The following is a 72089-nucleotide window of genomic DNA, read 5'->3' as shown; positions in this document are numbered from 1 at the left end:
AGCTTTAATGGAATAAAAAAATTGATTTTAACTACATTTTGTACACAACGGCAGAGCACCTTCGAATACTTTTTGTTAGGTATTTACTTGTTAGAAGAGTATTTAGTACATTTCAACAGTTTTACAACATTAAGAATGAAACTTGTTTAAGCAGATACTATAGCTAACAACTTTTTGTGCTAAAAATAAGCATGTGAAAACCATTTTAATTTAAAACAAATGTCTACAAAAATAGAATCAAGTACTAATTTTAACTGAAAATGGTTAAAATTAGTGGTAATATTAGGTAAATGTTTCTGTTCTATATAGAATCTTGAATCTTCTATCCACGCGTTTCTTAGGATTGTTTTGTTTTTATTGTTGGATGATTGCTTACCTTTGAGCTCTACGTCGCCATTAAAAATTGGTTGCTGTGCTGAGAACTTCCTAGACAATAGATTCGAAGACCTATCTAGAGCGAGAAGTTATTACCATCTCTCACTTCTAAAAATATTGTACATTAGAATTCGCGAACTGAAAATTGTAAACAACTAAGTTTCTAAAACTTAGAACTATATTGAAGTATATATTAATAACTATTTAGTACTCTTATGATAGCCCATTGACTTCATAACTATTATTATTTACAGCTGTTCTCAACGTGTTAAATTTTTCTTGTGATTGTATCTAATACTTAAGTTCTAAAAATAAATTTGTAAGTTGAACATCTAGCAGCTAATAATTATTTAATGAATACAAACTTTTTTTTTGTAGGCTACACGGGCTTTAAGAAACCTCCAAGTCCCTGCATATCAATATTAAATATACACAAATTTAAACAGAATAAACTATTTTTAAACTATTAACTAAAAATATGTTTCAAATTGTGGTCTATTCATGTTTTAAAACAATGTTACTATAACGTAAGGAAAAAATGTAACATTTTACTTCAATTGTTCGTACTGTGTATTTTGATGAAAAAATAAAGACTTCACTCCGTTTCAAGCCAAAAAGTATTTAAAAGCTTATTAATATTTGAAAACAAATCAAATTGTTTATAGAATGCAGAAAAAACATCTTTTACAAAAAAGTTTAATTAAATAAAAAGTTATAAGTCTTTTTTTTTAAACATTTGTTTATAAGTCCTACAACTTCGAATATTTATTTTTAGTAATATTGAAAGTATATGCAAGCAAGGAAAGTTTAGTTGATTAAAGATCATCTTTTTAAACAATTAAAAGATGTATTATTTGTATGAAAGTTCTTACTAGATGTATATTTTACTTCTACTCAGTTAAAGTAGTATTGTTTTATATGCATGCTTGTAAATTATAAGCTTCTTTTAGACAGTATGAAAAGTAGATACATGTAAGTAGAAAATTTCCAATTTAAATTTTATTTCAGCCTCTACAGAAATTGATTTAAAACTTAAACAACAAAGTTTAAGTAATTAAATTCTAGTTATCAAATTTTTTTATAAATGTCACAAAGTCGATGAATGTAGTGGAAAAGGTTAAAACATGGAAAAAAAGATTATCTACTCATGTGTATAGCAATTAAAAACATCTAAAATATAACAACTACTTTTAAGTAATGAAAAAAAAAGTCTCTTAAATGCTATTCTTATGACTAGAGATCAGATATTTCAACTAAGTTTTTTTCTTAAACATCAAGCCACTAATAGCTGTTTACTTAAAATGACTAAAGAAAACTGTTTTAATAACTTAGTTTTTATAAATATTAACTTTTTTGATTCATCAAACTGTTGTTATTGTAATAAAACCTGTTCAGTAGATTTTATGTAAAAAATATAAAAACTATTAGAAACTCAGCTAAAAAACTGACTTATAATCATTTGAATATCATCTAAAAGCATCAAAACATATTTATAAACATTGAAGACTGTAGTATTCCTTTGGTAATAAAAAGCATTAAATCTATCGGAAAATTTTACAAAATTGAGCTTCTAATTTATTGGTTGCCAATATGTAAAAAATGACTCATTCGAATCGGAACTATTAGAATTGTTTTTATCTGGTATTTATCTTACATTAAAAAACATTTAAGAGTATTGCCATCCAGTTTTACGAAAAAAATTAATGATAAATTACGTAAATGTTAATTGTTTTTACTTGTAACATGTATTTAAATTATATTTCTTTTTGCAAGCTATAAAAGACATTAAGTATAAATTTTATCGGTCCGTATGTTGTAAATTAGGTAGCATACATCGCACGGGTCAGGATTTAACAAAAAGCTTCTGGCCTGCCACGTATTTATAGGTTTAAAACGTATTTTGCAAATAAAATTCTGCTTTTCTATGAAAGATATTTTGAAATATGCTCATAGCTCTATTTTCTATACACATCAGCGATTATTAATTCATTATTTATATTAAATGTTGTTTTTGAAAACTTTTTCATGAATATATATGTATAGAGAGAGTTTTCCACAATTAAGCAGAAACTTTTAAAAACCCGGGACTACATTAGACTTTTTCTGGTAAATTTTGCCTGCCAATTAAAAAGTTTCCCACCCCAAAAATAAACTTTTATAACCATTTGTTGAGTGATATAGCCAATTCTATTTTACTTTGTTACACTTTAAACTAACTTACAAACCATTAATAATCTAAAAAATCATAAAATATTTTAAAATTATTAACTACTTAAGTCCAAGCTAGAGATGGGCAACATTTTTTATGGGAATGTTTACAACATAAAAGGAGATGTCTGCTAAATTAAAATTAAACTTACACTGTATGCTTTGGGATTTGAAGTTGTACAGCAGAAAAAGGTCGCAGGTACAATAATACTTTATATAAAGTTAATTGTATAAGTTTGACAGTTGAGTAAAATTATTGAATAATAAGAAACACCGGCCCAACTAAATTATAAGCTTTGGTTTAAATCTGAAAATATTAGAAGCCTAGTTGTAAAAACACATTACAAATAGCAAATAAACTCACACAGGTGATTTAACCATGCCTAATAACTTGATCTAATTGGTCAATAAAAAACGACTTACAAATAACATCAAACAATAATAAAAAGAATAATAAATAGACTTATAAAATGACTAACTAATACACTTTCCATTTTAAGTTCTTACACTGTAGTTTAGTTTGAAGTATATTTACCTTTTAAAATGAGGAAAAGGCCAATTAGCTAAAAAATTACAAAAAATCCTAATTAAAAGGTCAATGATCTAATGAAAACGACATATACACATAATAATGTAATGAGGGGTCGGTAAACTTCGGAGCGCATAAGAATATTTTGAAACTTTAAAGCTTAATATAATGAGTAAACAAATAAAAGGTCTTTGGTGAAATTGATCGGTTATTTAAAACTTACGCTAAATGTTTTTCGGGTATGCAATGATTATGAAGAGTAAAAACAACAAGTGCGAACCAAATACTTTTATTTTATAATTTTGAACGTTGTTACCAAATGCCTGACACGTCAAAGTTTTAAAGAACAAAAAAAGATTTTGTTCAACCATAAATGTTTATGGTACACAAATAAATATTTGTATAAATTGTGTACACAAATAAGTATTTTTTGATGTTGTTTCGTGAATAAAATTATTAAGCAGTTATTACTTAGCGAGTATTGTTCGTACAAAAGCTGTTACATTATGTACAAAAATACGGAAGAAAATATAAATCGACCAACAATACGACATAACCAACCAAAGTCAGAAAATAATTTGCAAAATAAAAAATCTTAACAACTACAATAAGAAACAGACAACATAAGCTCAACTAATAGAATTTAAAGATAACAAAATATGACTTGAATGGGAGATGCTTTGTTGCAATCCGAAAATATTTTACTAAAAATTGAAGTTTGATATTCTAATTAAAAACAAAACACGCTTAATAAGTTTTAAATTAGTATGGCAATATTACCGTTCTGGCAAAAAAAAATTAAGTTGAGACATTTAAAAAAGCATTATCACTAAACAAAGAAAGACAACAACCAAGACTCCATAACTTTAACAAATTTTAAGAATTAACACTCAACACAAAAAATTAAACAATTTTACATTTGTAATAATAGAAATAATCTAGCTAAAAATATTTAATTAGTTTATGTCATCTTTGCTTTAACAATTGCTGCGACAGATAGTAAAAAAAATGTCAGAAAATTTAATTATCAGTTATCTCATATTTAAATAAAATAATGCGTATTTTTTGCGTCGGCAGCAGTTCTAAGGTCGCTTCTGATTGGCTGATATTTTTTTAATATATTTGGGAAAGGTGGGTTAAAGATAAAGGTATGAATTTTCTTTATATTCTGCTGTATTATCAATTCACTTCAGTTTCGTAAATTTTATTAATGTTATCGATGAAAACATTTCCAAAAACTTACAACTGCAGCAGACCGAATTTTTAGACTTGCTTTTTATAAATTAAGAACCTTTAATATACAAATAATAAAAACCAACGTACGTCTGTACATACAAATGCAATTCCTGTTTGTAAGTTACTAAAAAAATATTTTAAAGCAAAACAAACTTGAAAAAAAAGACTACTAATGCTTGTAATAGAATAGTTGACATAAATGAGTACTTTAAAAATTTAAATATATGTTTTGATTTCTCACACTTAGTCGATTTTTCGTTAAATATTCACAAACTTAGTGCAATAAATATTAATTTTTGAACAGCTAGTTTTATGGCAATTATACCTCAGTTAGCCAAAGTTGCCATAAAAATTCAAAAATTGTGGCAACAAGGTTTGTAGCAAACAGAAACACCTAAATATTACGCTAAAAAACAAAATTGAATGATAAAAAAATAACTTAAGCATGATAATAATTTATTTTTTACACTAAAAATAAAAGAATATGAAGATTAATGAATTTTCACTTAAATAATTAAAGGTACTGTATTGTTTATTGAATAGCAAAAATAAAAACTCTCAAAATATTTGGTCGTAGGACTTGGTGAACGAAAAAACTTTTGGTTAGTACACGATTTGGGTAGTTTAACGTCTTGTTCAGGTAATAACCACAGGTTTAAAACATATAAATATTATTAAAATTGCAAAATTCATTTAAATACCATATTTTTTAAACGTATTGAACTTTAAGTTAAATAGGTTTATTTTATACCTTTTAACATATATTTTATTTATAGGGAAATATATTCACAAGATTAAAACTAAGAGTTTATATTTTTTACGATACAATACAAAACAATTTAGAGTCAAAAGTTATAATGTTGTTATAAGTAAAAAAAGGATTTTTTTTAAATTGGATCACAAGTTGGGTAATCAAAAATTTCGGTAAAATTTTCAAAAATTTAACAAAAAATTATTTGAAATTTTTTTTTGTTAAATTTTAAAAGTTAAAAAAATTAAATACGTTTTGTACAAAACACTTTTTACAGTACTAAAAATACTACTTTGATCTCGGTCATCTAACAATTTTGGATTAAAAGCGTCCCTGACAAGAAATTCATTTTGGATTGTTCAGTGCTCCAAAATTGTCAATGAAATTTCCTTCCAAATTTTTCTCAGGTCATATTTGTGTTGGGCTGAAAAATTGTTTTGTTCATAAAGTATTTCAAGTTTATTAACTTAGATACTTTAAGTATAAAAATTTTGATCATATATATGACTTTTTTGAAGTTTTTATATTAGATGTGTTATTAAAATTTTTGAAATAATATACTTTTGCTGGACATTGGTGAAAAATAATTTGATGTAGAAATTAATTTTTAAAAATCAGTACTTTCCATATTAAACCATACCCTTCTTAAATAGTTTGCACACATCTAATTATTTATAGTAGAAATATTTTTGATACTGTTAATAAAAGTTATAAACATAAATGATTGATAGTTTTTATTTTCTTAAATGTAAAACCAACAATTAAAATTCATGTACTATTTTGTTTAACATATCACTAATAATTGATGATATTTATTGTTTGTGTTGTTAATACTTAATAAACAATTGTGCATTATGATACTGATATTACTCAAGGCATTCTTGAGTGTAGTATATTTTTATGTTCAAATATAAGTTTATACAATTAATGAATCCTTTTGGTCTACTTTTATAAATAAGTGTATGAATTTTATGTATTTAAGTTTGTTCTTAAATTTATCAACAGAACAACACTGATCTTTAGGTTAAGTAAAAGCTAGTTTAAAAATATATAACTTACAAAATTTAATTTTGGTTTTATAAATCTATCATGTACATAAAAGCACCTTACTTTTATACATAATTTCTCTTATGCCAAGTTATTGATTATAAAGTAAAAGTTCACTTATTTTAGAACATAATAGTTTTAATCATCTTTAAAACATAGTCAATGTCTTAAAAGTTTCATGTAATAGGCAATGTTTGAATGTAAATCGGCCTTTTACTTTATTATTTAATGTAACAGGGTATCAAACTGCATTTGATAAGAGCATGGTTGCCACAGATCAAGCTGAGAAAAAATTCCTGACTTTTACTAAAATTTTCCTGACTTAACTAAATCAAACTCTTAATTTAAACTTATTCTAAAATACATAATCAAACAACTTTTGTGTATATATCACAGCTTCACTATGGAAGTGTCCTTGTTTCAGATCATCAATACTAAAAAGCTGTTCAAGTAGTGTAGGTGTTCTATATGTAAGTAGAAAAGATTTGCAGTTTTGTAAAGGATATTTTATTAATTTATACCAGATGAAGGCATTAGAATTTAACAACTTTGTAAAGTTATAGGAAAATTTTTCAATTTTAGTCTGATTAAAAAAGATTTTTAATTAATTTTTTCCCATTTAAGGCTTTGGAAAATAAGGAACTTTGTAGATTTAAACTGACAAAATCCGACTTTTTTTTTAGTTTTGTAAAATTTCTTGACTTTTCCTGACTTTTTCAAAAAACCCCATTTTTCCCTGACTCTTGTCATTTTTTTAGTTTTTCCTGATTTCCTGACCATGTGGCAACCCTGTAAAAATTTAAATTTAATGGAAAGTTTTGAGTTAAAGTTCTTGTTCATCCAAGCGTTTAAGAGAAAGCCAAAAGAGTTAAAATCAGTTATCAGCTTAACTTAGTAGATCCTGTCTTAATCTTTTTTTTTTATTAGTTTTCAGGCAATGTTCCTTGCACAGTTATAAAAAAAATTTTAATGTTTTAAAATCTTTATAAAATATATCCTTTAATGTTACAAAATAGTAATTTACCCAATACTAGATAACTTCAAATGTGACAGTGTGTTAAAACTTAATACTTATTAGTAGTATCCTAGAAATTCAAAATTCTAAGAGTTAATGTCTCATTACGTAGAGTCACTTATTTAGTCATAAAGTCCTTATAAACAGGAAAAAACATACAGAACTTGTTAGTTTAAACAAGACATATATTAGCAGAAACTAAATATAATTATTTACTAAACAAATTATGTTTAAAATAAGTCTGTACAAAAATGAAGAATAATATGTGAAGAGTATAGTTAAAAACTCTAGGAGAACATATATTAAATTTAGTAAGGGTATATTTAATTTTTTATTTTTTATCTTCTAAAATTTTTTATTAAAATCATCATTTTATTAGGTCCACCTTGGTTTTTCATTGATTTCACTGATTTTTAACTCTTTTGGCTTTCTCTTAAACGCTTGGATGAACAAGAACTTTAACTCAAAAGTTATATTTAGGTTCAAACAGTTATCAAATGCAGTTTGATGTAAGGTTACAGAGCTACAATAATTTTGAATAATAATTATTAGAGTTATGCAAAAGTGTTAGTTTTGAAAGTTCAAATTTGGATAGTTTAACATAATTATGCATTGCATATTTTCTTTAGAGAACTATAAATAGCCACCTTGAGTTTTTACAAATAAAAAAAATTTTAACCAGGAAAAAAAAAACTTCATTAACTGATTTTACTATTTGAATTTAGCTAGATATTTATTAAAACTTAAAATTTTTAATTCTATGAAAAAAATAATAATCCAACCCCCCATTGCCTTAATCTTAATATCTACCAATTTATTTTAAAATTTCTGTACATTGTACATGAGGTAGTTTATTTGAAAATCCCATTCAACAAAATTTATAAAAACTTACAACCCTTCTACATGATTTTTTTTTTAATATAAAACTTACTAAAATAAATAAAAGAGCAACAAATTAGATGAAAGCTTCTTATAAGTCCATAGTGTTTAGCTAAAATAATGCTTCACCAAGCTTAACTAGTTTACAGTTGTTTTGGATGTTGTTTTTACTTTGGTATTTTGTGATAAGCATTGATCTCAGTTTTGGTTTAAATATTGGTAAAAGTGTAAAATTAAAATCTTATTTATAGTTTGAATTGAAAACATTTATAGAATTTTACAATAAAAAAATTTACCTACAAAACTTGTCTAAAGAGTTTTTGAACCTGAAAGTTAAACAATTGCATCTAATAAGTAGTCAGTGGCAACATAGGATAAAGTCATAGGGGTTTGGAGTAACATAAACCACCTTTAGTACAGTTATATAGCTCATGCTTTTATGTTTTTTATTTTGCTTTTTCAACATAAATACAAATTATAATCAAAAATACAATAAAACTTGTGGTAGTATAAATTGCTCTGAACTCCTTTAAATCAGTTTATCCTTAATTCAATTAATTATTGAAATAAGCCACTTGTCTTAATGGGCTCAAATAATTTTAGTGACAAGATGGCTTTAAAAATATGCACTTCAAAATGTTAAAATATAGATAATAAACTAAATATAATCATGGAAAAAATTATACATTTTGTCACTTATTAAATTTAGAACTTTTGTAAAAACTCTGGATGATTTGAGTCACTTAGAACCTTTTTGGCTAAGCTTGAAATTTCTTAAATAAAAATCTAACAATAGTTATATTAAGAATCTCAGGTAAAACTTTGTTTCTTATAATTAAGTCAAACTTATTATGCAAATTGCACAATTGGTTCAAGTTTGTTTTTGTTCATTTTTTATTTTTTAAAACAAATTATTTTCTAGGTTCAGTTCTTTTTGGAAGCTGCACACCATTAGTTTTTAATTGCACTTTTAAAAATTCAAATTTTAAAAATTAAATTTTAAAAATAAAATTAATGATTCATGATTTAAATAGTGGTAATTTAGCAACATATACTGGTAGTCATAAGTGGTGTGGAGCAACATAAACTAAATACATTTGTCTCTCATACTATTTTCATTGTTTTGCAGTTCTAACATAACTGCATATATTAGTATAAACCATAATAATAGTTGTTGCAGTTCAAATTGCTCTACACCACAAATAACACCTTGCCTCTGTTATAAACTACATCACTTATTGAAAACCACTCAAACAATACCCACAAGTACTTGTATTTCACTAAAATTAAAAGCATCAATCTTCTACAACTTAATCACAAATCTTATAAGTATGTTTAAAGTATAAATATATTTTGAACTCACTCAAGATGTGAAATTCACACTTCCATTGAAATAACAACTCTTTTCAGAATAGTTAATTGCAATGAATTCCACCCTCTTTTTGAACAAAGTATTTTGTGAAGAAGAGGTCAGGGCCTACTTTGATTCCTTCTCAATTGACAGAGTCCATACAAAGACCCAGTATACCTTCGTTAGATTCAGTGACAAGGCTTCTGCCATTCAGGTATTAAAGATGAAGCACTATGTCATCAATGGGCAGCTGACTCAGGTTTCCATGGCAATAAGTTGTCTGAGCAGGTACAACTTGACCCCTGAGGAACTGGCCATTGTTGACAGGAAGGAAGATCCGTTGGTGCCGCAACCAAGCATGCCCGCAGCACCGACGTACTCTCAGCTCATGAAGCAGAAAGAAGACTTTCTTCGGATGGTCGTGCAGCAGAGACAACAGCAGAAGCAATATTCGGACCAATTGCGGTTGATGCAAATCATGGGGACCATCATGCAAGCCAATCAAAACACTTCTTTGCTCAACCAACCTTCAAACCTCCGCGCTGCTAACTTTGGAGTCAGTCCACAACTTGGTGGACAGTCAGGTCTCAATGCTGCCTCTTCATGTCCACCAGGACTGTCAGGTCTGTATGCTTCAGCTCCGCATGGAATACATGGAACCATGGGGACCAACTTGCAAGCCAATCAAATTGCTTCTTTGCTCAACCAACCTTCAAATTTTCGTGCTGGTAACTTTGGAGTCAGTTCACAACTTGGTGGACAGTCAGGTCTCAATGCTGCCTCTTCATGTCCACCAGGACTGTCAGGTCTGAATGCTTCAGCTCCTCCTGGAATACAGTATGTGCAGCCTGATGCTGGCCCGTTACCCCTACCTGAACTTACAGAGCTAATGGACCAGCTAAACTTGGTCCGCACCAAGAACCAACCTCTGTTGCGCTTACCACCCACTGTGAACCCAACTATTGCTCTGGGACGGTCTGCCAGCCAGCTTGGGCAGCAAAACGTGGGAGTGAGTGGGCAATCAGGACTTGTTGGCAGGCAGGTTCAACCCAGTGACCTGCTGTCATCTCAGGCAAACCAAAGGCTTGGACAACAGCCAAATGCAAGTGTGAGTAAGGCTTTGCAGAACCTGCAAAGTTATCCTCAGACTGGACAGCAGATGCCATTGACCAATGTCAACTTTCAAGGACCAGGTCAGACTGGACAACAGGGTGGGACCTCGGCCAATGTTTCAAGTTCCAAGACCAGCTCGAAATTTCCTGAGTGGAATTTCCAAGAAACATATGCTCCGGGACGGTCTGCCGACCCACTAACTGCCAGTCAATTTGGGCAGCAAAACGTGGGAGTGGGTGGGCAATCAGCTTTTGTTGGCAGGCAGGTTCAACCCAGTGGGCTGCTGTCATCTCAGGCAAACCAAAGGCTTGGACAACAGCCAAATGCAAGTATGAGTCAGTACTTGCAAAACCTGCAAAGTTATCCTCAGACTGGACAGCAGATGCCACTGACCAATGTCAACTTTCAAGGACCAGGTCAGAGTGGACAACAGGCTGGAACCTCGGCCAATGTTCCAAGTGCCAAGACCAGCTCAGAATTTCCTGAGTGGAATTTTCAAGAAACACATGCGCCGGGACGGTCTGCCGACCCACAAACTGCCAGCAAGCTTGGGCAGCAAAACGTGGGAGTGAGTGGGCAATCAGGACTTGTTGGCAGGCAGGTTCAACCCAGTGGGTTGCTGTCAGGTCAGGCAAACCAAAGGCTTGGACAACAGCCTAACTTTCTAAGTGTGAGTCAGGTTTTGCAGAATCAGTATTCAAGTTCCAAGACCAGCTCAGAATTTCCTGAGTGGAATTTCCAAGGATCTTGAGCTCCAAAGTGACCTCAATAGACTTTTGTAACCGGCTTACATTAAGACATTAGTAGAACTTATAGATCTGTTTGAAATTTTTATAATAGTTTGCTAATTGATTATGATGATTTTTTTACTACTTAAAAATTTTTATAATGTCTTTATTTGTTAGAATGATGTTTTAATTGTCTGTTGTATTTTATTGAATTAGTTTGTGTGTATTTTACTTATATGAAGATTATTTTTTCATTATCTTTATATTTTAAATTAAATTATAAGTTTTAAATCTCATTTCAAGTTCAATGAAATTATTTGAGGTCATTTTTTTAAACTTTGTTAAAATCATTTCAATTAACTGGTACAATTTTTAATAATATTTTTAATAGATTTAAACTAATAAATTTAAATGTCACAAAAATGCCTCTGAGGAATATTGCACTTTGAAATTGATGAAAGAACAAAAATCAACAATATTGAGGCATGTGATTGAGGTTTGTTGAATTTATTTTTAAATATACTAAAAATATGCAAGTGCTCCATGTGAAGTATATTCACTGTTTTCTAATTTTCTGTTTCAGCTTCAAAATTCAGTTAAGGGTTTTGAATGAAAAGTTTACTCTGTTAACTATATTTTATTATGAATGCTTATAGAAAGTGTTTTTAAGCTGTCTAAAAACTTAAATCAAACTTTACTATACACAGAGTTGCCACTCGTTTTTTTTTCCAGATTTTCTAAATTTCTTCCAGGTTTTTAGAAGTACACATTTTTGGGTCTATTTTTAGTTGAAAGTTAATATCTATTTAAGAAACTGTGTTAAATAGTATAAAAAAATTGAAAAGATACTTTAAATTTACTTTAAATGTGTTTTTTAATAAAAAAAATTTTTGATGATGACAAAAAATTTTAATTATATGATAAATTTTTTGTTTTAAATCAAAATTTTACAACTGAAAATGTTAAAATTATTAAAAATTCCAGCCTAAATTGTCAAATTCCAGGTTTCCAGGTAAAGTGGCAACCCTGTATACATGTTTAACTTTTTTTAATAAAAATTTGTAAAAATAAAGACTAAGAGTTGGGAAATTAAATTTTTGGTTTGAAATAAATATTTTCTAAAATAAGAAATGAATATTTTTTAAGCTTTGGTGTATAAATTTAGTAATACTTAATATAGTAATAAAATCTTTGAAATATTAAATTTGAAAAAATAAAGACTTTATTAATAAGTTTATAATTTAAGTTATGTCATTTTAATTTGAATAAAATTATTAATGTGCAACAAATTTTTTATTTCAAGTTAAGAGCTTGGTAAAGTACAACATTAAAGGTTAAACAAATTTAGTGACAATGGAACAAGACATTTTTTAACAACATGAAAATAAAAGTTTTAAGTACAAACTGCAGTTTTAATTGAACATAAAATTGTAAATTTAATTTATAAGGGATGGGATTTGTGTATAAACTTTCCAATATAAACAAAAAGACCCTAATTTTTATTAAAATTTTTAAAACTCACAATATTTTTTTTGAGAAACAGACTTTATAAGTTCGTGAACCAATCCTAAAACAATTTAAATATTTTTAGTACTGTTTTTTTGTTACTAAACAATGAAGCTTTTAAATGATAAAAAATGTTTTTTTTTTTCAAAATTAAATCTATCTTTTTAAAACCTCCCTTGTAGAATGAAAAGATGGAATTAGTTAAAAATCTAAAGAAGGCTGGCTAAAAATTGAAAAGATAAATTTAAGTTAAACAACTTTTAAACCTTACATAAGACAACCTAATAAATTAGAGGTTTATCATGGCCAAATAAAATCTTGTTGTTGCCGTTGTACTAACAAGTTTTTTTTAAAACCTATTGTAATTTATATTTGTTCAAACTTTAGTAAAAAACTAGTATAAGGTTCAAATTTTCTGTAAACTGTAACTATGACCTTTTTATATTTTGCCCTTCTTTTAAACTCACATAATGCTAGAATATCTAGTGTAAGCTTAAAAGATTGATTTAGCAAGCTAGATTTATAGGGCATTGCAGGGGATGCAATGTTTTTGACAATTTTCTCCTGTTTTTTGACTAATTTCCTCCAGGTGTTTTCAAGTACACATTTTTGGGTCTATTTTTAGTTTAAGGTAAGAAACTGAGTTAAATAGTATAAAAATATTGAATAGCTACTTTAAATGTGTTTTTTAATACAAATTTTTTTTTTGATGATGACAAAAAACTTTTATCTATATACTAGATTTTTTGTGTCAAATCAAAATTTTACTATTTGACATGTTAAAGTTAAATAAAACTCCAGGTTTTTGGCAACCCTTGCAGGCCAATCATTTTAACCTAACAGCTTTCAACCTACATTTTAAGCTATGTTCCTTGCACTAAAAAAACCTATTGTAATAATTCAAAAAATTTGAAACAAAATACTTTATGACCCAAAGTTGAATAACAATTTATTTTATAAAAAAAAACATATAATACCCTTTAATTTCTATTATAGGATTGCATGTAATCAACCTAAGGTTTTTCTGATAAATTACTTAAAACTGTAGAAGAAGAGAGATTTTTAACAAAATAGTATTGGCCCTTTTATAAGAACTCTATTAGACTTTGTCCCTTAATATCCTTCAAACTAATTTTCATTATAAAAACTGGTAAAAGGCAACTGTTGGCTAAATAAAACTCTTTATTAGATCAACCTGTAAAAACCAGCCTTACTATCCCTATATCTTCTATATTCTTTACTTGATAATTAGTAACTATAGCAAAGAATTTTTAATGTCAAAACAGTTTGGGTTAGATTGTAATAAAAAATAACATATTAGAGCTAATAAATTAGTATTTTATGTAAATGTAAAAATATATATAAACTAGCAGATATATTTATAGACGACTAATTATTCATGTTTAAGTGTTGGTGACTTTAATAAACCATCATTTTACACTATAAGTTTTTTTAGCATTGTATAAACTATTTATGACTTGAGAATATTTTCTCTCTTTTTTATATACTCATTATAATTTTTAACAATCATTTAATGCTTCTTAACTAAAAAAAGGTAAACCACATAAAGGTAGTGTAGTAAAAAATAAACCACATTAAGGTATATTTGGTTTTAGATTAGTCAACAGTTTTTTATTGCTTTTTTAATTCAAAATAATTTATTCAGATAAAAGTGATCAAAGTTGGAGAGCTCAATAGGTTCCAAATGGAAGGTGGAAATAAAAATGATGAAAACAGACTACTTCACAAAATCTATTTTCTCCTACAATCTCTGAACAATCATTTGAAAACTTTTTATTTCTTTCAAATCTTTAATAAACTATAAAATCTTATAGAGCGTATATTTTTATTTTATCACTTATATTTTAATAAAAAATGGGCAAAAATAAATTTTTTGGTCATTAAAATTTTCAACCGTTTTTACTAAAAAGTGCTTTTTACAAGTTCTTTCTATAAAGAATGCTTTATAAAATCGTGAAGTAAAATACAACAAAAATAAAACAGGAGATAAAAATTTAGCTGTCTTTTTTTAAATTCGTAGAAAATTGGCTATGAAAAATTTCTAATTGTTTGTATTGGATACTACATTTAAAGTAAATTGAAATGTTTAGTAGTATAAAAAATATCTTAATGTATATACTTAATTTGTATGAGAAGAACTAATATTATATTTTAATTTGTACTACTGCTATGTCCTTTTTAGTACAAAATTAAATTGAAGGTTAAAAAGTATTTCTAATAATGTTAAGTTATTGTAAAGATTTTAAAATAATACTTTAAAAGTATTTTCACTATGAAAAAAAAAGTATTTTACTGTATATAATAACTATTTTTAATTTGGTCTATTCAAAAATTTTTTTTGTTCTAGTTTTAAACTTCCGAGTTTTTCAAGGTAAAATGACCATCTTAGTGAGTAGTAAAATTTTCATAAAAACTATACTTGACATAATCTAAATTATCATGTAATAAAGTACAGGGTTGCCACTCTTTGAGTAAACAACTTATCATAATTAAGTAAAATAAACTGTCCAGAGTTTTTTATGTCCTTTCAAAAAAATTAAACAATCTATTTAAAATAAATTTAGTTTAAGTTTTAAAACAAATTGCTTAAGGGCACATGTGAGCCAAACTTTTTTTTTACAAAAAATAACATTGGCCCTCATATAAAAGTTTAAATTACAAACTACAAGCCAGTTTTTATAGAATTTAAAAATCTTATTTTACTTTTGAGATATCATATTTTTTTGTGAAAAATTCCAATACATATTGACCAAAAAATTTCTAAGGTCAATTTTTTTCAGGAAAGTTATAAAAATCACTTAAAATCTGCCTTATCTTTGATTTTTTGAGCTACAGACCTTAAACTTTCAGGAAACGTTCCTTTTATACAAATTTTAATGTTGTGATTTAAAAGATATTAAAAAATAAAAAATTTGGATAAATAAAAAGGTGGTTTTGTTGAAATAAAATTTTAGTTTTTAAATAAAAAAAATCCTGCTTTAAATCTATTTAAAATTCAGGAATGGACTTTATTGGAAAATTGAAAAAAGATTGGTCAAAAAACTTAAGGAAATGATATATTTTTAATGACATAGTAAGAGTTTTTGGTATGCCCCTTTCATAAGTAACATATTGAGTACACACACTTTAATTGCTTATATCTAAAAATTTAACTTGAATTTTTCAAAGCGGTTAAAAATGACTAATAGCTCAGATAAAACTCTACAAAATAAGATCAAATGTAAAAATCAAGGTGCCCTTAACAGATAACAAAATATTGAGACTAAAACAATCAAATTTATTTAGTAATTTAAAAAACTAGATAGAGTTTATAAAAAATCTTCAATTTAGCCATACCAATCCTAAGAACTTAAAAAATATAAAATTGTCGTGAATCGCCTGGAGTTTACTGAGTCATTCTGAGTGTAGAACCATTATTAAGTGCCATTTGTAAGGAGTTAAAAATAACAATTAACTACAACTATATTTTGTGATCAGATTATAATCAATTATAATCAGCAAACCAAAAGCATAAGTTATAAAAAATGTTAAACAAATGAACTGTTATGAAATATAAAAAATTGTAAGCACTTTATTATAAAGTTTTCAAAGTTTAAAATGTCTGTTTATGTCTGAAATTTAAAGTTCTTCTTATTTTTTTTTGTTTTATGAACTTCAATGAAGCTTGGGCATAATTTAACGGCAAGAAATTTTTTACATGTTGTTCTTAATTTACCGATCTTTAAACTGATTACCATTTCTTATAATGTAAACTAGTTTCTGAGATATGAGGGAACAAAGTCAGAGAGTTCAATAGGAACCTTATGAAAGTCAAAAACACAAAAAAAAGACTATTTCACTCAAAATTTTTCTCCTCTTTTATTTTTTAACCAATCTTCTTTAAATTTTTACAGAAAGCTCTTTAATTATATTCAAATTAATTCAATAAAGAAATTTTTCAAATTTTAAGTAAAAAATTGATAAAAAACACATACTTTTGTTGTTTATTGAAAAGTTTTGTTTTAATATTGAAAATGTTGATAGTCTTTTTTAACAATAAAAGGAATATTTTGTGAAAATCTCAGGTCTTAAATTAAAAAGTGAAAAGGAAGATAGATTTATAGTGGTTTTATAAATTTTCAAGAAAATTAAATCTAAATTTTTTGCGGATCAGAAACTTTTTACAAAAATTACAATATCTCTTTCAAAACTAATCAAAACTCTTTAGTTCTATAAAAATTTTTATCAGTTTATACTGAATGATTTCATATAAGAGTTTTTTTTCTGTAAAACAATGTTGGGCCCCCATATGGCCTTAATGAAGCTAAAAAACCTTAAAAGTACCAAAATAATGAGAAAGGTGTTAAAAATAAACTTAATTTTCAATACAAAAAAATTTAAAGTTAAAAAACTTACTCCTAATTTTATGAAAATTATCTATAAAATTGTCATAATTTAAGTTCGTTCAAGCTTTATATTAATTTATTAGTTTTATGTAAACAGTTAAAATTTAATTAGTGAAAATAATATAATATAAAGTTTTGTTAATCTTTTAATTATTAATTTTAAAACATTTACAATTTTGAATAAAATTTATCTTAATATTTTTAAGGCTTGTCACTCTATGAGTCAAAAAACTGTCTTGAGTCATCCTAAAGTTTTTCAATCCTTACAAATATATTTTTTAACTTAACAAAACTAATTAAAATAAGGTTTTTAAAAAAATTCACCTTTAATCAAGTTATTAAACAAAATTGGTAATAAAATAACAAAAAATAAAATAATGTTGCTAAATCAACAAATGTTATTCAGAATATAAAAAAAATCTGGACTAAGAATTTTCAGGAATTTCAAAACTATCTTGTGTCTTTTCATAAAAAAACTAAACAAGCCTGAGTTATCCTGAATTAAGGGCATAGGGGGGGGGGGGGGGGGTAAACACCCTTTTTTGGTTTTTGATCTTATTTTATATAGTTTTTACTAAGCTACAAGATGCGTTTTACACATTTAAAAAATTCGAAATAACTTTTGAGATATAGCTGGTCAAAGTCGATTGCAATAATAGGTTCCTTATGGGAGGCCCAAACTAAAACGGCAAATAACTAGAAATCACTAAAAATCTATCTTCTCCTACGTTTTTTGAGATAACTACCTCAAATTTTCAGGAAATGTTCCTTGCAATATTTAGAAAATTCTGTCGGAACAGAATTCAAAAAAATAAAAAATTTATAACAAAAAAAAAAACTGTTTTTTTTGTTTATTTTTCATATATATTTTTTTTTTAATTTCTTCCGACAGAATTTTCTAAACATATCAAGGAACATGTCCTGAAAATTTGAGATGGTTATCTCAAAAAACGTAGGAGAAGATAGATTTTTAGTGAAATAGTCTATTTTTGCCGTTTTAGCCTTCCATAAGGAACCTGTTGTTGCCTTTGACTTTGACAGGCTATATCTAAAAAAATATTTTGAATTTTTTAAATCTGTAAAAAGCATGTTGTAGCTTAGTAAAAACTATATAAAATAAGATCAAAAACCAAAAAAAGGTGTTTATCCCCCCCTATGCCCTTAAAAAAATAATACCTTGTGTCATCCTAAGATTTTCATTAGTATAAATATATGTTGATTAATCCAGAGTAAGTGGCAACCCTGTAAATAATACTGTAAGCTTATATAAGAAAAATTATGACCTTTTATGTAACAAGATTGTTTATAGTACATACAGATATTAATTTTCGAAAAATACTATTTATTGGCTATGCTTTTTAAGAATTATTGGTGTAAAAAAGAATTGCATTCCCCTTTATATGAAATAAGGCACTAGTATATATAAACAAACTGATCATTAAAGTTGTTTTGGTCAACAAAGTACATGACCTAAAAAACAACTTTAATAGTGATTTCAGTGTTTATTGATTAGTTTATTTATTTTTTAATTAATTTGTTTTTGTAGTTCATTCTACTACACAACTATTTTAAGATACATTTTAAATTTATTAATAAATATTAGTACTTTGAAAAAAATTTCACAAGTGAGTTTAATTTGAAAATTTTATAATTATTTAGTACTTAAAAGATACACTCTATAATATTTGAATACTTTTTTTTTTGATTTAATTTACTTACTAGTTAAACCTTAAAAAACTGGGTTTAATTTATAAATGCAAAAACAATCTGGTAACACCAACATATAATTAATTAATTGTAATTATCTTAGTTAAAATGCAATACCAGCTAATTAAAGTTATTAATTTAATGATGAATGGGAACATAGAGGTTTTAGTTATAATATTTTTCATTTTACATCTTCATTTCTATGCAATACATACACAACTACTACTATTTACAAAGTGGAATTTGTTTTGAAAACTCAACATTGAAAATTAGATATGCAAATTAAAATAAAAGCTTTTTAACTTCCGACTAAATAAGTATGACTAGTTATCATTTTTGTATTATTCTGGTGGGCAGGCATTTAGTTGTACAAACCTAATTTCAAAAACAAAAATCTTGCGTATTTTATTAATCTGACCTTTTTGCATTACAAATTCCATATACTTACTGAAAGTTTTATGATTTTTGGTTAAGCTGTACCAACACTATATCATTCATTAGTATTAGATTTAATGGGATATTTTAAACAAATTTTATATAGTTTTTATGATAATAAACAAGTATAAGAACTTTTTATAAACTAATCATAATAATTTTTTAATAAACTGTCCAAGCAATTGTAATTTGTATGAAAACAATTTTTTTACTAATTAATTAATTTTAAAATGATGATTAAGTTAAACATTAATTTATTTAAAAAAAAAGCATTAAAAGCTAATACGCAAGTGTGTTTTTAAATAAAGTCAACGATTCTTTTAGTTTTATAAAAAAAAACTGGTTGACCGTTTTAAAACTATCCTAAATAGTTTAAATTTACGCAAGTGAATAAAAAAAGTATAAAATTAGCTTTAAGCTGTAATTTCAATTAAAATATATTTATTACGATATAAACAACTTATAACTAAAAAGATGGTAGACAACTTATTTTATGTTTTTGTTATTAAAATGGCATCTAAGTGTTATAAAAAAAAGATTAGAATGACAGTTATTACTAAAATAATCATTTTATTATATGAAAATGAGTTAAATAGCTGCTATAAATCATACAACAAAATTCAGATGACATAGGTTTTCAAAAAGTGGGATATTGCCCCTTTGGAGATTATAACTAGATGCTACAAAAAGTTTTATATTATTATTTTTGCTTCGATAGTCCAAATGCCAAAATTCTAAAAGATTTCATTTTAAAATATTTTATTAATAATTCTAAAACTTTAAAAACAATTAAGTTTTAAAAAAATTGTTTCAAACAAATAATAACAGTTGCTAGTTGACGTATTTTGCTTAATTCCATGTATTATACAAAAATCTAAGACAGAATTCATTCAAAAACATCTTTTATTAAAGCAAACAACAAATAAAATCGATTTTAGCTAACACTTATCAACTACTTTTGTTAATTCCATGTAGAATTATTTATCAATCTTGCTATATATCATGCTTCTTTCATCATGCATCTTGCTTTCATCATTATCCAATCAATGATGCATATAAGCAGTCAAGCAAACTAGAGAGCAAGTCTACCTGATTCATGTCAAGAAGAAAGTAGCTACAAGTCACTTGGTGCCATCTGGGAAAAGGTATATGATCTCCCCGGCAAAACCTTCTTATTCAAGTACTTGTTTGTTTTGTCTAACTTATTTAATTTGTACTTTACTTCATTACTTCCTAGTTTTTATATCTTGTTCCTAATTTTTAAATTTTTTATACCTACTTAAGCAACATCATACAACTTGAATTTGAGTTGTTGATAAAGTACAATTGCGTAAATCAATTTGAGTTTTAATCTCAAGTACTACTCATACAGTGGTTACTTAAGCTGTCCTCCAACAATCACTTCTAGTTTGGGTCTGTTTAAACATTGAACTCCACTTGTAAGTCCATAAAGCATTTGGTGGCATAGACTACCTTCATTTTTTTATTTCAACACTGTAACTTTTTATCTCGCGTGCTTTACATCCAATGTCAACAAGGAAGTATAAGTCCCAATCTTCTGAACCAGTAAACTGTACAAGCAACCATTTTTTACAGCATAATAGAATCATAAACTGCAATTTTTATTGTGTCTTTTATTTTATTGTATAATAAAGCATATAGGAACTTGTCAGTCTATATTTAAGTAATGTTAAAGGTAAAATGATATTAGCTCTTAAACCCTCTTGCACTCGGTTGCAGACCGAGAGATCAACTAAAAAGAAAAATTGCCCTGAATCTGCAAATCTAGCTCCAATTGTAACTGCCAAACCTCTTACAGAGGTGGTTTCACATAAAGCTAGAGACCCAAGTAGTTTGGAGAATATTAAACAGATAAGTATTTTTTTCAAATTTATGATCGAAATGAGTTTAGGAAACTCAGATTTAGATGGTTTTTAAGAATTTTTGATGATTATTTAAGGTTTCAAATAACTAAATAAGCTTTTATACAAATTTTTATGTAAAACGTGTAAAGTCTAATAAAACAATAATCCTTTTAAAATTAGTTAATTGACAAAATATATCTTACAAACATAAGTATTATGTCTTATTTGAAAATTTAATTTATAAAACAATCAAATATTTTTTACACAAACCCATTGAGACAGACTCTACAATGTCTGTAAACATCTAGGTATAAAATATAAATACAAAAAAAATATGGGTTATATGTATTTATTAACTCCCCATAAAATTGTTGCAAAAAAAAAAGAATTTGAGACTGACTTTTTTTTCATATTAAATGTTATTACACAAATACTTTTGTTTATCTTAAGTTTTAATTTTTGAAGAAACAGTAGATATGTTCATACTTTATGAGTAGCAAAACACAAGTCTATAAAGTATTTGGTTAGAAAAACAGTTGTTTTTAACTAAAATAAATTGCAAAAAAAACTAGTTTATTGAACAACAAAAAGACCTCAACAAACATTGGTCTTTGAACCTAGTGAGTGAATAAACTTGGTTATCAAGTTGCACACTGATACATTTTAATGTCTTGACCTATAAAATTTGTAACAAGACCTTTGTTCAGTACAGAATGATGTTTTTTTGCTACTAACTTTCTAATTACTGTAGTTTCAAAACTCTCTGGTGTTAAAACAAGAAAAAAAGACCAAGGCAAGTGACAGGTTAGGTTTGACATAAAATAGGTGTTTAATTTACTAATAATTAATCAGATAATTTTTATAGCAAATTAATACAAATTTTACAGTATTTCATTAAAATTCATTAAAACAGTTGAATTACTATTTGCTAAACAAAAAAAAATGTAACAAGAAAAAGTCAAACATAAATAAATCATAGTATTTTTTTGTCTATGTGTTGACTGTTGGGTTTTAAACTTGCAACCTTTAACTCAGAACTATTACAAAATATTATTGTAAGGACCCCTACAACTTTAGACAAAACAATTTAAGATAGAATGGTCCCCAAGGTAGACTATGGTTTACATTATGGGTGGGCAAACACTAACAGAAATTTCTGACCTGTATTCTAAACGTCTTTTAAAAATCAACTAAAATTGTGCATTTTTTCAAGTATTTTGAAATGTGCTTTTAACTTATAGAACACAACAGTGCTTATTAAAAGAATGATTCATTTCAATTTTATTTAAAAATAGTAGTTTTTAAAGATTATAGTACAATTTTTTCAACTACTCTGTTTTCTTATACCTTTTATAAGAAGCACATTTTTTGGTAAATCTGGCTAAACACAAGAACTGCTCATCCAAGGTTTTCAATTGTTTTAAAAAAACAACATAACTGTAAACAATAGGGGAATTTATAATAATAATAATAAAAACAAAAGCAAAAAAGTTTTACTTTTTATCATAGCAAATTTTGCTTTTTTAATTTGTTTTTAATACTTGATTGAAAGACTAATATCACCGCAAATTTATTAAATTATTTTATAGTTTTTTTTTTCTTTTAAAGTTTTGTGGTTATGGTTAGTTGTATGCTATATATAAACTTAAAATATGTTTGTAAACTATTTGTCTATATTATAGTCGATACGTAATCGCAGTTAACAATTTAAAATAAAATATCTGGTAAGTTTAAACTATTTTGTTACATTTGAAATACTTTTAAAAATTTATAACTGCAATATAGTTTGTTGAACGACTAAAAAAGTTATTAATATGTTTAAATTAAGCTAATACGTTTATATATTATTGAACAACAAAAGTAAACACTCAAAATGTTTGACCTTCGGACCTGGTGCACGAAAAAGCTTTTCGGTTATTGAATCGCACATCACGGATACCTTTTGACGTCTTGTTCAGGACTGAAAATGCTTTTTTTTTTTATCAAACTTGGCTTGTTTTTTTTTGTGTGGTGTTACACAAGTGATTTTTTTTATGTATTTATTAACACTTACTACGTTTATTCTTTTATATTGTTACTAATAATTAACATGTACTTGAACAGTGCGACTTTTCTGCTTCCGTCTGAATAATCAGTTAATATTGACAATTTTAAACACCATTTCACTCCAGACTTTTTTTTTTATGGTAAATAACATCAGTCTCAGACTTGTGGTAGAACTTGTGTCAAGACAAGCAAGAAACCAATTAGTTGTAAAAAGAAATTCGCTACCAAGAAACAATAAGACGCTGCTATATTTATTCCAGTTAAACTAAAATCTTAAGTCTTTCTTGTGTTTTCTAAAAGTGTAAAATAATCAGAAAATTTTATAAACTTAGGAATAGAATAAAAACAAAGCGTCTATTTGATTATTTTGAAATATTTGTATGGACAACTTTATAACACCTGATACTAACAATTTACAATTAGTAAAATTAACTTTGTTACCTAGGAAAATTACTCATTTAAAATTTAACAATGTTTAGCTTTATTGATGTGTGACCGGTTAGATTATATGATTAGAGCGTCTAGAAAAGCAAATTTCGCGTTTTTACAATACACAGTTGCCATACTGGCCACATTTTTATAGTTCAGATGGATGTTTTCAAATTATAAACTATGCTAAACAGTTAAGGTTACAACAAAGTCAAGCGAAAGTCAACATAGCTTAAGCCTGGACTTATTTATGCTGTGAGACAAGTTCAAGTTAACAAAAATTGGTCATAACAAATCGATCATCAGACCACAAGCCTTCGGTAGATTGTGACCAGTTTTGTCCTTTTTAGGAGTCATCATAAGCTGAACAGGTTACAAAAGTACGTGTTTTTTTTTAAATATTTTGTTAGTAAAAACTGACATTCTTTGAACTACTATATAAAATGTATAATACTAAAGATTTTCTAAAATACAATAAACAAAACTTGATGCTTAAAATTACCATTTTTCAATATTTTAGCTAGTGATTTACATATGATAAAAATAAACTTTTTTGGGAAAACAGTTTTTGAAAATTGTACATTTCAAATTATTCTAAAAATTATAAACGCAGTATTATATCAAAGTAATAGTTTTATAAGTACTTTTCGTTGCAATCACGAAAAATAATCTGAAACTAAGTAAACTTAAAAAAAACTACATTTTAAACTAAAAATACTATTACAACCATAAAGCAGTTAATAAACAATTTTTTGACTACAGGTTGATATTGTAGTTTTTTAGTAAACTAATATTGCTAGTTTAGTCTTAACTAAAAAAAATTTTTTGGTCACATCTGTAAATTACGAAAGAATGGGTACTAATAAGACTTTATCACAGTGTAGATTTTAATATCTTATTAAATATTTTCGGTCTTCTAAAGCTGTAAAATTACCTAAAATTTGTTATCAAGTATTGAATAATACAAGTAACTTTAGTAAAAGCGAGTTTTATTATAATAAAATCGTATGAAGCAAAATAAAATAATTTTGAAGCATTAAATTAAGCAACAAATTATAGCTTAAAGACAAATAAAAACATTAATACAAGTCTAAGTTGAGACATAACACTTAAAATCGAATGTTAAATATAAAAGTTCTTTGTATTACCATTTTTCATTCAAAGTAAAGTATGTTTAATTAGAAGTAGAACATTTAATAGCAAAATACTAAAACTAATTAAAGTAAAACAGTAAAAATATAATATTATTTTTAAAACCTATTTAAACTAGAAGTAAAATAAAGTTAAAAAATTGTTTTCACAAGCGACTAAAAATGTTACCAGGCTTTAAAATGTTTGTTTTAATGCTTTTTGAGCAAAATAACTAATTGAGGATTTTAAAGTTTTAATAACAATACACTAAAATAAAATTTGTTAAAAATCACCAAAAGCCTTAAATATTAACATTGAGGTTTTAAAACAATTAACTACAGATAAATTTTAATAATCTAAAAATGTAAAAGACGCAACAACAAATAAAAGTAATTGAATTAAATGAAACGTATTTTCACCGAATAGTAAGAGCGAGTTATAATTTGTGATTATAAATTTAAAAGGCATCAAATATTTAACAAAGAGCATTTTTCAATTCTAAGCAGTTTTTAATGTTATACAGAGTTTTTTCAGCAAAAGGTATAACTCCGCTTTAAATACTTGCTAATTAGTTTAAAATAAAAACTGTTTGTTTCTTTTAAATAAAATACTTTTTCAATTAGTCTTATGCTAAGTTTTTTTCTTATCTGAATTAATTTAACTCTACATATATTAAGGTAGTTAATAACTGTTCTATTTTAAAAGCTATCATATAAAGAATCTGTTATTAAAATGTATTGTATTTAGTGGGACAGTTTTTAAACAACTAAATAATTTTACAATAATACAATCAATAATACAAATTATTTTATCAATAAAATTCTGTTAACAAAATGTAATCATTTTTGGGTTAATAAACTAAAATTCATTTTTTTGTCAGTTTCAGCGAAGACTTTACATTGAAAACTTTAAAACTTTCTTTCAACAAGTAAAAGTGACGTCGAATTCAGCTTCCTATGACGTCACAATCACTCGGCCTCTTGCTTTATGACGACGTTCTCGACCTTCTCCTGAGCTGCTGACGACACCACAACTGTTTCGGCCGGTGACGTTTCAACTGCGGTGTTCGCAGGTGACGTTTCAACTTGCGACGTGATCGATTGTGACGTAGGTTCCGAGCTTTCCGTCGTCACTATTTCAACTCCCGAAGTATTTTCGCTGAAAAAAAATTTAAGTTAATATTTTTGTTCATTTTTTTTATGTTGATCTTTTTCTAAGTTTTATGTCTTAAAATTTATTTTATGTTTTAAAATGTTAAAATTTATTGTGTTAGTTTCAAAAGTGCCATATGACAAAAATGTGATTAATAAAAGTACTTTTAATTTTACTTATATATTATAAATACTATTACTGCAATATATAAAAATTAATTATTTTTTTCGATTTACAAGTGGATTTGATTAACTAAATTAGAAACATTTTGAACTCCAATCAAATAATAACTGAACAAAAAAGCTTGAAATACTTGTTAAAAAATAAAGCAAATTGATAACAATAGTTGATAATAAAACAAACAAATGATTCAGGTTTATTTTTAGCCAAAAATTTCCGGTTTTTCTGTAAGTGATGATTAATCTTAAATTGCAAAAATTTTTGTTGAATAGAAATCTAGGTCATGTATAGAAATAATTAATTATAATTGCCACCAATATTTGCAATTAACAAAAAACAGATTCAAAAAAAGTACTTTTAACCATACTAAAACTATTGAGTTTTAAGTATTTCGCATGAGGTTTTTGAAAGTATAAGAACGACAAAATAAATAAATTTGACATACAACTACATGCTTCTTAAATCATACAGTTTTATTAATATAACAACTATCAAACTTATTGGTTTTACGAATAGCTTTGTTTTACGGTTAGAAATATTTTGAGTTCTTATTCCATAACAACAGAAAAAAAATTTTTCAAATATTAATGATAATACTTCACTAGAAACCAAAATAAAATGGTATAAAACAAAGTTAATAAATGATTCAGACTTATTTTTAGCTAAACTTTTCCGGTTTTTTTTGTAAGTGATGATTTATATTGAATCGCAAAAACTTTTGTTGAATAGAAATCTAGGTCATGTATAGAAATAATTAATTATAATTGCCACCAACATTTGCAATTAACAAAAAAAAAAAATTTAACTACTTTAAACTTTACAAAAATTTCAATTATTTTGCATGAGGATTAATAAATAAGAATAACAAATGAAGGACCTTTTCAAATTTGAAATATTCTAAACTGTTTTCTAAAATTTATATAGTTTTATTGATATAACAAGTGTTAAATTATTGGTTTTACAAGTGAATTTGTTCAATTGAATCAAAAATATTTTGATTTCCTATCTAATATTTTAATAACAATAAAAATTGAAATACTAGAAAAATTTTGGAAAAAAATTATAACGAAATGATAATAATAAGAACTAAATAACTATCAGACTTATTTTTAGCTTAACTTTTCTTGTTTTGTTTTCTGCTTAATCATGATTTACACTCTACTATAAAGTTTAGAAATATCTAAAGTTATTGTTCGACTTTATAAAAATAATTAAAATAAAACCTAGTACGAAGCCATAAATAGTTTATAACAGAAAAATTGTAAATAAATGATTCAGACTTATTTTAAACTTAACTTTTTTAGTTTTCATGCTTAGTGATGATTTATATTGAATCGCAACAATTTTGTTTGAATAAAAACTTGGGTCATGTATAGAAATAATTGCATACATTATAATAATAAAATATTTACATAACAATTTAACCAACCTCGTGGCAACTTGCTTTTGTTGAATGTTTGACGTCGTTGCTATGACGACCTGCTGCTGGTTGTTGGGCGGGAAGTAGTACAGCGGGTTGTTGTGGAGGGAATTTCCCTTCTGCGTGCTGTTTGTCGGCGACATCAACTGCGACAACGTGAATATGGTCGGCGTTGCGACCTGGGGAAAAATATTTTAATAAAATGATTAAAATATAAAAAAAGAAATAGTGTTTAGAATGACAGTGATTTTAAGCGAATAGTGAAAATTACTTCAAAACACAGGTTAGAAAGAATGTTTAGTGTTTTTAAATTATATTTGATTTAATTTAACAAAATATGTTTGTTATTTGCTGTATATTATCTGTTTAGTTCGATTTTTCTTAATTAGTTAAAATAAACTAATTAATTATTTTGGTCATTTTTGCTTTCTGTGAAGAATTGTAAAAATAACCATCAGAAAACATGATTTGTTATCAAAATAATATTTATTCTGGAAGTATTTTGCAACCTGCATGGGTCCCGGTGTGTTCAATGGGGACTGGAGCGAAGAGAGATGGGTAACGCCACTTGAGGGCGCTAAAGATCCGATCGGGAGGATCAGGTCCTTCTTACCGCCACTCCTCATTCGGTGAAGGGACTTTTTCGTGGGTGAGGTCTGTAAAAATATTCAGCTAAATAAGTGTGAATAGGGTTGTATATTAAAGAAAATAAGTTTTTTTTGAGGGTTTATGGTGTATTTAAACAAATAATGAAGAAATATGAATTTGGTGTTTCAACTGATATATTAATTACTTCTATGTACAATGTAATGGTAAAATGTATTTTAAATTAATATTCAAACATATATTTGCTCAAAAAAAAAGTTTTAGAGTTATACAAACTATTACACGTCACAAATAAATAATAAGTTTGTTTTGAACTGCATTAAAGTTATTTTTATAAATTTTAATAGAAACCATGTTCGTTATAAAATTCAAACTTAAAGTAAATTTTATGCGATTAGTTTATGAGTTATTGAGTTAAAATTTAATAATAGTTTCATTTTATAATTTCAGTTAAAAGTTAATTTATGAATATACCAATTAATTGTCTGCAAAGTTTAAAGTTATTCCGTGTCAATAATTAATTAGCATATTGCTAAATTTAAACAAGTTTTAGACAATTGTTTCTGTATATAACAAAATAAGTTTTTGACGTAAACGAAAGTAATTAAAACCACACAATTATATATACATATATTTCTATTTACTTATTTAAATAGAATTAGTTTGTCATATGAAGTTTCTATAGAAGCTCTTTTTAACTTAAGATGATGTACAAACAACATTGTGTTTTTTCATCAACACTTTTACATGGATATGTTGATACACACTTATATACTAGCTCTTACTTTTTTTTAACATAGCCTATAGTTGTTATTTATTTTCGATTTTTTTAATTCTTAAAGCTCACACGAAGTTTTAAGTTAATAAGTTTTTAAATTTTACATTATGTACAAGATTTCTTTAAAAATAAATATTCTAACAATAATGATTTTAGTTGTATTTTTATAAGATTTTTAACGTTTGTTATTTATTTTTATAGACAACATTAGAAAACCAAACACTAGTTTTAAATGATAATTAAAAAAATGCTAGAATTGAAACTAATAATTGAAAATAAGTTAAAAATAAAAATACTTTGTAATAAGTTTAATTTTGAATAATACATCTTTTCAATAAAGTAAACTACTATTAGACCCATATGACATGTATGGAAGTTATTTTTATTTAAATTCGTAAACATAAAGAGGTATTTACTTTTAAATCGAAATAATTGTTTTTAATTTTTTATAACACTTGTATCGCTTAAATAACTAAATTAAAATCACCAGTCATTGTCAAATTTAAATACAGGCTATATTAAGCAACTATTACCACCTAAAATTATATTTTAGGTCTAAACAATACATAAAACTGTTTCTTTAAAACTTTTTAAATGTTAGTTTCCAATATATATTCTGATTGAAAGTTAGTTTGAGTTAATAAATGTTTTACTGTGACCCAAGCTAATACGCATACCAATAACATACTCAATGGTTTAAAATTTGGATAATTAAAAAAAATTTAAACTAGTATAACTTTGCCTAATGTTGACGTTTTAGTATTTTATATCTTAAAAAAAAACCAAAATATTTACTTTGAAATTATTCGTAGAAGGTAAACGAAGTGTCTTATACTTTTTATTATTTTTTAATTATAATTTTCTACAATTAAACATATGTTAATTAACAACGGTGTTTAGAAACTAAAAAGACTTTGCAAGCTGTACAACAAAGTTTCATGCAAATTAGTATGTAAAACTATTTCACAAACAAAACAGAATGAATAAGTTTAATATAATTGCTGGTATACTTTAGCTCTGACAAACAATGACCTTTCAAACACAATCTTCAACTTTTAATATTGCAAGTAAAATAAGTTGCGTAAAAACAGAACTTATAAATAAGCTTTTAATTAACTGTGCTAGTTTTAACAGCAATACCAATATAGTATGTCAGTTTAGACTTTGTACAACATTCAGTATACTAAGTGGTACAACGGATCACTATTTTTTTTAAACCTTTAAAAGCTTATTAACGACTGATAAATTAAATTGTTTTAACTTTGTTCGAAAATACCAGATTAAAACTTTTTTTTTAAGTTGTCCACCAGTTATAGTTCTTTTTTCGAGTGTTGTAAACGAATTATATGTATTTTTTGAATTACTGAAAACTTTTTTAAGACACTTAACGTGTTTAAAATGGGGATGAGCTTAGCAGTGGTCTTCAATGTACCTATGTACCGATGCAAACTAGTGTGCATAGAATTTTTTGTACTGTGCACAGAAATCTTAGTAAGGTGTAGAAATGTTTTTTTTTGATAACGTTTGTTTTGTCTTTTTCTATGAAAAAGAGCTAGTTATAACATTAAAAGTAACAGTTCTTAAACCGTTATTTATATACTTTGGTACTCAAAACATACAAAATAGTATTTTTTAGTATTAATTTCATATTTTTTATAGTCTAGTGTGCATAGAATTAATTTCAAAGTAATTTAGTGTGCACAGTTTTTAAAAAGATGAAGACCACTGAGCTAAACGACGTCTAAAAAGGACAACTTTAAAACATCTTATTTTTAATTCTATTATTTAAAATATGGCATAAATTTTTTCTAAATAAAAACACGAAGTTTATTTATGGAAATAAAGGTACTTAAAGTTATCAACGCTTGATTAGAAGTTTGGTTAGAAGCTTTTGAGCTTGATTAGTTTTGATATAAGTTAAAATAGTCTCAATCAAATATGCGTACAAACTAGACTAATAGTGAATTCATTTAGAACTTTATTTATAATGTAGTTTATTATTCTACTTATCTGTTGCATTATTAAGTATAAAAGCGTTATACGAAAAATTGCTCACTAAAAGGTTGTATCAACTTCAAACGTTTTTATTTAAATTTGTTAAATACTGAAATCAATAACCACGAGCTTATTAATGGTGAAACATATTCAGAAAATTTCAAACTTTTTTATTAATATTTTAGAAGTAGTCTGCGAAGTTGTTGATGGCTTTGTTAAGGTCTAAAACTTTAAATAGCTTAAGGTCTATGACTTTAAATATTTTAATCAGTAACTTTTCATTCGATTTCATTCCTAAGACTTTTCAAGTTCGTAATTACGTGAAGAATTACAATTAAGCATTATTTTGAAAACAAAGGAATTATTTTTATAAGTAATACCAGTTTGTTTATTTTTAAATTAAATACTAGCCTGGTTATAAGCTAAGTATTAGTTATTTTAATCATTAATTTAAATGTATACTAATGATTTCTACTAAATTATCTGATTAAGTAAATTATCTGATTAACTAAATTATCTGTGATGCTAACATTGATTAAAATAAAACTTGCTAACCAAAAATTAAGTAATTGCGTGAAGAGTTATAATCAGGCATTATTTTGTTAACAAATTACGATAAGTAGGTATAAGGATCATTTAAATAACATAGGAACCATTTAAAAAATAAATACTAATTTGTTTATATATAAGCTAAATATTGGTCTGGTCATAAGTTAAATGAGTATAAGTTGTTTAGTTAATTAGTTCGATAGTATATTAATGATTATTACTTCGATAACAATTAAATTATCTGCTAACATTAATCATTATGCTAACATTGATTAAAATAAAACATGCTCACCAAAATGCAATAAATCATTTTGAACAAATCAAAGTGTTGTTAATAAAGCTAATTATAAAAAAGCAACAAAAAGACACAACAACAAAACTACAATCACTATTTTTGTCTTTCATTTTTATTTACTACGATTTACATCTACTAGACTAACAAAATCAAAACTAATGCAAAGTTTTTACAAAATAAAAAAAACAATTGCACAACTTTTTATTTTAAAAGTTTCAAAATTAGTCAAAACAACAAATATGTTATTGCTTTTTAATAATTGAAAAATAAAACGCATCAATTTGAGCTAAAATATCAAGTGAAAACTTGTGCAGTAACAAAAATTTCGAATATTTTGAGAATTATTTGTATTTTTTTTGTTACCGATATTTTTATTACGTAATATTATTAGTATTATAATATTAATGACTAAAAACAAACATTAATTATTTTTTTAATTTTTTTCTAGTACCATGCGTTTTTACTATGATCATTTTTGAGCAAATGTTAACCAACAGCTTTTTTACCCAAAAATATTTTAACTTTTCCATCGATTTTAATATTTTTATCGCTCACGTGACCAACCTTGCTGCTCGATGACGTCACCGAAACTTTGTTGAGGGAGTTTCCCTGCTCCCGTTCCGCCTGACCGCTTTCCTGACTCGTCTGTGGGAATCCCCTGTAAATGAACTGCGAGTTCAAGTAGACGCTGGGTGTCGCCATTTTGAGGTTGGGCGTCTGAAGCTGCCCCAGTTGCGGTGAATTCCCGTCGCCGAAACTCCCCGGAACCTGCACCTGGATGGCGTTGATGCTTATCAAGCGTTGGGGATTCCCCAAAAGTACGACCTGCTGCTGGGGGGTTTCCTTTTGTGACGTCACAGTAGATGGCGCCTCAAACACGTCATCGTCGACGTTGTCGCCGCTCGGTGTCGCCACAGCAGTTGGTGTTTGGGGGATTTTTCTTGCTGGGATGTCAACCTTCAGCATCTTTTTCTCCCCTCCTTCAGACGAAGCCAGCATTTTTCTCTTATGGGAATTACCCAGCGGGGCGGGCATGAGGTTGACCTGCGGTTGCGTCTGAGGGGAACTTTCTTTCGACGGGGTGGAGGTTTGGGGAGGGGTCGGGGTGAGGAGGACGTTGGGGGTCAGCAGGGCCGCGTTCGGGGTGTTCAGCGGGGCTTCGGGGGAGCCCGGGGATTTCTTGTTGCCGGTAGCAACCGACGAAGTTGCAGGATTGTCGACTATCGAGGGCGGCAGCTTCAACTTAGGGGATTTTTCTTGCTCGATGGTTTTGTTATCACTTGATTGTGACGTGACAGGGACCTGAAGGTTGGATCTCTCGGGGAACTTGAACACGTTCTGCTCGGATGATTTTTCCTGCTGGGGCTGCTCGCTAGGGGGCGCCTCTTTGCTTTCCCCTTGGACCACCGTCACCTGCTGGTTCTTTTCTTGGGTTTCCTCGTTGGTTTGTTCTTGCTGCGGTTGGACAGCCTGCAAAAGAAGTTTTAGTTTGTTTATTAGGTTTTATAAAGTTTTAGTTATAAGCACATATCAAGTCGCTTATATTTAGTAAATCTAGATAAGGGTCAAAATTTACCCTTAAAGTGAACAATACTTTCCTTTTAGGAACAATTTTGATTATTAAAAGTTAATTATTAACAGGAATCAAAATTGTGAAAAAGTGAAAAGATGGAAAGTTAATAGGAAACTGAGCACCTCTTTTTTTTTTTTTAATTGATACTACTTATCAGTAACGTTTATTTTTAACTAAGTAACCAACCAGATTCTTACAATAATAGAAACTTGTTTCAAGAAAGAAGAAAACAGTTAGAAAAATAATTGGCAGTATGAAAAAAAAATATATATCGATTATAATAAGTTACCTGATTATTGTTTTCCTGAACAGATATCAACTTGGTGTCCACCTGACTTATGAGCTTGGGCTGGTTTCCATGGTTACTGAAGAACATTATGGGGGTCTGCGGGGTCTGCTGCATCAAAATCGGGGTCAGCTGCTGCAAGTCCTGGGCGGCGACGAAATGGGGTTGCACCATGAAATTCTCTCCGCTGGGCGGCTGGTAGGGGATGTAGTTGGGGGTTTTCCCGTCACCGGAACCGTTCGAGATGAGGATGAGCTGCGGCTGCTGTTGGTGGTTGTCTTGGACCTGAAATAAATGTTTTTTAATTTTTTTATTTTGCTATAATGTTTATTATTATAACTTTTTATATATATTTTATAATTTTGCTGCTTCTGGTTGTTTGAACCTGGAAATTTTAGTTTTAATTTATTTTACGAGTTTTCGTTGCTTGTTGTTTTGTAACTGGGAATAAAAACCATTTTTATAATTTTAGATACATTTTGATACAAACACTTAACTTTAAAATAACATTGTTCAGTCTCAGTTTATCAAAGGTAAAACATGACAAGGATTATTTGTAAAATGTTTTCACTTTTCAGCAAATAAAAAGAGTTTATTCATGTTTGAAATACATACACATAAAAATTAATATTTTGTTGTTAATGAGCAGTTGGTTGCACCAAAATTGTATATAATAACAATAACAACTAAATATATTTATATATAATTAAATATATAAACACAAACTAAAATTAGTATATTCATTATTATATAAACAAACTAAATAAAAATACATATTTATTCACCTGCTGTTGCTGTGTGGTCGGTTGCACCAATATGTACTGCTGCTGGGGCTGCTGGTAGAAAACTTGTTGCTGCTGAGGGGTTTTCCCCGATTCCGAGTATTGCGGAGGAGGGTTGAACCTCTGCTGCTGGGGTTGCTGGTACTGGATGAGCTGTTGCTGGGGCGGGATCTGCTGTTGCTGGGGATACTGCGGTGGGGGCTGGTCGTAGATGAGCGTGGATGAGGCCACTGGGGGCGCTGGAGAGTCGTATCTGTTGGTAATCGGAAAGTTAGGAGCGTGAGGTAACTTATTTGTTCTTAAAAATTGCAAAAAGAGGTAAAGTTTGTATTTATAGGTTATTTATAAAGTTTGTACTAAAAATGTATAAAATTAACCTTAAGTAGTAAGTTGTGTGTTCTAAATAGTATTAATTGTAAAATAAAAACTTCCTTGAACTTTAAACTTTATAACCATTGTTTAAAACGGTTTAGGAAAACAAATAAACACTATTTTAAAATAATCAAAGATATTTATTATAAAAAATGTAGGGACATTCTATCTTTGTATTTTGCAATTTTAAATTGAAATACAAATTATGAGGTCGTGTATAAAAAAATCATCTGTTACTTAAGTTAAAAAAATTGTTGATCAAAATTGCTTTTACAGCCGGTTTAAGGTAAAAAAAAACAGAATTGTCAAGCTTTTAAACTAAAAAAAACTTTGTTAAGTACTTATCTTTAGAGCTTTACTAAAAAGACACAATTTTTTATTCTTTAGTTAGTATTTGATATATTTATCTTTATGCTTTTTAAATAATGGATTCTAGTTTAAAGTTTTCAGATAGTTTAGAATAAGTCTAATCTTTATTTAATAAATAAAAAGTTTAGTAAATTTTACAAAACTACTAACTAAGTTAGTAAGCTGAAACCTATTTTTTGTTTTGGTCTTGTAAAGAGTTAATATTATTTGAGATAACTACTATAGTTTTCTACCACAAGTAAAAAAAAAACGGTGTAACTCAATTTTTTAGTGACAAGTGTTTTTAAATCAAAATTAGTTCATACTAAGTTAGTTTTTTATTATGCACTAAAACTCAATCTTATTTCTTGTGATTTGTTTAATATGACTAAAACTTTTTTTTTCCTAATGGGTTTATTCAACTTACTTATCTCAGTGATTCACACACACTTTGCAAAAAATCTTAGGCTTTTTAAAAAAAACTTTATAAGTTCAATGTGCACACTAATATAGCTAAGTACTTATGTTAATCGTGAACAATTATTTCAATTCATTTAGTTTTTAACTTTTCTGTTTAGTATGTTGTTAACTATATCTTATTCCTTCTATAAAACTTGAGAATCATTAGTTTACTTGGTTATGTTTATTAGTTTAATTTATTTATGTTTTTTATTTTTCTTTAGTCAAGTTAAAAACCTTTTTGCTGTCCTTTAAACAATTTAAATTATTGCATTTTTTGAAACTTAAACTATCAAATATGAGCTTTTAGGGTTAAGTTTTGACCTCTTATGATCATAAAAATTTTGTAACTCAAGCTATCAACTGAATACTTAATACTTGTAACCGCTTGAGTATGATAAAGAGTAATAGTTTTCTGAATATTGTTCAAACACCACAAATAGATTATTACTTAATACATTTATTAATGAGAATGTCTGAAATCTAATCCCAGTTTAAACTTGAAACTTACTTCAAATTAACTTGATCTTATTTCTCAGCTTTATATTTTGACTTCCAAAGATTTATAATACTTAATTTTGAAAATATACTGAATTTAAAACTTTAAATTTATAAAAAAATAGGTGTTTTTGTTAAGCAGGTTGTATTTTAGAACTTCAAAGAACTATTTTTTATAACTTTAAAGTTCTACGTATATGAATATAATATTCTTTTCTATTTTAATTCAGTATTCTTCTTTTAAGTTATAATATATATAAACGATATCAAATTAAGTTTTAAATTAATCTTATTAAATTAAATTTATTGAAAAAAAACAAAACTTATACATCTGTCTAATAACTACAACCCTGAATCTAATAATAATAATAATATACTTGTTTTAGAACAATACAAAATAAATTATTAAAACAAAACTATATATTTTTCTATTCTTTATAATGCAAAAATTTTCACTAGAAAAGAAATAAAATCAAATAAAAGAAAACTAAATAAAGAAAAAAACATCAAAGAATATGGCTGCTCTAAATAGGTCAAAAAATAAAACAACTTTTCACAGTGTATAAAAAAAAACAAAATATAAGTTTATATAACTAATTTTGAAACAAAAACAACTTATATTAAAAACAAAATACTATATCTACTTCTAATTAATACTTGTAAGTTAAATAAACTAAAACATATATCTTTACATCTTATAAAAACCTATAATTCATATTTTGAAGATATAACTAATCTATATATTTAAAACTATAAAATAATTTATTAGAACAAAATAAAAGTATATCAAAAAGAAGCTTCAAAGATTTATAAAGCTAAGTTATGATAAAAATAAAAATAAGTATTTATAACGAAAGAAGTTAATATTGTATAAAACTAAGAATTAAATGTAATGATTTAAGATAGGTTTAAATAAAAACGAAATTAATTTCATTTTTAAAAGTTTGATTTACTAAGTAAAGTAAATAGAATCTTAGAAATATCAATTTATAAAACATATTTTCAATTAATAAAAATTCTAAATTCATTTTAAAATAAGTTTTGATTTCAAAGATAAACTTCTGTATATCTAAAAATTATTTAAATAATAATTATTTTATTAAAAAAATTTCTTTAGAAATATTTGCACTTCAAAAACTTCAAAGGCCTATTTTTTGTCTTTTCGACTTTCTTAATTTTTTTCTGAATAATTTTGGGCTCCTGTTTTATTATTTGGGGGCTGAAGACTTTTGGGTAAGTGAAATTTGGGGTGTTCAAATTAAAAATTGAACTGATTTGGAACGGAATCTGCATTGGATTTATTCTGAAAATAATATAAATATATTAAATTAAAAACAACTGAAATCTAAACTTTATCTCAAAAACTTAAATGTTTTAATTTATTTTAGTCTATAACTCACTCTGAAAAAAAATCTAAATTCACATACTAGTTAACATGTAAAATGATTTAAAAAACAAACTATTGAATTACTCTGAAATAATTAACCTTTATTTAAAAAAAAATAACTAAAAGATTATCTATATCTCTTCTGATAAACTAAATTTTTATAACTGTTTTCTAATATAAACTAAAATTTATAGTATTATCTTAAACAAAGTACTAAATTTAAACTAACTTTAATGGGTTCTGCATTGTATTTATTCTGCAAATAAAACTTTTTATTTTTTCAAAAAATAATTAACACAAAACTATCTCGAAAAATAAACTAAATAAATAAAAAATTTACAACTAAAATTTAACTCAAAAACAAAATTCTATATTAACTGAAATAACAAAACTTCTAAAAAAGTAGAATTATTCTGAATAACTTAACTGATACAACATTTGAGTGTCTACTCAACAAACTGAAAATAAACAAGAATTAAGCTAAATAAAATACTCATTTTAACTAATTAATACTTTTTAAATTTTTTGAATACAATAGATATTAACACCTTCTACAAAAAAAAAACACCAAAAGCTTAAAAAAAAACATTGTTAGAAGTCTACTTGATTCAAAACCTTGACAAAATTCAAAAAGAACACTAAAAACAAACGCAAAAAACACATATTTTACTATCAAATCTAATAAATACTAAAAAACAAAACATTTAAACCTGAACTGTGGTATTGTTAGGTGCCATGGTAAATGAAATAATCTGATGAAACATTTTATTTGTTTTTAATTGATAATTAATTTTGTTTTATTAATAATAAATTATATTTTTTTTGTAAATAACTTTTTTGATACTTGATTGAAAATGTAACGTATAAATACTTTTAAATGTCATTGAAAAGAACTGAAACACTACTTAATCTATAATACTTTTTATTAAAATTTACTACCTTTATATATCAATTAAAACCATAAGTTAATTTTAATTGTGAATTAATTAAATATCTTTTTATTTTTTGAGACAGATACTTTTAAATAAAATGATTGCTTAGAATAATAAACATACTTGACTAATAACTTTTAACTTGAACATTTCTTATAGTTTTAAAACAACTTGTTAATAACTGATAATTTTGTATCTAAAAGTTATTTTTATACTGATACTAGTTTATACTTAAATATGTTCACTTTTTAGTCTAACATGTTTATAAAAACTATAAGGTTGTTTTTAAAAAATACTTTTAAAAAGGAAATAACAAATTTTAGTAAAAATTAGTCAACCCTTTATTAGTTTTACTATAAATACTGTTTAGTTATATTACACAAGTATTTATTTTCTTATAGTTTAACAAATTTACCTGTTATTGTTAACATTATGAATACTGTTTGGTTGAGGCAAATAATAACTCGAATCGTTCTTTTCTAATTTGATGTTCACTTTTGAAATTTTCTTCGGTTGTTTAGTTCCTCTGTCCTGAAGAATAAAAACATGTATTTTAGTTAACAATTAACACACAATATGTTTATAATAATAAAAATAATTTAAAAAGTATATATTCATATTTCATAAAAAAATACTAAAACAAAAAACATAAAATCAAAATACATTTAATCAAAAGTTTATTTTATTCTTATTCTTACTTCTTAATTCAAAGTTTTGAGTTTTTTAGATATTAATTTAATAGTTTTGACACAAAAGTGTTTAAAATATTCCTTTTATTTAAATGCTTATCGATCAAGTTATTAAATTTAGATTTACCTATTTTAGTATTTAGCATTTATTTAAAACAATCACAAACTCATTTAAAGCTCGGCATTTTAAAGTTTTCAATTATACAAACCCAATATAAAAACTTTATACTTTAATGGTTATTTACCAATCGTAAAATATGCTTTTTTAACAATACAATTTTTTTAATTTCAATATTTTTACACTAACTTTCCAGTATTTTTTCAACCCGTGCTCAGGAAGAGAATGTGGATCTTTCTTGAGATGATCTCTGATTCTCCTGATCTTTTTAAAACTGCATCCGGTTACCCAGTGGACTATGTTCTGACAAAAACTGTTCTGGCCGTCCAATGCAGCTGTAAAATTATTTTGTTTTTATTATGTTGTAACGAAAACTAGTAAAGAGTAAACCTTTTTTCTAAAACTGATTGAAAACTTTAAGAATTGAAAGTTTACAAAATTCTGAGTTACTGACTTTTTTTTTGGATCATAGTTTAATTTAAATGCTAAACATACAGACTATATAACAATTAATAAAACTAAAGGGAAGCAAGTGAAACTTCATCAACAATTTATTTAAATAAAAAACGGCACAATTAATAAAATTCACGAGAAGCAAGTAAACTTCAACGACTATTTGTTTGATTAATAGATAATTTAAATAAAGTTAAAACTAACGTGAAGCAAGTAAAACTTCAGCAACAATTTGCTGGGCTTCGGTTTGATTGCAACCTTCCAATCTATTTCTCCACAACATGATTTCTTGCAACTTGTTTTTCATCAGGTAAGTTACACAGCTTCTACAGCAACATTGTGTCTGTTGAAAAAATTAAAGCAAAATAATAATTTTAATTAAGTTATACAACTTTTACAACAAAATTGCGTCTGTTGAAATTACATTAAAATATTTAATTAAATAAGTAATACATTACTTGGTCTATAGAAACAAATAATCAACTAAAATAATCCATATAACTTAATATTGCGTCTCTTAATTGTATGGTGCTAATTTTGAAGGTAAGTTAATACAATAGAAAAACAATTTAGAGCTTATTATATTCATTTAACATTTTTAAATTATTAGTATTTGTTGTTAATTTTCAAAGTGGGCGAATTAGCTATCCGGTTATAAAAAAAAATACGTTAAAATAAAACAGAAATTAATTTTGAAACTTCACATATAACTAAACAGTTGTTAAGTAAAAGAATCAAAAATAATATTTGATGTTTAATAAACTTCATTGCTATAATTCTTAAATTATTCATTTACATATAAAAAACACTTTTACATTTAGGAGCTAATAAATGCAAAAGAAATATGCAGATTTATTATTATTTTTATATTTTTGAAATTGAGAATAATTGACTTTTCAAATGAAAGATTTATACTTTTACATTAATTAAGCCTTGTTATTTACATAATTATCTGCAAAATTTCGTGTAAACATTTGCAAACTAAGATTAATTTTTCAAATTTCTAAACTTAATTCAACTAAAATTTTTTTATCTACAGTTTTTTTCATTCAAATTTATTATCATAAACATATTTACCTAATTACTAAAAAAATACAACTACTTTAATAAAAATTGTGGTTTTTCGGGTTAAATAAATTACGAAAAAATATAAGACCACCCTGAATATGAATAACAATTCCTAAAACATAATAAAATTTTTATTACAAATCATACGTTTATCTTTTTAATAATTAAGTAGGTTTAAATTTATTGTACTTATGTAAGGTGCATAATAAACAGTTTACAAATAATAAGTTTACATTTAAAGTCAAATAAAATTCCGTTTTACCAAAAAAAAAGAATAATTAATAATTTAGATCATTGAACCCATGTTGTTATGCGAATTTTATGAAAACAAATCAATAAACAATTGTTACGTAACAAAGAAAAATTCAATTTATCGTCGAGGTGTACAGAGAATTCATTCAAAAATAAATTGAATTGGCCAATAGAAAGTTTACAAGTTGAAAACTAAATTGATTGCTTTAAAATTTGGTCAAAATACTTTGTTTTGGTGATAAAAATTTAAAAAGTATTTAGAATTACTTGAAAGGTAAATTATGTATTTAAAACTAATATTTAGAGGTTTTAAACATACAAGTTTCACATACTTACTATAAGAAAGCTCAAAAAGATTTTAAGATCAAATTAACACCTTAAACTTTTAAAATTATATATACTGAAAATTTAAAATAATATTACAAAACTTAATTTAATAAACAATTAACTTAACTTAATAACAGCTTATCTTAATAAATAACTAACAAATTAAACAAAAATGTTTGCATTAAAACAGAGAGTTTTTTTTTTCTCTTTTGTTGTTTGTTATAATTGGGATAAACTTTTGATTTGGGAAGAAAGTTTTTTAAAGCAGCGTGCTTGGTAGATTTTCTCTACCTTATTCAGTTGTAGAAATTTTCTCTATTATCCTACAAGTTTTTATCTTGAAATTTTCTCTATTAAGAGCATGGCATTATGTGCCGAATTTTGTCAATGAAAGTTTGTTTTTGTTTTAAAACTCATAACTTTATTGTACATTTTCGACAACTAGTAGTAAAATATGATTTTTTTAAATATATTGAAAATTTTAAAAAGTAATTAATTTTTTAATTTTTAAAAAGTTACCACATTAAATTGTTTTTACTTTACTTTCTGGTAGATAAAACTTTGAGAAATATACTACAAGTATAACTAAACTAGACATTCAAAACATTTTTGTTGATATTACAATACAATGTTACAAACCCTGCATAAACTTTTTTTTTTTAATTCAAATATGACAATTAAGTTGTATAATAACTGACCTAATCTGAAATTACTCAAAAAACTTTTTATTCAGTTCATATGGTTAATATGTCTTATAAGAAGCAGCAAATAAGCAATTTATAGGCATTTAAAATGATTATTCGCTCGTTAATTGTAGTAAAACGTACTTAAAAAATTGCAGTGATGTTAAAAAATTTAGTTATATAAAGCATGAAATAACCTTAAACGTTTAATAATATACCAATTTCTATAAGGTTAATTTTGAAAATAAATAAATCCATTAAAAATTAATATTATTTCATTATTATGTTAAGTTTAAAACAGATACAATCATTTGCGTTTTTTGAAAAGTTATATTTTTTAAAATAAAATACTAAACAAAATTAACTAATTTATTAAGAAAGAAATTAATCACTTACAATATTAAAAATTAAGATAATTAACTAAGTACTTAACTATTAACAGACACAACTTTTTTTGTTTTGAACTATCATAAAAGTTTCAAATTTACCAGAAAAAAAACCAAGTAGCATATACAAGACCATAAACATTTTATCAAAAACAGATACAAAAATATTAAAACTTTCATAAAACTTTCACCAGAAAATGACTAATAAATATTACACACATTTTTAACCGGAAATTCGGCTTTAGGGTGGCTTGTAATGAGAAATTACTGTCACGAGCATTATGTCGTAATACATTTTATATTTAGTTGCTAAATACACGATTTAGTTTTATTGCACTTTTATGAGCTTAATAATGTCATTATCTTTTCGTATCTAAAAAAACTGCTAATTCAGTTTAATTACATTTGGATATTTTTAAAATCCTATAAATGTTTTTAAAAAACATAACTTAAAAACTTTCACTGAAAAAAAGATAATTTAAGTTTTTAAGTAATTAAGTTAAATAAAGTTCACTGATGAGTTTAGTTTTATTGCACTTTTAATAAAGTTTTAATGATTTTTTTACTAAAACAATAATTAAACTTTTACTTTACTATTCCAGTTTAGTAGTTTTGCGACATAAACTGTAAATAGTTTTAAACTTTTATTAAAATAGTAAACGTTATTTACTTAATGTTTTTTGCTAAAAATTTCTTTATTAAATTATAACTTTGTTTAAAAAATAACTATTTGTTACGAAAACTTTTATACTTTATTAAGTTATTGTCGTTTCTTTTTTTTTATTTTAGAGAAAAAAACGGTTTGTACTTTATGGAGTTAAAAGCACCTTTTTAAAGCAAAAGTAGAAAAAAAAAATTAAAAACATATTTTGTAACTTACTTCGGAAAATAAAATAAATATAAAAACTTAAAGTTCAAGTACTAAGAAAAGTTTTAATCTACTTTAAATAACAGAAAAATCTGTATGTTCTATAAAAAGTAAAATAAAAACGGCTCCTAAAAATCACATGTCTTTATTTTTATTTAATTAATGACTTCGTGACTTACAGTTAATAATATTTGTAAAGACTTATTTTAAATCACATGTTAAAAATTTATATATAATAACTATTTTAATGTTTGTTTAAATTACTCGTTCCTTTGGAAAACATTTTACAAGTCTCTTAACATTTTTTTTTATTTAGAGATTTGTTTATAAAAAACAACTTTTTAATTTGTATATTGTATGAGGTCACTAGTTGAAAGCTAGCATTTTCAATTTTTGTAAAAGTTAAATTTCTCAAATAAAAGTAAACTATACTAAAACAAAATTTAAATATTTATTTACGATTGGTAAATAAATAAGAGAAATGTTACTTTCACAAAAAATTAAAATGCTAATTTTCAAGTGACCTTCCTTAATACACAAAATAAAAATTTTTTTATTATAAATAAAACCTCCAAATAGAAATAAAAAAGTCAAGAGACTTATAAAATGTTGTTCTAAGAAACGAACCATTTAAACAGACTAATTGTGATGTCATGATTTCCTACTTTTCATGTAAGACTACTTAAATAAAATACCTTTTAAATGGTATAAAAAATTTAAACATGCTTTTGTATTATTCAAGGATTTTGACTTATATGCTTATTTTTATTTGAACATATAAACACCTTTTTTAGAAAAACATATTTTAATAACACTTTTTTTTTATTCAACATTATTACTTATCTGATGACAATCAATAATTATAAAAATAGTTCAAAATACTTATAAAAAATGCTTTTCCTGTAAAATATAAGTGCTTAAGATCAATAAATATATGTAAGGCTCAAGTTATAAAAATTATCTTTTTTTTCTTCAAAGACACTAATTTTGTTAAAAGTTGGCCTAAAATATTTTGCTATTTTATTTAAACATGTCTACGATTTATACTAATGAATACTTTTACGAAACTTATTACCGCAAATAAAACCATTTATTGAAAACTGTAAAGAGAATATAATTTTGTGGTTTCTAGTTTGGAATTTAAAACGTAGATCTTCTAGTTGTATCAAATTACGTAATTATTTCCTATTTGTATGAAATATTAAACAAACATTTGACATAAAACTTGATGATAAATTGGAATTCTTTTCATTAAAATTTTTCAAATAAACTTAAAGTCATTGTAGTTTTTATATTCCTTTAAAACTATAAACTTTCTATATTTTCATGATAAATATTTATAAAACTTTTTATTAAAAAATCATTTACTATCTATTTGTTTTTGAGATTTAAAAACTATCTAATCATTAAAATGCTTAAATTTGAATACAATTGAAATTTTAAAGAAAAATAAAATCAAGATAAACACATGTTTTATTTTTTACTTTTAATTGAAAGTTTAATCAATACTCGTCTAATTTAAATTGTAAACAATACTTTGTTTAAAAAATTTTAATACCGATTTGTGAAATTTTTCTTGTCTAAACAACCTAAGTTTTAGTAATTTCATTTTAACGAAAGTCTTCTGAATTTCTAAGAAGTTTATCTTTTTGTTTAGACAGATTGGTTTTAACTTTTATTTTTTCAAGTACGTCAATAGATTGATAGTTAAAAAAAGGTTTATTTTCAATTAAATTACGCATTTTCTATTTCTAATAATTTTATAGAAAACCTATAGAAAAACCAATTTGATGTACAACTTTATTCAGATATAATTCAGCTAGCAAATACTGATAAAATTATCTAAAATAAAAAACTTTAAGTTTTTAATAAATTATACTAACAAGTATTTGTTTAAAACTAATAGACTTTATTTCAATTTACGTATATCTAATCTAGCATTTAAGTTTTTTAAAAGGATTCAGAATTGATTATTTACAAAAAAAAACAGATGTTTTTTAAACATGTTTTTTATTTTTCAAAGTCTGGGTTTCTACGCAAGAAATTCTAGAATTAATTGATGGACATATTAAAGAATTAACCAATGTTTTAATAAATTCATCTTGTATTTTAAACACTTACGTCACACAATTTAATGTATTTTGTTTAATCAACTCCAAAGACGTATTGAAATGTTATTTTTAACCGTGGTACTTTTTTGTTATTCAACTTGTTTTGATTTCAGCAACAAATGACTTAATTTTATTTTATTTTTAGAGTTTTGCAAACAAATGTCAAACTACTGCATTCAATTTTTTTTTTCAGGTAAAAAGCACGTATTATAAAATTATTGATATCAATGTCTTCCATAGATAAAAATTGTGTTAAAAGTTGTTATAAAAAAAGTAAAAATTCTGCCAAGTTTTTATTCCAACTTGTATGGAACTTTCATTTACTTACTATACCCCTATAATAAAATTTAAAAAAAAAATTATTATTTGATTATAACTTTTAGAAAGAAATCAACAGCTTAAGTTTACCTGAATCAACAAAATATTAATAATTGCAATTTAGCAAAGTATAAAATCTACATCAGCTTTTATATTCAGTTTTTAAATTTTAAGAAAATTTAGTTTGGTAAGTCAGCAAATAAATGTATAGTTAAACTATACAATCTTAAAATTATACTTAAATTTTATATTTCACCTTATAGCAAAATAGATAAACTTTCATAAGAATCTGTCTAACAGGAAACACTTTACACTGCTAACAAAACTTTCATCGTTAAACTTATAAATGACAAGTATATTGATAAATATTTCAAAAAACCACACGCACAAACTGTTGAATCTAATTAAAATAAATTGAATAACTAAATTAAACTACCTTGTTATGGAGCTTATTAATAATTTTAAATAAATATAATTAACTAACACCAGCTAAATTTGGGTATGCCATTTCTTGTAACTATTGAATTGTCAACAAATTTATAATTAATTATTACAAATAAATATTAAATTAACTAACACTAGCTAATGAAGGGTCTGCCATTTCTTGTAGCTGTTGAATTGTCAACAAATTTCTTGGTTGCTTGTTGGCTCGGGCTGCAGTTCCTTTGGTGACAATCCGAGATTCTTTCTGTATTTATAATAAAAAACAGGTAATAAAGTTATTTGAACCATTATGACTTTAAGAGCCAAGTCAAATGGCATACTTTAAAATGTATCTTATTGTACAATATATTTATATTTATTTTAAGTGCCTTTAACGTTTTACAAAATTTATTTACTGTTTAAAATAATTTATGGTTTTAATGGCAAACTGTGGTTTTTTTATTTTAACCCTATATATTTGCACATACAAAACCTTTAGTAAATTTTTTGCTAGAGTTTTGAATAAATCTAAATTAACAGACTTTAAACTTTTACAGTAAATGACTAACTCAAGTATTAATATACAAAAGACAAATATCTAAAACAGATGCAAAGTAAAATTAAAGTGTATTTTTAGACAAAATCTAAAAATAAATTTTACCACAAAACACAAAATAACAAACCCTACTAACGTTTTCGTTGGTTCTGAGCTTCTTATAGAGGAAATTGATTGAGTAACTCAACAATTTCATGGCCGCTTTCTCGCAAAGCATGTACTCACACCTCAGTTTCTGACGCTGGTTCATAACAAAATCTTCGTACTGTTTCGATCTTTTTCTACCATTTCCAAGTCCTATCATACCCCTGTGAAAATTGATTTATTTAAATTGGCCATGTATTTACCAAAAATAATCTAATAAAAGCGAAATATAGTAGAAGATTTCCTATTTCAAATCTACGTCTAGTAAAACACTTGTATTTATTTTATCAACAATTTTTAGACACTTTTTTAGTAAATTTTTTTTCAGAATTAGCATATTTAAAAAAAATATTAAAAAACTAAATTAATATAATACCTGTTTATAATCAAAAAATGTTATAAATTCAAACATACCTCAATTCCTTGCCGGCCTTCTGCACATTATTTGGGTCGTTGGGGTCACCGATTTGCTGGTGAGTCGGCAGCTGGGTGGGGTAGGCTTTCTGTTTCTTGAGCTCTAGCGCCTTCAAGTGGATGTGCACCAGCTCAACCGCCCTATCCCTGATTTCCTTGTGCTGCAGGTTTTGAATGTCGTTCGCTTTTATTTGTTCTATTTCCCTGTTTATTAATTTTAATTAAATTAATTTTATTTTGTGTTGCAGGTTTTGAATGTCGTTCGCTTTTATTTGCTCTATTTCCCTGTTTGTTTATTTTAATTAAATTTAATTTATTTTATTTTATGCTGCAGGTTTTGAATGTCGTTTGCCTTGATTTGCTCTATTTCCCTGTTTATTTATTTAATATAAATAATAATTATATTTTGTGCTGCAGGTTTTGAATTCCGTTTGCTTTTATCTGTTCTATTCCGTGTTTAATAAGCTTAATTTACCTTTCTTGTCTCAAAGATCTGATAACTTGTACTTTTTTGATGTAATTCCCTAAAGCCTTAGTAAATTATCTGATAGCTAGGATGAAATTATACAAAATCAGATCAACTTGTAAAAAATAAGGTAGACATCCTAAAGCCTTAATTTAGGTGTTACAACAAAACAAACTCGGGTTGTGTAAATTGCATGTTTCCGTAGCTGGGCAGATTGTTTTCCTTCCAAGTGCTTCCACTGATTGTGTACCTTCTGATGCAACCGCAGGGTTTGTTGTAAGCTACGCAGCATTTCAGGCACTGAGCTGTGAAAAAAATATAATAAATATTTAAAATATTAAAAACGTTTGTTGCAAGCAACACAACATTTCAGGCAATAAATTGTCAACTATAAATAAGTTTATAACCAAAGTATCAAAAAAAAACTTTAATAAATTAATCTATAGTATTTTCTTTTCAAATTATTTTAAAGGTTTGTTGTCTACACAGAATTTCAAGCATTGGTCTGTATAAATTAATAAATATAAATAAGTTTAAAACTAAAGTATCAATAAAAAACTACAATATACAAATTTATTGTATTTTAATCTAATTTGTATGGAATGTTTGTTGTAAGTCATTCCAGGCATTTAATGAATTTATGATTATTATTCATTTCTGGGGAAAATCCACGTTATAAAGTAATTGGAACAAAATAAATACGAATATAAATTAATAAAAGATTTAATTTATTGTATTTGTAATTTATCATAAAGGTTTGTAGTAAGTCATTCCAGACAATATTGTTTATTTCTGGGAAAAATCTACGTTATAAAGTAATTGAAAGAAAATATATATCAATATAAATCAATAAAAGATTTAATAACATGTTCAAGGTTTTGGACAAAAATTTGAAATAATTAAGAAATTTTTACAGTGTAAAAAAACATTTTCATAAAGTATTAGCTATAAATATTATTTGAAAAGTGTTAAGTTTTAAAACTAAGTATAAATAAACAATGAAATATGAAAGGTATATATGCATAAAATTTCTGGGAAATGCTTTATTTGTATTAAAAACAAAACTTTTATCATATAAAATGTCAAAAGTATGTTTGTAAAACAATAAAATCGTATTATCAAAATAAACTTGAAATTTCTTCTTTTATTTTGTACACACAATTTGCCATTTCTTTATCAAATTTTATAACCATTAAATACTTCTGATAAAAAATGTTTCTATACTTTTTAAATACTGACAACTTTTTTAAGAAAATAGCAGTTTAAGTAATAATTTCCTTTAGTTAAGTCAAAGTTAGGTCTATATTTAAATATTACAATTTTTTATTATAACTCTATCAAAAATCAAATTACAACTTTAATAGGTTTTTTATCAAAATACAATCACAATTTTAATTTCAATTAATTATATAACAATTACTATGCTTATTTCAATCTTTTTAAAAACTCATACTACAAATTATGTGGTCTTTTATCAAAACAGCTTCTCAATTATCTTACAATTATCAAGTACTAAAACAACAAGAGATAAAATGAATATATAACTGTCTGGAGAAAAATCAAAGTTTATGCAACTTGCTTTGTATAATTAGATTGAGAAAATGAGTTCTGGAATTTAAATGGGTACAAAATCAAATTATCTTCTTTAAAAAAGTTTTAACTTTAAATCATATCTCACATATACTAGAAATATGTTAAAATTTTATTTTTAAAACCGTTAAGCTTTATCTATGTTATATTATATTTTAAAAGTACATTTTTTTCAAAATTTAAGAAACAATTATGACAAATATTTTGTTTAAGCAACAACGTTTTTCACCCATAGACTTAAATTAAACAAAAGTATATTAATAAAAGTTAATTAAGAGCACAAACACCAAATAAGTATCATTAAAATAAATTCACTTATCACGTTTAAAACGTTGCAAACTAATAAATAAAGTTTGCAAAAACTAATGATACTTTATTGAACTTTTTACTAATTCAATTAAGTTTAAACCTTACTTTATGATATTCTGGGTTTGAAACAATTAGCAAAACTATATATTTCATAAGTAGTACTTTAGTTAAGTATACAAATAAGCTTTCTTTAGTTACACTACAAAATATAAAATAACGTTACATAATTAATATATTTTGATTGAAGCTTTGGCATGTATATAAGCTAGCTTTAATATTTTTAATCTTCAACGTGTAAGTGAGTAATGACGCAAATAAAAAGTTTTTTTTTTCGATAGTTCGTACAACTATTTATAAATTAATTTTACTTTGAAACTGAACAAAAACATAATTAATGATAGTAATTACCGGGTCTGGGTATTTTTTCAATTCTAAATTATTTCAAACTACAAAGTTGTATATAAAACTCAAATAAGTACAATACAAGCTAAAATAATTAAATTATCTTTTGTGGGAAAAACTACAAATATATGCGTAATTTATTAATAAAGCTTTAATTAATATTAGTAATTGATGTATTTGTTTCAAACAAAAAAAATATTATATACAAACACAACTTAATGTTCAAAACAACCCAACTTTTTTTTTTTTAATGTAGACAAACCTAATTTAAAGCAAATGTAAATATTATAAATTTACCTAGTATTTCAAAAAGTTGTTTTGTAAAATCGAATTCAATACAAATACAAGTATCTAGAGCAACTTGTAATTAAATAACGTTTTTCATGTATGTACAAGGGAATATTTTATATGGTTATGAAGAAACATTGAAACTTATATTTGATTATGAAAAGCACTGTAACTTTTCTGTTTGTTTGGAGAATTTTGTGATGAGAAGTAATTTGTTCAAATGGGCTTGGCTCGTTTTTGTAGTTATGGAAAAATTCGCGGAAATTTCTTCCTAGAATGTTCCACGTGGCCACAAGTATTTCAAACAAATATTTTCTTCTTGTATTCCACACAAACATTCTCTTTATATAGATTGCTCAACAAATTCCAGACTGTTTTTCTCCTGATTAAATTGCTAAAATTCCTGATTATCATCACCTGACTAGTTAAAGCTTTATATACTTTTATTTCTCAACATTATGATACTTAACAGATGATCAATCTTAAATATATCTATCTCTATAAACTAACTAATGTATTTACCGCTTTTTTTCAAAAGTATAGAAAATTATAAAAATTATATTTCTATTTTCTTTAAAAACTATGCTTATTATTAACTATTTGCTGCCACTTAAAGACTGACAGTAATTTACAACACCTGGTTAAATTTAAATTTATATCTATTTAAGTTCTTATACTCAACCAAAAACATTCATGTTTTTAAATAGTTAAACTTTGTATACACTAACAATTTCACATATAACTATCAAAGTTTAAATAAATATTTTGAAACGTGCCCACAGGAATTCAATTAAATTCTCAGACCATAAAATTTTCTCAAAATCACCCGGGTATAAATCCTTATTTACTTTAATTGTTTTATATTCAATAAATATTTTACGCCACATGGATTTAATTCCAATCTACTTGCTTGAATAAAGTTCTCAAAATACCTGGATGACAAAAAACATAAAACTTACTTAAAGTCCAGTCAAGTGTGAAAATTTCAATTAATTTGACTACAAATAACTTTTTGAATATTATTTTGAAAGTATTTAGATGTAACTATTTAAATTTTAAACAGTTTTAAAACAAACCTCATGAAAGGTTTAATTCGTGAACTTTAAAGAATATTTAATCTCAAATCATAAGAACTCTGTTCAATTCTTATTTTAACTGTCTTTTAATTAAAGAAAAGTTCAGTTACTGTTACTAAAATACGCTTTAAACTCATCAAATTTCTATGTCAAATTATTTTGCTAAATAAATGCTTTATATCTTGTATAACCTAAATACAATATTTTTCATAAAAATCACATACATACTCTTTTACTAAACCATACAATTATATAATTGTTTAATCAATTCCAAACAATATGACCTTTCAGTTATACTAAAGTTATATAGCCTTTTCGTTTTAAGTTCATTTAATTTGTTTAATAGATTTATCTGTAAGACATAAGAATATTCATTGGTTGAATAATTCAATTATAAACTTCAAAATAATATTTTTCCGATAAAAGCCCTTCTGTTAAGCTTATTTCAATTTGGTTTAACTTAATATATACATTTAGTTTTATTTCTAAAATAACTATACTTAAATAATTAAATTATAGCTATGTAATTAAAATTAAATAAAGCAAGAATAATTCAATATAAGTGTATATTTTTAAAGTTTTTAAGTATAGAGTGTACAATTTTGTTATTTCATAGACCAATTTCTTTTTAGGTTTGGCTACTAGCTATAAAATTTATTTAAGATATAAAAGATATTAATACTAAAAAAAGGATATTTCTTAATTAAAAAATTAAATTTTTCCCTCATCTAGAAATTTAAACTTTTAAACAAAAAAGTTTGATTGAAAACTGTGTTTACATATAAAGCTATAAAACTTACGGTTGTTAAACTTAAACTCAAAAAAAAAAAACATAAAAATATGTGTTTAAAGTCAAAAAAATGTTTAGAATAATAATAACTAGAAAATACTGTATGATGATCAAAATACTTTGAAATAATCAAGATAAGGAAATAAAAATTAGCTAAGATATTTTAAATTGTAAAGTTCAATTACTTTTTAACCTAATTTTGTATAAGATTAAGGTAAAAAAACAATTTCATTAAAAAATACGTTAAAATATGGAAGTAATTTTTAACCTATGTCAAATTTCAGGTTTTGAAAATTAGAAGAGCAAAAAATTAAATTTTTTATTTGCCAAGCGTTAAATAAATTTAATCAGTTTTCTGCTTTAAATAAGATGCAACATAAAAGCTAATTATAATAACTAATAAAGTATAAACAATATTTTGTTTCCTAGAACTTTCAAAGGCTCATAATTATAAGTGGTAAATTAAGCTTATTTATTCAAGCTTTAAGGTAAATTTTGACAGTAATAATCGAAAAAATAGTTTATACAACAGAGACAGTTGTGTTTAATTGTACAAGCTTTAGCTAAATTTTAATCAGTAAAGATTTCTTTTAGAAATTTTGATTGCAGATAGAAACTTATTAACAACATTTTAGTTCAACAAATATTTACTTTTCTATTATTAACTTTAATGAAAAACAAACCAGAGATTATTCTTATTACTCATGATGCAAACTTAAGTTTATAAGTTTACAGAACTAAAGATTTATTACAACCAAAGGCATTATTCCGAACAAAACTATAACCACGAAACTATACTTCACTCTACAGTAGACGTATACAATTTGAAAGTTTTAAAGGAACAAACAAATTTGGAAACTTGAACTACAAAACAACCGCAAGGAAGAAACAGCAACTTTGGAAGTTTGTAGGAGAATTTGAAAGAGAAAAGTTTAGAGCGTATGCTTGAAACCACACGAATGTCTCTCTCAATATATGTGGAATGACTACTTGTTTAATTTGATTCGATATAATTGTTTAAATTTAATTTTTTCCTTAAGAGTTCTAGAAATCTCAGTCCGTATTCAATATACAATTTGTGGATGTATAAATAATTGTTCGGTAAAACTGGAAACTTGTGACTTTAATCTTTATATAAGAAACAAACTAGCTACTTAAACTCGTGAAGGTAAAAACCCAACTAATCTATGGTTTTATTACTATAACTACAAATATATACTATAAATAAGTAATTTCCAAGTATGTATTTGGAATTTAGTTAATACCAAAGAAAATAAAAATGGGGTTTCAAAGAAATCACAACAAAAAAAAACAAACAAGTGTAATACTTTAATGTATAAATAACAAAATATATAACTTGAAATTAAAACATGCTTATAAAAACACATTCATAAAAACATTCCTATTCCAAAATTATAACAATATATAATAACTAGGAGAACAACACAGAGTACCATACATAAAATTTTCTCTCATAATCTTGTGAGATGACTGTGCAAAAAGTTTTATTGAGAATGTCGTTCGCACGAAAGTATGTTTCAGTGTTTGTGACGCAATAATAAGTCGCTTTGTTTGATTTGTAAAATAAATGTTGAAATTGTGATTTTGTGAAAATATTTTTACTTTTTACAGATGGTTAAATTTGAATACCAAGTTTTGTAAGGTATAAAATTACTCATAAAAAAATTAAATGGTTTGTTGAGAAAATTACTTAAAAAACATAAAACTTAAACAGTTTAATCATTTTTCTATAAAAATTTGATGTTTTTTCCAAATGTTTGTTTGGCTTGTGAGCAAATATTGTGAAACTTTTTTTGTGAAAACATAAAAACAACTAATTGAGAAAGGCCAGTACCAACTACTGATGTATGCTTTAATGTGGTCTAATTATCTATTTCAAACAAATGTTTATTTTATGAGTGGATCTTTCAATGCGTTCGGCAAATAAACAATGTTTTTAAATTTTTTTAAATTATCTTAAATTTTATTTATTCTAACTGTTGATTGAACTTATATTCTTAATTTGTTCTAACTTATTTTGGAACAAGTCTATAAATGGCTTTTATTAACACTTAATGAAGTTCTAGTAAATTTAACATAAATGCAAGCAATAGTGAACAAAACTATCAAGTAAACCTCAATCAGTGAAAAAAACTAGTTTAAATAATAAGTAGTTGTAAATAATAAGACAAGACATTTCTATTAATTTTCAAATTCAAATAAAAGTAAAATTTTAACAATGTTAGAACAAATAAAAAATTAATTTTGAATTTAAACTGTTAAAATACAAACAAAAAGGAAGTTTTTAAATAAACTTATTCTTCAGGTACACTGTGCGATTACATAAATGTTCAAAAACTTCTGGTAGAAAGAGGAAGTTTTTAAATAAATTTGTCCTTCACGTAATTCTAGGCGCATTTTTTAAATTTTTACAAAGTCACTGACTCACTAGTTTCCGCTGTATAAAGCTGCAAATACCTAAAAATAATTTTGAGAAAAAAACATCCTTTTTTCATGAAACTCAATCAAAAGATATGAATGTTTTGTATTGAATAATAAGATTTAAATTTAATGAAAAAGATATTCTATGATCAGAAGTTCCGCGTTATAGAGAATAAATACACTTGAAAAACTATTAATAAAAAACATTTTCATAAAACTATTCAATCAAAAAAAAGTGATTCAAACTTTCACGAAGGTTTCAAATAAAATATGACTAAAATTTTATAAAATATCGATAAACAAATTTTCTGCTTTTAATATAATTTATTTTAACAACCTTAAACAATAAGTTCACAAACTCAAGAAAAGGCACTATTTTTGTTTATGAGTTTTTTATTTATTTAGATCGAGTATTTTATGAATTTTTTTCACCATTTTTCGTTGGTTTTACAAAAATATTTAAACTTTTGTCAAAATCTTTAAGGTAATCATAAAACATTCTTTACTTTTTGCTTTTTTTCTAAACACTTTTTACTTATAGTTCTTTTTAAATAATCTATTACCCCTAAATTTATTAACTGAATTAAGTGTTTTTATTTCAATTTTCGACAACTTTTATGTGAAAACTGAAGCTTTTTGTGCTACTGCTATAATACATTGGGCATTAAAAACATTTATCAAAACAAATTTCATTTAAGCACATCGTCGAATTGAAATGTTTTTGTTGTGAGAAATAAAATCATCCGTCTTCAAACAAAACAACAATAAAATTTTCCTTTCACCAAAATATCGGTAAACACAAAATTTTGCTGCTTTCGGTAAATAACACATAGATCAGCTTTACAAAGTCACATGTGGTGAGAAATTGATCAGGATTAGACATAATGAACTTTTTTTATAGCAAAGATAAGAAAACGTCGAAAATATTTTGAGATTAAATATTCATCTAGTTTTTTTAAAAACTTGTATAAATTAGATTTTGGTGAAAATAGGTACAGATATTTTGCAACTTTCGGTAATTTGCTGATAAGATAACTCAGAGTAATGAGAAATTCATAAAAACACTTTTAGCAAATTTAAATGTGCCAATCTATTTCCTTGTTGGTTTATTTATTTTTACTTGATCAATCACATCGAAATTCAAACAACAATCAACTCATTGTGTTAATTTAAAATTTCGAAATTTCAAATGTTTTGAGAAAATAGAGCCTGGAAAAAAAAACTAATTATTTATTCAAGAGTTGCTAAGCAGAACTGAAACAGAAACCAGAATTTTTCGAACACTTTTTATTTTGTTTGTTGTGGAACTTTTTAAAGAGATAAAAACTTAAATATCTAAACTTTTCAATCTTCTCTTCATATTTAATTGAAAATTATCTTTTTAATTTGACCCAATTTTTTGTAAAGCAAATTATAACTTTTTTTCTATACTGATTATAAGTATTATGTGAACATTTTTGTATAAACTTTTCAATTAGTAGTAATGTAAGCAACTTGTTTACTCAAACATAAAAAAAAAATGTTTACTGTTTTAATTAAATCATTAAACTACTAAACATTACTTTTAAATATTAATTCTGATATTAAATAATAAAAAAAAACATGTATAATTGTACCTGCTCAAAATTAATAAAAACCAACTTATCTTTTAGTTAGATTTAAATGTTTTAAAGTATTTTCTCTTTTAAATTTTATGTTTTACAGACATAATAAACTTGACTTTTAAAAGTTAATCTTAAAAGTGAGAAAACTTCATTTGCAAAACAAACTTAAATAAAGCGAAAAAAAATATTTAAGCTGCAATATAAGGTTACATAAATATGGAAATAAAAAAATAAAAGAATTGTTTTGTTTATCAATAAATGTGAAAATTCTTTAAATCAAATATTTTCAATTATTCAATTTTATGTAAGCTACAATGTTAAAAGTTAAAGTATAATAAAAACTAGAAATATATAACATAATAAAAAATTAAATATAAGTAAACAGATTAGTATTGAGTATTTAAGGATAGCTTATAGTAACAACACAAATGCATTGAATATAATTTGGATAGCATAAAACTAAAATGTTCAGTAGGATTCAAACTAATTTTTTTTATAATTTCAATATTAGTTTGTAAAAATAATAGTTAATGTAAAAGTAAAACAATAAAATATATTATTTTAAAATGACTTTAAACTATATATGCATGTTCTGTTTATAGTAAATCCACTTAGAACGCTAAAATAATTAAATTACAAGAAAAGCTTCAGAATAATTAAAAATTTATGAAACTTTTGACAAAACCTCTAACAAAAAACTGATTTAAAATTAAAAATAAAGTATTAGGCTGATACTTCTTTATATTTATAACAGGTTTACTCACTTAATAAATCATTATTGGCTTAATGTCAATTATTTACTACTTTTGGTAGTAATAGTAGCAACTGTTGTAGCAAATTAACTTACTATCAAACCGCTAAATAACAAAAGCTTTCTCATTAATTTACTTTTTATGGTTTTAAAATTATTTTTATTTATTTTATTAAAAATATGGAAACAGATATAAAACTTATTAGAAAACAGAGATTTGTGTTCAAATATATACAGGATTTATAAATTGTACTATGGTGTTTTTAATGTTTCAAATCGCTGTATAAACAAGTCAATTTATGTGAAGAGCCCTTGGTAAATTGACACTCGAAAATCAGTCACTGAAATTCTCAATAACAACTAATTAGTTTGAAATGTACTAACAGCAACAAAGCTTTCTAATTATACAACAAGATTGATTACTTTCAAAATTTCCCACCTCATTTTTTATAATACTTGAAGTAAAAAGCTTTAAAAAATTTAACCAGAAAAAACAAGTTAAACTATTTGAAATATAAAAATTTGAAATAGCAATTTAGTTTTTGAATAAATTTATCAAATTCTATAATATTTGTAAAATAAATTTAAAACGTGTTTCAAGTTTCCTATATATAATTAGTTTAAAACTTGAGTGTTGAAATATTCATTTTACAATGTCTAAGGTTTGAGTTGACCTGATAAATTATTTATGTGAAAAAGTTTTGTTGGGTTCATTTGAAATATTTTTAAACACTGCTGATTTTAAAAATAATTGAGAACATTTTTTTTCAAAGAGATATTCATTTTCTTTTTAATAATCTTAATTTGTAATGGCAATTTATTTATAAAACTAAGATTTTGAAAAATTTTGTAACCCTAAAAAAGACAAATTGTATACAAAATAATAAACATATAATTATTTATCAAATATACTTAATGTGTAACAAGTTTAATTTCAATACAAACTGTTAAAGATAATTTTTTCAATTATAACAAGTTAAACAATATGTTCTTTTCAAACTGTGTTAAAGAAAGCACAACTGATAAAGTTAAAAAATAACCACTGAGTTATTATTGTAGCAAGTTAACTTGTTTTGTATTTTTGATTTATTTTTTCACCGACCATATAATTATTTCAAGTTTGAAATTTAACTTTTTAATTAAAATTAATTATTTCTGTCAATGACATGATTTCTATTAAGCATATCCTTTAAATTTTACAGTGAACTTCTATTAATTACTTCTTTCAACTAGTTAGTTTACTGAATTAAACAACAATTACTTCATACCATCTAAACATTTTCGTTTGTAAATTTGGTTTTAACAAATTAGTTTTAAATATTTTTTGTAACTATAACAAATTTATTAACTTAAACTTTACGGTACACTATCTAAAACTTTGACTACTTATACCAATCAACATTTTTCACAATTTTTAAATTTTTAAAATTAATATTGCTAACTACTTTTGTTTATTACTACAATATTTAAACTTTATTTTTAAATAGTTTATATAAATTAACAAAATCAGTTTAACCAACATGTTACCACTAGAGAAACTGACCAACTACATTGCATTATTATATTTAAATTAATTTACCTAAACAATTTAGTCATCAAAATATTTACTACATATAAACACCAACCTGCTTCAACTAGATTGAGGTACTGCCCAATGTAATCTGCAAAATTCTGCTGAACAGCAGTATGGGCTCTCTCGTACTCAACAGGAATCTTTTTCTTGCTGCTTGAGTTTGTCGTCGGCTGGTTCGTGTCCATCGGAGGCGCTTTGATGCGGTGCTGAGAGGCCATGTGGGCAAGGTTTTCCAGTCCTGTGAAGTAATAATAATAAAGTTTATTGAACAACAACACTCAAAATATTTGGTCCTAGGACCTGGTGCACAAAAAAATATTTTGGTTATTGAGTCGCACACCACAAATACCTTTTAACGCCTTGTCCATTACCAAATATAACAATATAAATGAAATAAGTAGATTTATAACTAGTCAGTATAATACGGTATCTAGTCCTTGTTATTATCATTAATAATTTTTTTATTTATAAAATTTTAAACCAACCCTGGGTGGGAAACTCCGGAGCCGGAACTTGCTGCATCTGAGGGTTGAAGTGTACAAGCTGATGTTGCTGAATGTTCTGCTGAGGATGTATCTTCTGCTGTATGTTCTGCTGGTGGATCTGCTGCTGCTGGATTTGTTGGATCTGCTGCTGATGCTGCTGCGGATGGTCTGTTTCTGAACTCATATTTATAATATTTTCTGAAAAAAAAACTATCACTTTATATATAATAAAGTCTAAGAAACTGCATGTTATAATTTGAGTGATTATAGTTTAAAACTCTTAAAATGTCCTAATAATATTGTTTGTTTGTTTGCAAACACAATAATTTTAATAGTTTGAGAAATAATATTTTTTCAAGATAGCTTGATATAAATATCAATATAACAGATTAGACATTATTTTAAAACTTAAAATTCACATAAAATATTCTTCAATTCTTTTTTTATATGTAGTTTTTCTTCAAACCGTATTAAATTTAAAAAGATAAAACTTTTATACTATAAATATATGACTTAATAAAAATCAAGTTGGAATAAATCAAGGTTAGATAAAATAAAAAATTAAATACGCACTTTTGCTGAAATTTACAAAACTATTTCCATTATCTATTAAACATTGCCCTTTAATTATTTAATTACCCATTTTGGAAAATCCTAGCATAAGTTTTAAGAATACTAATTTTTATATGTGGTAAGTTAATATGAAAAATTGGAAGAGTCAATGTATTTTTTTTTTCAACTTGGACCTCCCCTCTTTGGCTTTGTAAATCATCAAAATATTATACAAAGCTTATAAAAAATCAAATTATGTTTTAAATTAAGTTTTTAATGTTCACTTTATTCAAAGTAGATAGTAATCAATAATTTTCATACCACTTACATTTTGTTGTTTATTGAATCGAAAAAGTCCTAAATGTTTTTGAAGTTTAGGAATTATTACTTTTATGAAGACAACAAATGATCACTGATTGAAATTGATAAATATGTTAAAGGTCAGAGGAGGTCTAATTTAAAAATTAATAATCTATCAATAAGGCTAACTGTCTAATTATCTTAAATATGAGTATAAAATATTATATTTTCTACTTTTATTTTCATTAGAGTGAGGAAAAAATTTCAATTAGTTAAATTAGCTTATCTTTTAATAAATAATTTATCTGATAAAATTTCTAAAAACTTTTTATAACATTCATTGTATTAAACTACATTCTTATGTCACTTTTCATACATTGAGAAAGTAACTTTCTCTGTAGGGAACATTCAAATTAGTATATATGCGGTTTAAAATGAATTAACAATCAAAATAAATAGATGAGCTTATTAGACATTAACTAGTTATTTTTAGTGTGTTTCATTTATTATAATTTCAACAATTGCTTTGATGACAATAAGTAAATTAACTGATTCTGCTTGGCTACTTATTCAACCAAAATCAGCTAAATCACTTGTAAATAAAAAAAAATCCCAAGTTAGTCTGAACTAAAAAAATTACTAAGAGCTACAATTGAAAAACTAAGTTTTTATAAATATTCAATAAAAAAGTTAACTTAATCTTATTTAAACTAGCTTGAGTTTTGTAATAATAATTAATTTTTTTTTTTGATAATATTTAGAACTTTTAAACTAGCCTGTATAATCTAGAGTTTTCCAACAATTTCAAACTAGCCTGAGTTGGCTTAAGTAGCCTGGGTGAGAATAAACCCAGAAAATATTAAAATTTAGCAAACTTACAAAACCATAGGCATTAAAAAATTAATTCAATGTTTAAAAATTAATCATACATAATTATAACACAATACCATAACAATTATTAAGCACGTTTATCTATGTACTTAATTTAAGTTTATATGTAAACATTTATCAACTGTTAATATTTTTCTGATTTTTTCTCTTAAAAAAGGAGAGAACAGAAGTACAACCATTAGTGCAAATTACTTATAAAAAAAACTACAAGATGAAAAAAAAGTTGCAGCATATGTCTTAAATAATTTAAAAGTAATATAAGGTATAATAGTTAAACAACAATTGTTCAAAATATTTATTTAGCACCAATGTTTCTACCAAAAGATTTTTTCAAGCTGTACTCTTGTCAATATATGCGACAAATATATGTTATATTAATAATAAACTTTTATAATTAATATTAATTAACTCTACATGAACTATTTTGCAAATTAATATAACTTACAGGGTGGCCACTTATAAAAGTAGTCTTTGGGTTCTAAGTAGGTTAGTTTTCTTGTTTAATTTTAGTATAAAACTTTTTTTAAAGTAAATAGAACTAACTTTTTGTACTTTACCAAGGAAATGTATCAAAATAAATAAAAATATACAGTATACTAATTTAATAGTATTTTAAAACTAAAAAATTCTCAAAAACATACAATTTTAATTGTTTGAATCTTATCTATAACTCATTGTTTTAATTTTTTTTTAATTTCAGGTTTTTTCAAACAGTATCAACTTTAAAGTTTTTCAAGGATAAATTGCCACCCTGAAATTATATAATAATTAAAAAAGAAAAAGCCAAAATAATAATCAATAGAGTATTCCCACATATTAAAATTAGCCTAAACTTTACAAAAAACTTAATATTTGAGATTTTGCCACTTAAACTCAAGTTTAAAACTACAGTTTGAGTTGTTGAGAGTAGCTGTTAATTGTACACATTAATAGCTAGTAAAGGTATGGAACACTTAACAATAATTAGCTTGGCATACTTTTAATCCAATTGCACATTCTTTAATGTTATTTTTAATTAAAATTTACATGAAATAAAATTCAACTTCATTCTCCAGTCCTCATGATGTTTGTAAATATAAAATACTTAGCAACCAAAAGTTGGAGAAAATCAAAGAATTCCCAGTGTTACCAACCTTCAAATAGTAAACCAACAAGGGCTTAGTTTTGGAGAAAGTTCCCAACTAATGTTTTGACAAAGTTAAGTATGCAACAAACTAAAATTCAAGATGTTGTTTTTATAGTGACTAAGTTAAAAAGAAGTAAACTTTTAAATGTCAGAGGTTTTTAAAAAGTAACCAAACTAAATCAGTATCTCACAACTACTTGATAAAAATTTAAATTTGTAAAAAATAGTTTAGCTTATATTCAGAGTATTATTTAACAAATGTGATGACTCTTAAGTTTTTTTTTTTCTTATTTGTGTGACCAAAGTGTTAATAAACTACAACAAGAAGACTGTGTATAAAACTTTTTACTAAAGCAAACTTGTTTTTAATCATTTAGAAAAAACTGTTATAGAAAAATTATTGTTAGACTTTTAGAATGCATGTATACTGTTGAACTTACTATGTCTTTATTTTGTTACAAATCAAAGTCCTTTTTTTGAATGTTTGTTCTATAACAATTACTTTTTTTATTACTATACTATGCATAAGCTGTTTAAGTCAAAATTTATAAGGTAAGTTAATACCAACATGATTACTAAAAGTTTTAATTTTACCAAATTTTGCAATACTGTGTTGTAACTTTAGATTGAAAACATTTATTTTAAATATAAAAAATTTTATCATGAGTTGCAATGAACAAAAATTTTAATAAAACATGATTAAAAACCTATGTTTAGTTTATAAATTTACTATCTCAAAGTTAGACTTTTTTAGTTAAATTATTTAAAGTAATGCAGATCATATCTTTTTAGGTTTTTTTAATTAATGTTTTTCTAAAAAACATAGACTAATTTTTTATTTAAATAAAAATTAAATATCTATTCACCTAAAAATTGAACAAAATAAATGCAAAATCACTAATTTACATGCACAAAAAACAAAAACTGCAAGTGCTAATTTGGAAGAAAAGCTCATAATTTACTACAAAATTGAAGCGGGCGGGCTTAACTGAGAAAAGCAAAGCGTCAAAGAATTTCTCAACCCTTCAACTACTGATAAGAACAGGATGGAGCGACTAAAATGGCTTTTTCTCTTTTCTTCAAGTTCAATTTTCACACAAGGCTGACTTCTATGTATTTCAAAGGCCATTTTATTAATAAATAATTATTCAAAAAAAAAAGATAAAAATAAGCGTTATATTAAAATTTTTAAAATGATTATAAACAACAATACCTCTACCAATTATAATAATGTATATTGAAATCTTTCTAATTAAGTTCTAATCTATAATGTTGTTAACATAAAACTTAAATTTTACTGATAAGTTAAAAACTATATATAAGTCTAACCTAAATCTAAATTATTTTAAATATTCTTGACCATAATTAATGTATATTAAAAAATAAAAAATAAAAATATTGGTTAAGATTTTTTGTTAGAAAAAACCTTTAGGCTATTGTTGTTGAGTGGTTAAAGTAAAAACACTGTTTAAACTGTTAAAATACTTTTTTTCTCTCTCTGAATAAATGTATTTACGATCTAAATAAAGCAAAAACAACAAATTTATGAAAGTTATTTTTATATTATTGTTATGTTCTGTTTTCTAAAAAAAGTATTCCTTCTATTGTATCAGAAGCTTTTTTATGGTTCATAATTATTTACTCAAAACGCTTTGAAAACTAAAAAAAAATTATTATAGTTCGGCTGATTTTTTTATTCATAGAAAACGTTAATAATAAAGCTTCTCAAAATAAAAATATAATGCCAAACAAAAGTTAAATATTACAAAACAGCGATTATAAATTTATTACTGTATATATTGAAAAACGATTAACAGTAAACTTGCCATGCTAGATTTCTATGAGCCAATCGCCAAATAATTACTCGAGCATCGCTTATTAAGTAAAATACTTGAACGTTCATTTATTATTCAGAAATAGTATATTATTTCTGAATTATTTGAAGTTCTGCTCTGCTTAACATTTTACCTAAAAAATTGTAACATTTTATTAGTAAAGTAATCTTTTTGTTGGGAAAAATCATTTTTAATAACCTTTTATTTTTTGTTTATTCTATGAATTTTAACTAAACATTGATTTTAAAAGTTTATTTACAATTCACAAGTTCAAAATTCTAAAATAAAACTACTAAATCTTAAGTTGTACAAGCCCATCTTTGAATTTTTTGTTCAAATATTAACTATAGTTAACAATCTTTAAAATCAAACTTAAAAAACCTTTTTCACAAATTAAACTTCTCGTAAAGTTACGAAGAGACGTGTTATAGATTGAAATATACAATAATTACTTTAAAAACTATTCCAAATAATAATTGTAGTAATTGTGTCTAATAATAAAAGTATACAACACCTAAAAAAATAATTCCTAGACAAGACGTTAAACTGTTCTGTTACATGACTTGATAACCGAGTGGTTTTTTTTTTTCGTGCACCAGGTCCTTGGACCAAACTTTTTGAGTGTTTTTTTGTCGTTCAATAAACAATATATATATATATATATATGGGTCTTACTATCAGATTTTCAAACTCTTTTTTCTGGATAAATATTTACTGATAAAACAAAAATTTATTCTTAATAAACATTTTACTATTATGTGTTTTTATTTTAAGAAAACAAATAAAAAAAATTTTAACTACTAGAGGAAAAGTAATAATTTTATTCTTTTAGGACTTCATTTTTAAACTAAGTTTTGGTCAAAGACCTCGTCAGTGCTTAAATAAAAAATCCAAAACGATATGTAAGAGTCATGAAAAATAGTATTTAAATAATTAAATAAAAACAAGTTTTTGCTTAAAACTTTTACTTAAAAACAAAACAAATTTAAATATCAAGATTGAATTTATGGTAAATTTTGAACTTAATTAAGTATCAAAATCAATATAACAACAAAAAAATAATAAAAAGCTGTATGTAGGTTTCTATTTTGTTCTAATTGATTTTCAAAGTAAACATGCTTTAGTACTAATGCAGTCAATAGTAGTAAGTGGGCTTTAGTTGAGATGCACTTTAATGTAGCTAATTTTAATTGTCAAGTAACTATTGGAAATATAATCAATTTTATACTTGTAATAACTATGGAAATTTGAAACTTTGCTTGAATGCTTTTTATAAAAACTTTTAGTTTCAAGACAGTAATAGCTACATAAAAACTTTTGAAGATCATGCATAAAATCTATATTACGAACGACTTAAAACTTAAGTTTGGAAATGGAGTTTTTGAAGTGCGGGCAGGAATATAAGAGTTTGTATTGTACCGTTTATTCAAATTATCCCTTCTGTCAGCTTTGGCAATGGTGAATTATCTAGTATGAAAATACTGCAAATACTCTGTGGGTTTTTGGCTTTGCCAATATGGTGGACTATTTCCCCGTCTGTTTTATAATCAATCTTGTTATTTTTAAGTTTCCAGATGTTTTTCGATATTTCTGTGCCGTTTTCTTTGTAGCTTTTAAGATCACTGATATGGTTGTACCATCTATTTTTTGAAAGTGCCACCCGTTGAGCCCAAAAAGTTTTTTGTTTTGTTTTTCGATCTGATTGTCGCTTTATATATGACATTTTTAACTAAGTATTTGTTATCTAGAGGACATTCATTTTTTGTTTGACAGTTGCAAAGTGTTTCGTTTTCTTCATCGTATTTTGTTTTTGAATATTTTCGACAATGTTTTTGGATTAATTTCTTAATATTGCTCATGCAGCTATATGAAATTTTTAAATATTTCTGTTTATTATTTTGGTTAAGTTGTAATCTTCTTTGGAATGTTAATCTATTAGTTGCAGAAAACCTTTAACTATATTGGTTTTTACTGACTGGCAGTAGGGTGGGTTGAAGTAGTTTGTTTTTTTTTGATCGTGTTGGTTTCTTTTTGTTTTGGTTTTATTGGTGATTTGAGTATTAAAGTTTGTGTTTGAAATTTAAGTAAGTTAAAGCATTCTGGTATCTAGTTATTGAGTCTTTGAAAACTTCTTCGGTTTTTGACAGTTTATTGAGTTTTTTTTCGATCATTTTCAGGGGTTTCTTTTTGATAATGGACGGATGGTTCGAATAATTGTTAATATAATTGGTGTTGGAGTTTTTTTTTTGGTATGGTTTGAATGTATTATTAGCAGTATTTAGGGATATATCTAGAAAATTGCATTTATTTGCACCTATTTTATTATGATTGTTTTTAGAAAAGTCTGTTTAGTTTAACTTAAATAAGTAAGAAAAAATTTGTATACTGTTTCAACTTTAAAAACTTAATTTATTACAAAATTTACAATTAACTAGTTTTACGCAACTTCATGAGTTTCAAACTGTTTTTCTACAACAATAATTTGTTAAAATGACAAATTATGAAATTATTGATAAAACATTGATAAAATTGTAGTTAAGCTTTAGAAAAATATGTTAGCTGAATTGATATTGTATACAATGTCTAATTAGGTTATTGTACAGAACTTAAAGTGTATGAATCATTTAGTAGTCAGAAGAATTTTGTAGTTCAGAGAAATAGATGGATAACATATTTATTTGAACTAAAATATTCTCTTTTTAATTAGTTCATATATCTAAGTTATATTATTTTAATGTACACTTGATTATGATCAAAAATGCTTTTGAAAACATGCCTGTCCGACGGAACATTTATCAATATTTATATTTTGTAAGCTTGTGAGAAATGAAGTCATTATAAAAATTCCATTAGAGCAAAATTTTACTTTAATTAGAGTTATTTCTCGAAGAAATTATTTTATTTTTGAACACGCATTGTTTTTGCTGTTTCTATTAGAAAAGTTTGAAGTTTTAACTAGTTTTGCTTTTATGTAATTAATACCAAAAAAAAAAGTTAAAGACGTTAATTTCACATCATGATTTGTTTAATGTATTTTAGCTAAGCTTAAGTAATCTAGTTTATAAATAATATTTTAAAGAACATAAGTTTTTACTACAAAGTTTAAAAATCAAAAATTTACATAGTTTTGTATACTTTTTAGGATATGATGGATCCTAATCAGGACGAAATCGGTCTCAGTTTACCGAGAGCTTGTGTTCTGATGATCGAATTGGTGAAACAGTTAACTTGAGCTTGTCTCCTTAGGCTTTGCTTACTTTCGCCAATGTTTTAGTTGAATGTTTAGCATAACTTTTAATTTTTATAAATATTCATCAAAGTTATATAAATGTGGATATGTTACACGGGAACCGCGTACTGTAGATTAGAAAAAATTGCTTAATTGTACGCTTTAACTACTTTCAATTCAAATTTCTAAGTTTTAAATTTAGTAACAAAATAGTGTTACCCAGCTATACGTCTAATTAACTCTAACCAGCCATATGTCAATCAAGCTGAACATTGTTTAATTTTTAATGTCTAGTTGTTGTCCATTAAGTTAAACTGCCCGTTATTAAAAAGATAATAACATTAAGTTCATTAGTTATAAAGTATTAATATTAGTTGTTATTAAGTTGCTCATAAAAACATCGCAACCTTAAAAAGATAACTAGGCGTTTTGATTTTTATGCATTCTTAATTTATTATATTAATTAGCCTAATAATTTGACATTTTTAGTAAACATAATACTTTTGATTGTCGTTAACCTGGAATAATTCTAATATTGTCATGTTGATTCTTGGTAGCGACGACTTTGTGTTTCTTTGACAATTAATTGGCGTGTAGCTTTTCTATAAATTTTACCACAAGTCTAAAGTCATGTAGATATAGGTGGCAAACATAAATTTTATGTAAGCAGAAAAATTTCGTATACTAAACTAAACATTTTTAATTAAATTATGTTATAGTAATTGGTTTTTTCGTAACAAAAAAGAATTAAAAAGTCGTTTAAATTTTTTTTTTATTTCGCTGGTTTATTTTACTTTGATTCTAATCAAACAAGTTTTTTTAGTACAGCAAATTTCTTTAGTATTAGCATTTTATTAGTTTTTACATAGGAGTTTTACATCATTTTATATTTTAAAACTTTAAACTACAGTATAGTTTTATTTCAATTTTAGTTCAGTGTAATTTAGTAAGATACAATTTTAGACAAGACTTACTTTGAAAGTACTCAAATAAATTTTTGAAAAAATGAAATGTGTTTTGTTATACTTTTTTTATTGAGTTATGCACCGGAAAAAAGTTGTTCAAAAGGTAAAAAGTTTTACTGCTTTTGTTTTGCTTTTATAAATTCCCCTAATGTTTACAGTATTCGTTTTTTCTTCTTAAACAAGACCATGTAAACTAGAGATTAGAAACTTTTTTTTTGTAAATATTTAATAATGTTTATTAACAAAAAAGTTTGCTTCTTAAAATAAAGTTTTTAAAGGCCTAAGTAATTGATAAAAAACTGTACTATAATATCTATAAACGACTATTTTGAAGTAAAATTTCAATGAAACAAACTTTCAATAAGCACTGTTGTGTACTATAATTTAAAAGCACATTTCAAAGTACTTGATAAAAAATGCATAATTTTATTTGACTTTCAAAGTCGTTTAAAAATACTGGTCAGAGATTTCTGTTGGTATGTAGACACCTAATGTAAACCGTTGGGACCATTCTACCTTAAACTGTGTGGCCTAATGGTGTAGGGGTTCTACTAATAACTTTGTAATAATTCTGAGTTAAAGATTGCAAATTTAAAACCCAACTGTCAACACATAGTCAAAAAAATACTATCATTTATTTATGTTTAACATTTTCTTGTTACATTTAAATTCTACCTCATGGTTTTGATAAGCAAATAATTAATCATTTTTACAGCAAATATCTGCAAAAGTTGTAATAACTCCCAGTCAAAACAGTCTGATTTAATTTGGTAAATTACACACTTCTTTAATGTCAAACCTTAACTTATAACTTGTCTTTGGTCTTATGTCTAATTGTTTCAAAGTAGTTTGAAAGTACAGTACAATTAATCCATGGTGTGCAACTTATAACCCAAGTTTCTTCATTTACTAGGTTCAAGGACTATTTTTTTTGAGTCTTTTTTTGTCTTTTTGTACTTGAATAACCTAATAATTCTTCACTTACCTATTTTTACTTTTTGTTTTTATTTAGCAAATAATTCTTTATCTGTATTTAACCTGTTATCTGGGAAAACGTAGAATTTATTCTATAATTTATCCAATATCACTAATCTTTATCTTCTGTACCAAAACAATGAAAATTTTTATATTATACAAATACACAAAAAAGGGACCAATTACAACCCTTTTAATTACTGACCAATTTCTTTGACAAGTAGCTTTTGCAGATTTTTAAACATATAATTTCTATAAAAATACTTGGTCACTTTTTTTAAAAGCCTTACTTCACCTAAACAATTTGGTTTTATCCCTAAGTGAAGATCCTGTTTTCAATTATTAGATTACTTACACTCTTGGTTGGTGTCTTTTTTAACCAATAAGTCTACTAAAGTAATCTATACAGATATCAAAAAAGCTTTTGACTCTTTCTCCCATATTAAATTAATCAAAATAAAAATTTGCAATTCAAAATTCAAAGCAGTCTAGTTGGTTCAAAGAGTTTCTAAAAGATAGAACTCAAAGAGTAGTAATTAATAACTTATTTTCAGAATCTTTACCTATTTTTAGTGGAGTCCCTCAATGAGGGGTTATTGGCCTACTACTATTTATTATTTACATAAATGATATAGCCTCAGAAGTTGATGTTAGCAGCAACATTAACCTCTTCCCAAGTGACACAAAAATTTCTAGCCGATCAAATACAACTTTACAGAACTCCTTAAATAAAATATACATTTGGCTAAAGGAGAGAAAATTAAACTTTAACCTTAGAAAATGTCAAATACTAAATATTCAAAAAAACTTTACTTTCTCTACTTTTAACTTTAAAATTAACAATACAAATATATCTTCAACTAAAGTGTTAAAGATATTGGAATTTTTGTTGCTGAAAATCTAAAATGGAACCACCATATTAACCTTTACCAAGTGGCATCAACTACATCTTTACAAGTTTGGAAAAGCCTTAAATCCACGGATATAACAATCCTTAAAAAATTGTTCCTCTCACATACATTTGTCCTAAGTTGGAATATAACTCACCAATCTGGTCTCCATACTTTATAAAACATATTAATCATATAGAATCTGTTCAATAAAAATATACCAGATAAATCTTCAACCCGCTGCAATATCTTTTATATGTCTTACCTTGATAGATTAAAAAAACTTAAAATAAAATCTTTAGAATACAGGAGACTTGGATTTGACCTTATTACTTTTTTAAACTAGTTAACTGTGAAACTGCAATCAATATACAATCAATTTTTGAATCATATAGATCTAATTACTTACTGAGAGGAAATAACAAAAAATATTGATGCAGAAGTCATTTCAATAATGATATTTGGCATAGTTTTTTTTTATCGGTCACTAGTGAAAACTTATGCACTAAAAACTTTATCTTGGTTTAATGGGTTTAGTGTGAAGGCCAGTGTTAGATATTTAATTGTTGTTTATTATTATTATAAAAGCCTGGATTGATTAATATAAAATATCTTTTTTTAAAGAAGTAAAAAGTGCTAAAATAATATATAAATATTATAAAAAGTAATTTTATAACTACAATAGGTGAGAGTGAAACAACAATTATAACACAAACAGTTCTTTTTGATAAAAAAAATATTTTTAAAACTAGTCGTCAATGTAAATGATCTCCAAGCGTTTACTTTTGTACCTTGGCAAATTGCTTTTGAGTATCTCAGATTAGTCTTCCTACTTTACTTTGACAAACCAATATATAATACTCGTTGAAAACAAATTAACTCCTTAGAATAAACAATATTGTTTTGAAAAATAGGGAAAATTGTTTAGAAAAAATCTTGTTGTTGTTTATTGTTTTCATTAAAAAAAAATTATTTCTAAAAATTATAAATATCATATGCCTTTGGCACAGAACTGTTCATATTTTATGGGTTTGTTTAAAGTTATTCAATTATTTTATAAATTGTACTTTTAATTAAGAATGAAAACTAGTGTTTGTAAGATATATACTTTTCAACTATGAACAATCGTAGAGTCTTAATAATTTTAGTGTAAAAAAGCATAGAAGTTTTTTACAGTAAACATTACACAACACAAACATTTGAAAAAAACAATAATCTCTAAATTACTTGCATTTTAAATTTCATTTATAAAAAACGTTGTATATTAATGTAATAAAATTAATACTTTAGTAATAGAATTTGTTTTATAATTTTATTATAACATTTACTTGCCATTGAAATTATATAGAAAGAATTTAAGTTATCTCCGATCAATTTTATCATGACTTGTTTATATTTATATAAATAAATATTTAGATTGAGATAACAGCTTTATGCTGATTTTATACTTTTTTTTTATTTACTTGTTTAAACTTATATTGATTAGGATATTTTTAAAATACTCAAACAGTTTTTTTTAAACTAAAAAGTTGTTTACTTTATTTAATAATACACTTTCCTTATAGCTTTTAATGCTTTAGTTTTTTTTTTTGAAATTAAATTAAAGTTAAAAATTAATCAGTTATTAAGTATTTTAAAACAAATTTACCACTTAAAAACTTTGTTTTTATATACTATTAAATTGCTTCGACAGTTCATCAAAAGATTATTGTTAATTAATTAATTAAAAGATCTGTATTTTTTTAACACCATAGAAAAATATTTAAATTTAACTTAATAAATTATTAAATCTATTCCTAATGAATAATACAGGGTCGGCAAAACTACAGCTGAACCAGAAGTCGATGAAATAAAACTTACACTAAATATTCTGGGATGTAAATCTTGTGATGTAAAAAATATTGACATTATAACTTAAACAAGATTTTTGTTTTTTGAACCAAATGGCACCCCAGAAATAATACAAAATGAGAATTAGTCATACTTGTTTAGTAATAAATAAAAGAAAAGTATTTGTTTTAGTTTGCATATCTGAGCTAAAATTTTTTCAATTTTCATTTTTCAAAACCATTGCTACTTTGTAAATACTAGTAGTTACCATAATGTACACAAATACACCATATATTTGTATTGCACAGAAATTAAGATGTGAAATGAAAAATATAATAATAGTTTTTTTTATTCCCATTTATTGTTTAATTACTAACTGTACTTGGCTAGCACTGTTTTATAATTAAGATGATCACATTAATTAATAATAAGCTGGTGTTCCCACAGAAATTATTGCATTTCAATTTTAACCTTTTCTAATTGTCTTTTAAGGTTTAACAGGATGATTAATTTGGTCAAAAAATAACAAAAATCTAACCAA

The 72089-nt window shown here is 25.2% G+C and overlaps 1 protein-coding gene across 2 annotated transcripts; it reads right to left on the bottom strand.

Moving 5' to 3' along the window:
- Window positions 1–25138: 25138 nt before the first annotated feature.
- LOC145829195 (uncharacterized) lies at window positions 25139–59148 on the bottom strand. 2 transcript variants are annotated; one of them, XM_082936924.1, is made up of 15 exons: window positions 58956–59148; window positions 58523–58708; window positions 47821–47950; window positions 47180–47383; window positions 46749–46929; window positions 46220–46330; window positions 39834–39972; window positions 39366–39511; window positions 38785–38900; window positions 34377–34626; window positions 33595–33876; window positions 32297–33202; window positions 28019–28165; window positions 27519–27688; window positions 25139–25915 (listed from the first exon to the last, which is right to left on the bottom strand). In XM_082936924.1, exons 1-15 carry the CDS (start codon window positions 59137–59139, stop codon window positions 25726–25728), a joined length of 3342 nt encoding a protein of 1113 aa, XP_082793050.1. In that variant the 5' UTR covers window positions 59140–59148; the 3' UTR covers window positions 25139–25725. The 2 variants fall into 2 exon arrangements, with proteins under 2 accessions (XP_082793050.1, XP_082793051.1); XM_082936925.1 differs by having other exon boundaries at window positions 25141–25915; window positions 46758–46929.
- Window positions 59149–72089: the final 12941 nt, after the last annotated feature.

This window comes from Thalia democratica, chromosome 2 (genome assembly GCF_965202585.1).
Source record: "Thalia democratica chromosome 2, ktThaDemo2.hap1.1, whole genome shotgun sequence".
Taxonomy (NCBI): domain Eukaryota; kingdom Metazoa; phylum Chordata; class Thaliacea; order Salpida; family Salpidae; genus Thalia; species Thalia democratica.
The sequence above is the reverse complement of the archived record's forward strand: the minus strand, read 5'-3'. Positions and strand labels throughout refer to the sequence as shown.

Coding starts and splice junctions, on each gene's coding strand:
- LOC145829195 (XM_082936924.1), bottom strand. CDS start 59,139: ATGAGTTCAGAAACAGACCATCCGCAGCAGCATCAGCAGCAGATCCAA. Junction 58,709..58,955: donor TCCGGAGTTTCCCACCCAGG/GTTGGTTTAAAA, acceptor ATTACTTCACAG/GACTGGAAAACCTTGCCCAC. Junction 34,627..38,784: donor CATAATGTTAACAATAACAG/GTAAATTTGTTA, acceptor GATTACCAACAG/ATACGACTCTCCAGCGCCCC.